This window comes from Helianthus annuus, chromosome 17, assembly GCF_002127325.2.
Source record: "Helianthus annuus cultivar XRQ/B chromosome 17, HanXRQr2.0-SUNRISE, whole genome shotgun sequence".
In the NCBI taxonomy this organism is placed as follows: Eukaryota; Viridiplantae; Streptophyta; class Magnoliopsida; order Asterales; family Asteraceae; genus Helianthus; species Helianthus annuus.
The window spans coordinates 60859546-60931634 of NC_035449.2; the positions used below are offsets into that span (position 1 = coordinate 60859546).

Below are 72089 nucleotides of genomic sequence, written 5' to 3' on the forward strand. Positions count from 1 at the left end.
AGATGTGATCTTGGGTATATGCCTTATGCTAGTTAGATTTGACTAATGAAAGTCAATGTTAGTAATAGTTGGTAAATGTGTGTCAAATTGAATGGGCATGAATATTAACATTATTATGGCATGACGACATGAAAGAATAGGAACCAAACTAGCATGGACCAAGCATGGAAGGCAAACGGATCAAGATGAGGCAAGGAAGCGGTTACGAACACGGATGCACAAGGTAAGTGATTTCCGAATCACTTCTTAGTTTGTTAAGTAAGGTTATGTTCTAGTTAATTAAGCATAATGGTTGAGACAAATAATGGATGGGTTGTATGAAACCAACGATTTCGCTAAGTAGATGTAATGGGTCAAAAATGAGGTCTTGATGTTATAATGAAATGAAGAATAAGAAATGTCTACGGAATGGTAACCGGGTAACGGGTAGGATTAGGCATAAGCACGTTAATGGGTGAGTGGAAGTACGGATAATGTAAAGGTTTTATAGCTATAACGTTCTTGTAAGTTTTGGGCTAAATCGAATGTGTTGTTTGATGAAAATATGAACGGGTCAAACAAGTCATAAATGAATAATAAGTCGATAGTTCATAAGTTAAGAATTTCCTTAATTCGGATATGGGATTTCAAGTCCATATGATAGAATGTGAATTTACAAGCATGTAGGAAGAAACGGGAGGTTAAACGGGTAAACGGTTCAAAAGTTATGCGCGTTTTAGTGCGTACGGACGACGAAACGAAGCTGCAGAAAAATGCATTTTCTAGAGGGCGTCGCCGACGGGCATGGGGGCGTCGCCGACGGGCCCTGGAAAGTCAGTTTTTGGCTGACGGGCTATTTGACTGTCTACGGGAGTTTCGGGCTACGGGTATTTGCAAGGGTCGTCGCCGACGGCCTCCCCATGTTCAAAAACCTGAAAAATGTTATCTAAGTTGATTTGGGTATAGTAGGCTTCGGTTTATCATTCGTGGACCACGACGGGCCTCCCAAACATGATTTTGATCGTTCCTTAGACGTCTAGGGGCTATAAATCTAAGTCTAGGTACCATGTAATTAATGTATGGATATATAGGAGGTATGTAGGATCTTGAACGAGTACATAAGGGTATAAGTACATATGTATGACGTAGTAATGTATGTAAGTATGTTGACGTGTATTTATGTATATGTGAATATACGTATGTGTGTATATACGTATGTAGAGGCGTAGTGATGTGTGTGCGTATGTAGATATGTATATGGTATGTATGAATGTATACATGTACGTAGGGATGTAGGAGGGTATGTACGTATGTAGATGTGTATGTATGCATGTAAGAAAGTATGTATGCATGATTTATATACGTCGAGTATTACATTATTAATAGTGTGCTTTGAGGATGAAAAGTAATGCAGGTACGTTATTGAAGCCTCACCAGGATATGGATACACAGATAAAATGCTTAAAGTTGGGAAAGATAACGAAATGGGAAGTGTACGAGATTGAACCTTGTTTATGTTTTGGTGTACTAATGTTATGAATGTATGTGGTGAATGCAGGTTGTACGAATCCCGGGCGGTTATCACAAAGAATAGAGATCGAAGACCGAGTCACAAGATAGATTGTACGGGAAACATAGAGTATGTTCTTTAGCAAATAGGACTTATACCTTATTTTGTAAAAGATACATATTAAAACAAACTTTCAAGTAGGTAAAGATGTTTGAAATGAAAGAAATTTTATGGTACGAATTTCCGCTGCGTCTTTTCGGTTAAAACGTGTTAGGGCGTTACATTTTTAAGTCTCTAATTAAGTGACTAATTAAGTGGATAATTAAGTGAATCCTTTCACTAGTCTTGTTCAAATAGTAGGCTATGTGTTTTTTTTTTTTTTGGTAACAACAAGAATAAGGTATTGCTTGATACATGAAGAATACTAGAAGTAGTATGAACACTTGAACACCAACTAGAGAGATGAGTACTCTCTACTTGTTTCCACCACATTAGTTCAAACACTACAATTACCAGATGTTACTTTGGGCCGGTGAGCCATCTCCGGCAGTACAGACTGCTTTGGCTGTTGTACCCTGGGAGACAGACGTGTCATCTTTAGTAGAGGCGCGAAATCTGTTTTAAGGGAAGCGTGTTGAACACGTGCCTCAACCAAAATCGTCAACGTTTTAGTGTGCTCTTTGTTGCAGTCAAGGAGTATTTTTCAAGACTCAAGATGATGAATACTCGAGTCTAGGATGCTATCAAGTGCGCGTGAAGGACCCACCAGAGATGCGGCTTGAATCAAGATTGGTATATATAATTATATTTATATTCTTTTATTTAGTTATTGCAACCGGTATTGTACAATGATATTTCCTACGAATAACGAGAGTCTCGTTATGATATATTTTGTAATTATATTATACAAAAGGTAACCTATTTCCTACAAACTTAAAACAGATTTCGTGAGATTGTTGGTACAATCTTAAAAACCTTATTTATAAGGATTTTGGGTTTACGAAAGGATTTATAATAGAATAAAAAATATTTTTAGAGGTTATGATCTTATAAATATTTTTTTTTTGGGAAATATGTATGTAGTACAACTTGTTGTGTTTGGATTTTTTGAGATTGAGATAAAATCTTAAATCCTATACCGTGGTACAAAACGAATTGTTTTGGTTCCAACGTTTGGTTTTTGAAACGATTTTGGGAATCGTTAATTTTTCTAACTTTTGTGTTAGATCGGGTTTATTAGTGTAAACCATACGTTTTTTTTTTTTTTTTTTTTTTGTAAACGTTAAATTCTCTAACATGTGTGTTAGACCAGAATTATTGGTGTAAACCATACGTTTTTTGTAAACGTTAAATTCTCTTCAGTAGAGTTTTTTTTTTTTTTTTTTTTTTTTTTTTTGTCTTTAAATAAGAGTTTCATGTTACTTGATTAGAGTTTTATGTCTCTAATTAAGTCTCTATTTAAAGTAGACTTTTCATCCACCAATGGATTGATATGAACAAATAAGTCTTATAATGATTTTTGTAATCATTTGTCTTCTAACATGTGTGTTAGAAACGTTCATGAAACGCGTTAGTTTGGAAGCAATTTTTAATTGTTTAGTTTCTAACGTGGGTATTAGAAATGACTTATTTATTTGAACCATATATGTGCTTTTAGCAAGTCGAATTAACATTTTGTGAAAATGTTAATATTTCTAACGTGCGCGTTAGAATTTCTTAAATTTTAACATGATTGTTAAAAATGGTTAAAATACAAATGCTTTGAAATGTTTTATGTAGACATTTTATATAAGCAATCTGTTGTAGCATTGTTTTAATGCTTTGTATGATTTAGAAATAAAATGTCATACATTGAAGTTGATGTTTGATTGGCTTCAAGGAATTAAATCACCAAAAAGTGATGGTGTGGTGTTTATATGAATTTAATGAAATTAAAATCATTTAGTAGACTCTTCATATGGAAGATAAACTCTTAAGGAGAGTTTCAAGTCAATTTATTAGTTTTTATTAGAGTTCTTTTTTTTCTCTAGTAAAATCTCTAATAAAGTGAGACTTTTAGTAGAGTATTTATGTCAATTTATTAGTTTTTGTTTATGTCTCTAATAAAATCTCTAATATGGTGAAACTCTTGAGTAGATTTTTAATGATGACATTTGATGAGTTTTATTAGAGTTTAAATTTATAATTATTGAGACTCTTAACTCTTCATATGGTGAAACTCTTGAGTAGAGTTTTAATGATGACATTTGATGAGTTTTATTACAGTTTAAATCTATAATTATTGAGATTCTTAACTCTTTATATGGTGAAACTCTTTAGTAGAGTTTTAATGATGACATTTGATGAGTTTTATTAGAGTTTAAGTATATAATTATTGAGACTCTTAACTCTTCATTTGGTGAAACTCTTGAATAGAGTTTTAATGATGACATTTGATGAGTTTTAATGATGACATTTAATGCTCTAATTTGGTCATGTTTGGTACATATAAAATGACTTAAATTTTCTAACACGTGTGTTAGAAAATGTGTATCAATAATACGAGGTTAGAGATTGTTCATAATGAACAGAAGTGTTTTATGTAAACATTTAATTGCCTATGTGAGCATTAAAGATGATGAGAAATGGTTTATTTTATAAACTATATTTTTGGAAAACGTTTTATGTAAACGTCCGATTCTATAATGTGCTTGTTATAACGTTTTTTTTAACATGCGTGTTAGAAAATGTTATTTGGTGAAAAACAACTTGGTGTTGTTGTGAACAAATTTAATTGTTCAAGTTTACTACGTAAATGTAGTATTTGTAACAACTTGGTGTTGTTTTGAGCTTAATTGTCCAAGTTTAAAGTTTAAACATGAAATAGAAAACTTGTACTTACAAGTGCATGGAGTCTTATTGAGGGAGTACCTCAAGACATGCCATGAGACAATATTGTTGAGAAGATTTCGGTCAGATTTTAAAGTGTTGAAAATAAAAGCACTTTACTATTTGATGTCTATAAATTGTCTATGTTCCGTTTAAATTTCAAAAGTGATTGGCACTTATGATTTAGTTTCCAATGTATTTTATTGTTTTGTGTTCAATATCTTCGAATAACACATGCAATTTTTTACAAAGAAATAAATCACTAATGGTTGTGACGTATAAATTATTTTTGTGGAAAATAATTATAACGTCGGTTATACATTGTTTAAAAGAATATGGTTTTAAACGGATAGTTCATGAAAATACTTGGACATAAATAACTTGAGAGTTGTTACATTGACTAAAAGTCCAAAACAAAACATCAAATGTATAACCACATCATGAGTGAGTAATGAAAGAACGTAGTGAGTGTATTGAGATGAAATACACTAATGACATTCATGTCGACATACTTCATTAGAAGTCGTTGGAAAATTCACAAGTGTGAATTCTAACATATGAAAGTAAAAGTACTATATGTTATTGTATACCTTTAATAAATCTTGCGAGATTTTTAAGTAAATGCGTCTACCACTTGATTATTGTTAGATCCATATGGAGTTTTTACCTTCATTTAGGAGAGCATCCTAAATATATATATATATATATATATATATATATATATATATATATATATATATATATATCTCCTAATGAATAACAATAGATGTGTGCAAATCACTTATGGCAAATTATGAATGCCATGTTGTTGAGTGTCGATCTAGTTGACTCTATCTCATACATAATAGTGATTGTAGACGAGTGTAGGATCGTTTGACGACCTGACGAGTCGATCAGAAGAGCGCTTAGACAGAATCAGAGGCGGAATTCATTGATTCGGTCTTCGTAAAGCTTGATTTCACTATTTAACTTCTTGTTTATTAATAATCTGACAGTTTACACGTTCCGGAAACAATTTGGCAGGGCTTCGCCGTTACACGCACATGACACGCACTAATCAGGTTCGCTCCTATGACCTATATATAGACTATCTGGTTCGCTTTTATGTCATGACATAAAAGCGGACCTAACAACTTGACATAAAAGCGGACCTAAACCTTGACACATGAGCGGACCTATTCAAGTGACACATAAGCGGACCTCACCTTTGACATAAAAGCAAACCTAACTAAACTTATGTGTTTCTTGATTTCCGATCACTCTACAATCAGCCCTAGCCTAAGACTCGAACTAAGATGTAGTCGACAGACAACTGCACCAACAGACTCCCCCTTGAATGTTGACGGAATCTTCAGTGAGAGTCTTCAACATGACATTATCGATTTCAATCAGTCTTCTTCAGGAACTCTGCCTGGGATCATATGCCTGGATCCTTCTCTGGCTATAACTTTCATCAGACTCCCCTATCATCATGTTAGGATCGCCGTCTGGGATTTGTTACCACCATTGAAATCATCTCCTGGCTTTATCTCTTCAAACTTCTTATCAGGTTCTGATGTCTCTCCTGGCTTTCCGTAGCAACAGGAACAGAAACCTGCACAACTCAAACAATCTATCACAAACAAAACACAATTGTGATTCAACTTAATGAATCAACTAATCATTTAAGGATATTCAAGAATTTTTCACATTTAACAATTTATTAAACTTTCCAAAATCTGATTAACCATTTCAAATCACTTTAACCAAACCAACTATTCGTCTTGTTTAGCCTTTGAGATTTTAAATTTCAGCTCTCCAACATCAGTTATCAAAAATCTTTTTGGATTTTTCAAATATGAAACACAAATGCAATAACATCAATTAAAATGCAAAAATGAACTATATACAAACATATTTTTGTGAGTTCGTGCAAGAAGATCATATCAGCTGCTGACTAGACACTAGCACCGTTAAGCTGTTATTTCATTTTAAGCTTTTAAACAGTTCGCGTTGATTGTCGATATATTGATCCACTTAAATTCTCACAAAATGTTCAACCTGTTCGGGATACAGATTTAGTGTTTTAGAACTTAAACATCTACATGTGTCCCACCTCAGTATATACTCCCGTATCCAGACCCCAGTATTCAGTCTTACAGGTGAGTATACCACAGCTGATATCTGTTAAGGGGTTATGTGCGAGGGCCGTGAGAGCTCAGGTCGATACTTCCGTATACGCAGAGAGATGACGGCTTCGACTTTTGGTGTGTCCCCTTTAGAGGATCTTTTGTTACAACAGCAAAGATTATCAATTTTATTTATTAATCAGATTGCTGAGGGCGAGCTTATGTTTCAAAGCTTTTTGCAGAAAGTACTATCCGGGGACTAGGTCAGTACTTCCATACAGCAGAAGTCCCGGGATAATACCCCAGATATCACTGAGCATAAAGACCTAGTATCTCAGAATACGGGACCCTTCAAACAGGATTTCAGGGGTTACCTATATATCCTGGAGATGTTCCCCACGTAGACGCAAGTGAAATTTATGTTTATATCCCAAACTGATCTACTAATTCTGTGAAAACCTATCGACACATCTTTAGCGAGACTGCTTAATTGCATTTATACATTACAAATCTTTAGCGTACTGTGCCAGTCTAGCTGATGTACTATCATTTCCCCTATTTGCACCAAAAACTCATTTTTAATTTTTCAATGTTTTTGACATTTTCAAATTTTCTAATTTTTTTTTAAAAAATTTTCTCCCCCTAAAATCAAAATATGTTTCAATTTTGATTTTCTGGGAAAATTTGAAACAAACTGTACAAATTTGACAACTTGATGAGAATCGCATCAATTCTCCATCCACATGGCGTAAACAATCAGAACTCCCCCTCTCAACAAACTATTTTCCCATTATGATCTCAAAACACTTAAGTTTATTTTAATCAAAATGGTTTTTCTGGAAAAATTAGTTTGTTTACCAATCATTTGTAGGTACTGGGGATCAAAACATGTAGTTAACTCAAGTTCAATTTAATGACCTTGATTAACCACTTGTATGATTGATCTGATTCAAAATCTGAACCACTTGAATCAATCACAAACAAATCTTTTATCTTTTGAATGAATGACGTTACCAAATAAAATTTTAAGAAAGATGCCGATTCATGCTCCACGCTTACCAACCTGGGAGCTCCGGCAAGTCAGGTTTTTCATTTAAACAGATTCACCCAAGCCTGGCGATCCTTGGGTGATTTCGAATTCTTTTTCAACAATGGTGGAAAATTTGCTTCATCCATTGTTAAATCTGAATTCTCCTTTTTTACCTCAACCAATGGCTCCTCTGGTTTTAACGAACCAGAATCATTGCCCGCAGGTGGCTTGTCTGACTTTGACCTGTCAGATTCATCGCCGACCATTTTCTTCTTCCTCTTTTCCTCTTTTGTCCTCAGATTTGTATCTGATGAATTCATCTTGCTTGACTTTGCAGCCGAGGAAGTTGATTCATCAGAATTCTTATTCTTTCCAACGGATGAACCCGAGGACAATATCTTCTCGAGATACTCTCGAGCTTTCTTCCTCTTCTTCCTCAGTCTGTCTTTCTGCCCCTGTGAAAGTTTAACTTTCTTTTCTTGAATTGTCTGATCTTGAACTTTAGGTTTTAGAACCTTCTGTTCATGGGGCTTGACTTTAACTCGAATCTTTGCCAATTTCTGAGACTTAGCCCTCAATCTTTCATTCGATCTCCTTGGGCAATCTCTGGCAATATGACCTTTGATATTACAGTTAAAGCATCTTCTGGTCTCATAATATCGACTCTGGCAGTTAACAGCAATGTGTCCTTGATAACCGCATCTATAACACATTCTGTTATCGTACCAGTTATCACCTTCGTACCAAACATTCAAGTCATAACACTGTTTGGCCTTGTGATAGTCGTTTCTCCTCTTCTTAGCTGTATTTGACGCTTGAGCACTGTGATCCAACCTGCACCACTTATTAACAACAGTTTTTGAGTTTTCATTTTTCATTTTTTGTAATTTTTTATTGCGATTGGATGATCGATCTGATGAACTTTTATTATCTTTTTGTTTCTGTTCCACTTTCTTCTTCAAAGGTCTTTGTTTAGAACATTCACCTTCTTCAGTCGATTGTAGAACAGTTTTCTGAAATTTTTCTTTCAATTTTAAAAACAATTTTTGTTTTTCTAATTTTTCATTTACATTATCAGATTTTTCATCGCAATCTTCAACTTTGACATTGTCAAAGTTTGTGACATCGTCACTTATTGGAACAGAATTGATCGGTTTTGGACAAGGAAATTTCAAACCGTCAGATGAAGTCACAAAACCTTTCAATTTCTTCTCGAGCTCATCAATTTTCTTTCTAGAATTCTCAGCTTCATTTTCAAACTGAGATATTTTACTGAGCTGAGAAGCAATTGTATTCTCATTTTCAATTTTCATGTTTTCAAGAACAGACTTTTCATTTTCCAAAATTTTTATCTGTTCTTGGAATTTTGATTCATTTGCTTTCAAATTCTTGTTTTCAAGTTTTATCCAGAAATCTTCATTTCCGAAGATTTCTGTTTGCTTTCAAACTCCTTTTCTTTTTCTTTCAAAGCTTTGTTTTCTAATGTCAAACTGTTCAAATTATCCAACAGTTTGTCATTTTCAGCTTTCAGTTTCTCACAATTGCCCTGCAACACCAGAATCTGTTTTCATCAGTTTGCTTCTCAACTTCCAACTCCTTGACTTTTGATGACAAACTTTCCGCATTCTTCAACAGTTTGTCATAGTTAGTCTTGAAGCTGTCACACTTAGAGCACGCTGATTCACAATTTGACAATTCAAACTTTGCAGATTCCTCAGCACTTGAAGCTTCCTTTTCATTTGCCCTGACTGTACCTGCACAAAATATTTTAACGAAATCAAGAGGATTTTCATTTACATCTATATAACAACCTCTCTTAAAATCGCATTTCATCATATATTTTGCTCTAACACATTCAACTATCCTTTTGATCATCTCCTCAATCACATCTAAACCCAAACCCAACACATGATTTTCCAACACTTTAATCATATCTTTTCTTTTCTTTCTACTTTCAACTTCATGAGTTTTAAGTTTGCTGATGAATTTGTTTAGATGTAATTTTGAAAAATTGGAATCCTTCCTTAAATTTTCCAAACATTCACTCCATTCAACAGGTAATGCATCTGCAAACTTTTCTATCTTTTCACCATCTGATAGAAATATCTCATGTTTTTTCAAGTATTCAAGTAAGACTCCATATCGGTTTTCTAACTCTTCCAAAGTTTCATCTTTCAAACATACAAAATATTTAAACCTTTTTGCCCATCCATCCTTGCTCACTGTTCTATAACTCTCATCTATAAATCCTCGATTCCAATCATTAAATCTCTCAAAATTATAATTTTCTTATTCATCAAATACCATCGTCATTTTTCAAAATAATCCCGACAGATCTTTGTTGTTCACAAAAGCGAAACAAATAAAGATCACAAAAGCAAACCGCCTGAAACGTTCACAAAAGCGAACTGGATTGTTCACTCAAGCGGACCTGGTTTGTTCACAAAAGCGAATTGGATTGTTCACTCGAGCGAACCTTATGAGCGAACCACAATCAACCCTAAAAGCGGACCAGATGAGCACTTAAAAGCGGACCAAAAAATAACTTGGAGCGGACCAGGTGAAATTTTGGAGCGGACCTGGTTTAAAATGTATCTAAAAGCGGATCTGTTTGAGCGAACCTATGACGATGCCGTAAAAGCGGACCTTATTCGGAACACATTTTTACCCATTTTTAGTCCATATTTCAGTCCAAAAATTTCAAGGATTTGTCTATGTCCAGTAACACACAACCTGTGAACTTTTGGTCCAATTTTAACCGGTAAAACTCCCTGAACTAATGAAAGAAGGTGTAGAAATCAGAATTTTGAGCGAAAATCAAGCTAAACGGTAAGAACTCTTCCTCCTAAGCTCTGATACCACTTGTAGGATCGTTTGACGACCTGACGAGTCGATCAGAAGAGCGCTTAGACAGAATCAGAGGCGGAATTCATTGATTCGGTCTTCGTAAAGCTTGATTTCACTAGTTAACTTCTTGTTTATTAATAATCTGACAGTTTACACGTTCCGGAAACAAATTGGCAGGGCTTCGCCGTTACACGCACATGACACGCACTAATCAGGTTCGCTCCTATGACCTATATATAGACTATCTGGTTCGCTTTTATGTCATGACATAAAAGCGGACCTAACAACTTGACATAAAAGCGGACCTAAACCTTGACACATGAGCGGACCTATTCAAGTGACACATAAGCGGACCTCACCTTTGACATAAAAGCGAACCTAACTAAACTTATGTGTTTCTTGATTTCCGATCACTCTACAATCAGCCCTAGCCTAAGACTCGAACTAAGATGTAGTCGACAGACAACTGCACCAACAGCGAGAAACATTCATCTTGTTGGTGATGAATGTGTTTACCAAGTGACTTGGATTAAGACTTATGTTTAAGTACTTATGAGTCAATGGTAGAATGTTGGAGATCAAAGGTAAACAAGTTATGTTCCTTAAATGAATGATGAAATTTAGCTATGTGCTATATACAATAATTTGTGAGACTTTCCTAAATATTGATGTTTTAGGATTATGAATAAGTCTCATTATTTTGTCTTAACAAGGGATGAATGTTACAAAGTGATATTATGATATCCTTAGGGCTGTGAAGAATCAGAATGATGCATCTTCTGTTCACATGCTAAAGTATTATAGTCTAAAGCATGCTAGACTAGTACTTGGTTAATTATGGGTCTTGACGGAGACTAATTAACTCTAAACATTCAAATGTGTATGAACACAAAAAGAATTTGTATATAGACAAAGTTGAGAGAGAATTTTCATTCATTATAAGGAAAAGACATGTAACTTTTAAGAGTTTGTTCAAAAAGCTAATGAGGAGAACTCATTGTCTAAGCTTATTCTAGATGTTAAATTAGAATTATTCTAAGTTGGTGACAAACTTATGACAATGGCAAGTGTTTCTTTGGTTAGCTCAGAAGCTTATGTAAGCTAATGCAGTATGAGTTGAATTCACTGATACAATGAGGTTGATCTTGTTCAATCATATGTGTATAAATGTCTTCATAAGTGAAGTTACGGAAATGTTGATCAAATGGCAAGAAATGTGGGGGATGATCCATTTAGAAACAACCCTATAAGGGTATGTAGAAATGGTTTTCTTTACCACATCTGGATGATATCCTATAACACTTAAATGTGTGGGTGTCTTGCATTTGTATCATAAAAGTTTGGCAATAAGGATTTTGTAATCCAATCTAACATTGCAAACAGACGACTATGTGGAGGACACAAAGGTCGCAGTGCATAATGGAGATGTGTTTGCCTTAAATGATAAGCGTATCTTACAAAGACATATATTATAACCAGATTCAGATGGCCACTGAGGTTATAGTCTTAGAAGTTGACAATAGGTAAAATTAACTTATGAGTTAATAACACATCATGACAACTGATCTCAAATACGCAAAGGTATTTGCTAATGTTATGGATCCACCAACCTGAGGGTTTATTAGAGATCAAGTTGTGGAATGGGACTGAAGCCCTTGAAAATGAAGTTCATATGATGGAAACCTAACTCAGTAGACTGGAGATCCCAAGAATTGAGTTCAATAGGAAAACCTAATTGTATGAATAAGCGAGGTCACTGTGGGGGAATAACCCTACGCATTTAATAAGGTAGTTTATTATAAAGATTAATAAACTTCCTAGTCCATTCCTGAAAGTGACAAGTGTGAGGCTAAGCATAATATGTGGTAAATGATTTGGATAGATCATGATAACCACAATGCTTTTAATGATCTAAGGAGAATCACCTATGTTAGAGAGAAGTGGGGTCGCTTCGAATGTAATTGAGGGCACAATTCCTAGAGCTCTCGCAGAACCAGGAAAGTGTTCCACGACCATTATTGGACACGACTATGAGGAGATGACCCGGCTAGGGAGAGTCTTGTGTGAAGTGTATTGTCGTCTACACAAACGGCAGACGAGTTCAAAGACATCGAGATCTACTCAGAGCTAGTGGGCTAAGTGCATTTCATGAGCGAAGGTTCAAAGGGTAACACCTACCTATCGTATGCAAAACTCAACTGTCGAGGTTACATTGGAAATTTTAAGTGTTTTGAATGATCTCCATTCATGTGGGGGATTGTTGGAAATTTGGTGAATGGATATTAAATATATTTATAATTTAATGAAATTATAAATATTAATTAGAATATTCATGTGGTAAATAAAAGAGTAACTCTTGAGTATTTAATTAGTTTTATTAGAGTTTTTAAGTCTCTAATTAAGTGACTAATTAAGTGGGTAATTAAGTGAATCCTTTCACTAGTCTTGTTCAAATAGTAGGCTATGTGTTTTTTGTTTTGGTAACAACAAGAATAAGGTATTGCTTGATACATGAAGAATACTAGAAGTAGTATGAACACCTGAACACCAACTAGAGAGATGAGTACTCTCTACTTGTTTCCACCACATGAGTTCAAACACTACAATTACCAGATGTAACCTTGGGCCGGTGAGCCATCTCCGGCAGTACAGACTGCTTTGGCTGTTGTACCCTGGGAGACAGAGGTGTCATCTTTAGTAGAGGCGCGAAATCTGTTTTAAGGGAAGCGTGTTGAACACGTGCCTCAACCAAAATCGTCAACGTTTTAGTGTGCTCTTTGTTGCAGTCAAGGAGTATTTTTCAAGACTCAAGATGATGAATACTCGAGTCTAGGATGCTATCAAGTGCGCGTGAAGGACCCACCAGAGATGCGGCTTGAATCAAGATTGGTATATATAATTATATTTATATTCTTTTATTTAGTTATTGCAACCGGTATTGTACAATGATATTTCCTACGAATAACGAGAGTCTCGTTATGATATATTTTGTAATTATATTTTACAAAAGGTGAACCTATTTCCTACACCCGGTGCACGAGATTCTCACGTATCCTGTGCCAAGGGATGTCAAGCCAACTCGGTCCTAATGTACACCTCTTTACCCTACATTTCTGCAAGCGACTGTTTCCACAAATTGAATCGTGACCTCTATGTTACGTAACAACAACCTTACCGTTAGTCGCAAGGTTTGCCTCAATAATATAACATATACAAGATTTACTATTATAAAAATGAGAATTTCAAAATGAGTTGAGTATTACATATAACATTTTTGTAAGGGACTGTTTGTTTACCTCTTAATGAGTCTCTTAATGGTTCAGACCTCTTACCGGTTCAGCACTTAATAGTTCAAACTGTTTGTTTCACGAGCAGACGTCTGAATGGTTCAGAAATTTGCCTCTGAATGGTTAAGATTTATACAGAGTCTGAATGGTTAAGACCTCTAATCTGAATTGATCAGACATTTGCCTCTGAACAGTTACGCATTATAGAGGCTCTTAATGGTTCAGACATCTTACTGGTTCAGCACTTAATGGTTTAGACCTCTTACTGGTTCAGTACTTAACCATTCAGATGTTGCCAAACAGCCTCTAACTCTTATTCTATATAAGAAAAAAATGACTCATCTAAAAAGGAAAAAAAGAGCAAAATTTGATACTGTGTGTAGATTTTAAACAATTTGATAGTGTGTATTTATTGACAATAGTAAGGTTGCTACACGTTTACTTTTTAATGGCTAAACTTGCATGCCATGGGGATTGAACCCATGACCTCCACCTACTCTACATCTTATCTAACTCACCAACACCATTTGGCTATTCCCAATGGATTGCTACACGTTTACTTAACTTGCTAACTGACTTTTAATATAATAGTTGCCGAAAGTTGTAACTTGTAAGCTAAAGCTTAAACTTAGAGTAAATTACAAGTTTTGTCCTTTATGTTTGTACCAGAGTGCAGGCGGTCCATTGCCTTTAAATTTGACAGGTTTTGTACTTTATGTTACAAAATCTTGCACGTTTCGTTCTTTTGCCCTAACCTAGTTAAATTTTTCTGTTAAATCAGATCATGTGCAAGGCACATGAGGGTATAATTGTCTTTTCCCTATTATTTAAAAAAATAAAAAAATTATATATATTAATTATTTATTAACTAAATATATTTCTCTCTCTAAACCCCCCCCCCATCTCTCTCCTCCAACTCTCTCTGTACGTACGACTGACAACACCACCAAATCCGGCCAAGAAAAAAACCATTACTGCCTACCATCCAACAACCAAATCCACCACCACCTTCATCTGGTTAAATCCACCAACAGACAGATCCAACAACCTGCAGTTATCTCTATCTCCATCACAAATGTTTATGGTGAAAAAATAAATCCAAATCCACGACCCCTGTTTCTCTCTCTACTCCAAATCCACCACTCCAGTTTCTCTATCTGCTCTCTCACACATAATTGTGTGCGTGACGAAAAATAGGATGTGAAGATAATGAACGAAGACCGAACCCGAATTTCAAAATCAAAGGATGATAATATTTTTGATTTCTTTGCTTCAAAATCTGAAATTGAATTCGGAACATCTGATTTTGAGCATTATCGATTTCCTCATCACCTTCCATCTCCATCCGATTGAAGTTACAACACCCTAATTGACCGAAAATTGGGGCTTTTGCGTTTATTGAATCGAAATCTAATCAATAATCGAAGATCAATATATCTCCAATGAAGAAAACCTAATATTTGATGTGTGATTGAAGTTGCGAGAGAGTTATATGTTGGTTTGTGACGAGCTCCTGTTGTTCATCGTGAAAAAGAAAGGCAACGATTTGTTATTGTTCATTGTGAAAGAGAAAGGCAACTCTCTGCTTTTGTTGTTCTTCATTGTGTGTGAGAGAGAGAGAGAGACGATTATACAGGGAGAATGAAGATAGGTGTTATTGGATGCTGATACACATCATTAGGGTTTTTGTGTATAGGCTATTTAAAAGTTAGAAAAGACTGATTTGCCCTCACGTGCAACTCATATAATCAGATTTAATAGAAAAAAATAACTGGGTTAGGGCTAAAGGACGTAACGTACAAGATTTTGTAACATAAAGTACAAAACCCGTCAAATTTAAAGGCAAAGGACACCGCCTGCAATTTGGTACAGACATAAAGGACAAAACTTGTAATTTACCCTTAAACTTATAAAAGTCTTTATAAAAAATAACCAGATATAGGATTATTCACCAATGAAGCTGAAACAGGTCTTGCATGAGTGTATTCACCGGTGAAACACCACCCATTTAGCCAATCATTAAATATCTCTTATTTATAATGATATATATCATGAAAAAAACAGTTTTATCTATTTTTTCTCAAGATCTAGATGCTTAATTTTTAATACTTTTTTCTTTCTTTCTTTCTAATAAAAGGTGAACTCATACGGCTAAACAAAGTTTAACTTAACTCTAGAGTTAATTTTAAATCATTAGAAATTGAAACTCTCAAAATTTATATTTATATAATATCAATTTGCAACATTTTGTTGCATTAGTGTTTGTACATCAAGTTTTATGGGTGTATTGTATATCTCATAGTTGTACCCATAGCTTAATTAATAGTAAATTGCGACAATCGTCCCTGAGGTTTATGTTTGTTTGCCAGTTTCGTCCAAAATGACTTTTTTTAACCAAATAGCCCTTCACCTTTGCATTTTTTGCCATTTTCATCCAAACCACTAACTTAGTTTACTTTTTCTGTTAAGTTGAAGGATATTTTGATGAAACTGACAAATATAAAACCTCAGGGACGATTTTGGCAACTTACTTAAATTCTTTTTAATTTCTTTTATTAAATTAATTAATTTTGTCACTTATATATAAAACAGAATATACATGCGGTTCTTATAAAAAAATTAATAGTTTTCTCATGTAGTTTTTTATAAATATTCATCCAACCACTAACTCAGTTATTTTTTTCTATTAAGGTGAAGGATCTTTTAAATTTTATAAAGTAAGACAAAAATTAATTTCCAATTTTTTATATACATCAGTTCTATAAAACTAAAATCTACTTCAACCTCTAAATTTTATAAAACTAAAATGGTAGTTACATTTAAAAACCAAACACCACCTTAGTTAAATGTCTTAATATCATATTTAACATGGTTCTTTTCATTTAAAAAGCAAGGAAGTGTAGTTATGAGATTATGAACAATGAACAACACGTCCACCAAACGGGTATTAAACTAGTTATATTAGACCTGAATAAATGATACAATGCAAAATGAAAAATAGGTATCTAATTAATTTTTTTAATTGGATTTTTTAAATGAATTTTTCTTAAGTTATTCATATCTTATATAATCTAAACATATTATTAAATTTAATAGGAAATATAGTTATTAAACGACGATTAGACCATGTGTAGTGGAAGACACAAATAATGCCCCCACTTTTGAGCACTTTGGGCCATGTGACAGTCCAGTCAGCAGTGGGGCATTATGGTTGTTTTTCTAAAATGGGTGTAGTGGGGATGTAAGCGTTGTAGAGCATTATGTTAAAAGGGTGTAATATAATTAAATAACAAAAACCATCAAAAAAAGGCATTGGCCAAACAAAAAAAAAAAAAAAAGAAAACTTGTGATTGGCCAAAGATCTTGAACACAGGCGTGGAAAAAAGGACGTCATTTGCATTTTTTTTGAAAAAAAAAAACGCCCCGAGGCGCGATTGATGGGCGTTGTGGGGAGTTTATAGGGGGAAAAACGCCCAAAAACCCTCCACTACAGGTATTCATTATTATAAATAAAAAAATTATTTCTGCAATTATAATATGTGATATCAATGTATTAATTACCAAAAAAAACTGAAATAAAATATAAATAAATTTATGAGCTTGAAGTAGAGAGTGTCACATGTCACCAATTTCAATAGCGCATCATAGTAGGTGTGGGAGGGGGCGGCCGACCTCCTGAACTTTTCGCTCAGTAAAAGTATGTAGTTTTTGTATAAAATTTTTGGGTATATATGTTTTCGACCCTCCGTTTTATAGAATTTTTGGGTATATACGTTTTCAACCCCAATCAGAAATTTCAAGGTTCATCACTGACTAGTTTGAATCATTTATTATAACTTAGATTTATTATAGAGTAAATTATTTTTTAGTCCCGTTTTGGTGGTTTTAAAATTTAAATAGTTCAGTCCAAAATCAAATTTTAAATTATATGAGAACATGGTTTTTCAATCTGTAACTATTTAAAATAGAACAAATAAAAATATGATTACTAGTTTCATATGAACAACCAACAACATGCAAAAGTCTTCGTTTACTCACCACTAAGGCCATGCGTAGTCATAACGCCCCTTTATGGGCGTTATGCGACACGTGGCGTGCCACGTGTGCGGGTGGACGTTATGCATTTTAAGCCCGTAGTCATAAAGCCCCCGTCTAATCATTACTCAATTATTAATTTCTAATTTTATATAATTATTTTCTAAATTTATAAAATTAAAATTCATTTCATTAAATAAAAAAACATTACAGTAAAAAAAACATTACACTTAAAAAAAATTACAGTAACATAAAAAAAAAACAGTTCCACTAAAAAAATAAAACCAGCCCATAAAACCAAAACACAAAACTAGCCCAAACCTATAAATTAAAAACCCTAAAATTCTTCTTCTTCCTTATCTTTATTCTTCTTCTTCTTCTTCGATATATACCTGCTTCTTCCTTGTCTTTATTCTTCTTCTTCGATATATACCTGCAACACAAGGAAGAAACAGAGCATTAAATAACCAGAAAAAAAAAAATTCAAACATCAATCCATCACGCCGCTATGGAGGTCGCGCCCCTCTCTTCTTTCTCCTTCATGGCGCCCCTCGTTTTGATGTGCCCGGCGCCATGCCGGCGCCATGACCGGGCATACCGCCCCACTACGCAAGACCTAAAGAATTGTTGAATACTACAACATTATTAGAAGGGGATTATTACATTTTTTTTTAACTTTATTCTTTTACATTTTCACCAATGTTTTCACTCTTTGTAGCATTAAAAAACTGTGATATTTTTAGTTTGCATTCGCAAACTTCAATATGAATTCATTTATTTACATTGGTCACATCGATTTCAATGAGTATTTAAGGTATTTAAAATTGAGAGATACCTAACACAAAAATTAGGTGCATCAAAGACATAAATAACTTACATTTCTAACACTAACGTTGGTATATAAACATCAATCACCCCTCGTGACATTTCAATTACATCTAGCTAGCTACATATAACTTTACGTGCAACTAACAACACTTATAATTTACTCATTAGTTAGTATTCGAGGAAGTCCCAACTTAAATTATATTCTTTAAGTAAAAGAAACAATGTATATATTTCTTGAAAAAATAGTCACTTTTAACAAGCAATGTGATTTAACGTAGGTGGCGTTTGGTTGGAACATGTAAATGTAATCAAAATAAGTATGGGTTTTCTAATTGAGTGACATCTATAGAAACTTGGGTATCACCTAAACTTTCAATACTAGTTTTTGGTTTTGATAAATCAGGGGCATCACCTAAACTTTCAATACTATTTTTTTGGTTTTTGATAAATTAAGTTTAAGTTTAAATAGCAATAAAATATAAATTTAATGATTTCTTGTTAATTATCTTCTTCAATATTATCAACTAGAAATATTTTATAGATTGATGTATTAATCCTTTTAGTTATAACTTCAAAGTTAAGTTTATGTTAAATTAGCTTTAACGTACATAATATAAGAATTGAATGAATTTTACATTTTATGGGGTGGACAATATCTAATCTAACTTATAATAAAAGACTTTAAATAATGTCAGATGACATTCTCTTCTTCAACCTCATAAATTTTATTTATATTTGTTTAATAAATTTCTTTTAATATTAATATTAATTAATAACCAATATATAGATATCACTTATTTTTATCTTTATCTTTATCTAAAATTAATAAATAACTTCAATTTTGCAATTTAGAACCTTTGGTTTTTTACTTTTAACCCAAAGTTTTTCATCTTTTGCAATTTAATCCCAACTCTTTTTTATGAGTCCTTTGGTGTCCCCCCCAGTCAAGAATTGGGGCATCGCAATCACTATTTTATCTCATGCCTTTCTTCGTTCATGGTTCGATATTCTGGTGTCCTAGACGTAGAGGAACCACACCAATCCATCCCGAACTTGGTGGTTAAACTCTACTGCGGTGACGATACTGTAGGGGAGGTCCTGCGGAAAAATAGCTCGACGCCAGGATGATAAAAAACTTCACACCTCCCGTTCTTCATACTTTTTCAATATGAAAAAAAAAAATCTAACTTATAATAAAAGACTTTAAATAATGTCAGATGACATTCTCTTCTTCAACCTCATAAATTTTATTTATATTTGTTTAATAAATTTCTTTTAATATTAATATTAATTAATAACCAATATATAGATATCACTTATTTTTATCTTTATCTTTATCTAAAATTAATAAATAACTTCAATTTTGCAATTTAGAACCTTTGGTTTTTTACTTTTAACCCAAAGTTTTTCATCTTTTGCAATTTAATCCCAACTCTTTTTTATAATGTAAATATTGGATTTTTAAGAGTTTGATCCCTACTAATTTGGATTATGAGAGTTCGGCCCTCACGGATTTTCCGTTCAAGCTCCGCCACTCTCAACCTGACGTCATAGTACCACATAACGCTCTGCAATTCTGTACTTCCATATTTAGAAAGTTGTATTCGCATTTCTATTTTTAGAAACTTGTAATCGTGCGTATTCGTGGTTCATTTCCAATTTTGAAATCTGAGGCTTTGATCATAATGGAAATTCATTTGATATATATACGTGTTACCTTTCATATTTTTTTATATACGCAATCAATCTTTAAATACGTGTCTATACGCAAAAGCGACACTTAAATACAATTTGGATACCTAAAAGAAAGTTAAAATACAAGAAAACGACATAAAATAACCTAGTTACAAAGTGTAGGGACTAAACGTGAGCAAAACCAAAAGCTTTTCCACCTCCTTCCTCCTCCCTCCTCCAGTCACCTTCCACCCTTCTTTAGCCAATTATATTTCACTCGTTTCCACCTCCTTTCTCCTCCAATCACCTTCCACCTTTCTTTAGCCAATCATATTTCACCCTTTTCCACCTCCTTTCTCCTCCAATCACCTTCCACCTTTATTAACTCCCAAACACTAATCACTTAGAAATATAAGCCTCTACCACATTCTAAACACTTTCAACACACCTAATCTTCTCTCAAGTTCTCTAATCTTCTCAAATATCTCAAAGCAAGGAAAAAACATTTAAGTGTTCTAAGTGAGTTTTCACTCACTTTTCTTCACATTTCTTCTTCTTTCAAACTACTTGGATAACCTCTAGTAATGTTTTCACAAGTTTTCCATGGCAAACTAAGGTGGAACCTCACCATATTTGAGGTCCAAAGTAGTGTTTAAATTCTGCTTTGATACATGTTCCTATTTCTTGTATATTTTATGAAAACTTGGTGAAATCTTGTACCTACCATGCTCCCAACTAAGCTTATAGTTGTGGGTTTGTGTGTGGTTGATTTTCACCAAGAAATAAGGCTCAAAACCTCTTTAAAATTCTGCCCAAAATGTTCTAAGTGTTGAAACCATCCAAGCTTCCAACCTTCAATGTTGGAAGACTTGTGTATGAGTAATGTGTGAACTATGGAAGCTTTGGCTCTCCAAACTTGTTCCAGTACCTCACTTGTATGTTTTGGTACAAAACAACTTCCACAAAGTGACAAGGCTACATCACATACTCGAACACTTTCCATGCTCGAGATGTACACATCTACTTTACTCACTTGGTTGTTTTAGTTAGTTAGTTTAATTTAATCTTATATTCATGACCAACTGAACTAATCAACTAAGTTGATTAGTTTGTGCTTTGGTGAATCATACAAAGAGGTTTAATGGATGGAAATCATCCTACCTCTATGCTTGACTTACATGATAATACTTGATGGGTGAAATTATAACTTATACTATATTATATATAATATATACCTAATAACCGAATTCTTGATACTAACCGGATTATGGTTAGATGTCAAGGACTTAGGTTAGATTATCTTCGTTTCCAGACTCCTCGTTTGTGATTCTAATGGGCAAGTTAGGACCCATGAAAACACATGAAAACTTAGTGTCTAAACGAGTATCTAGACAAGATATACTTTCATGCACATATACTTTTCATATTAATTCCGAATCCAAACTCTCTACGAACTCCATATACTCACACACCTTCGTTTCCCCAATGTAGGATAACTTTGGTGCTACACCTTCAACGACTCGTCAACTCATGTTTACTTTGGAAAGCTTTGCAAACCGTGAGTGTACATGACCCCCTTTCTATTTTTCGACACTTTTGGGTGCAATACTTATGATTTGTTAAACTCACACAATCACATATAAACATGTTCGATACAAACAAACAATCCATTATACATGCTTAATACGTGTTGCTTAGAAATTCATACATGCTAGAATTTTTACTTGCTCGATACTTTGTCATTAACTTTGTACACGCCTCCCTTAACATGTATAGCGCTATAGGAGTAACACAACGCCCGTATTCTTGACGTCATGTTAAGTCATACAAAAACAGTCTTGTCGTTGCGATGACAAGATTACACTAGTGGGAAACTTTGGGTTGACAAATTTGAGATGCATACTAGTAATGTAATGATATGTCTTAGTTTATGATTATGCCATGTGGATTCGTTTAAACCATTTTTTATACTTATGATAGTAATTCAAACTTGTATGCTCGCCAATACTTTATTTGTTGACATGTACTTTAATATGTATTGCAGGAACTAGATGATGATACGTTGAAAGAAATATAGTAGGACGACTACAAACGCACTTTAGATTTTATTTATGTATTGTTCTTTGTTTTTTGTTACATGATGTTGTACTTTGCTTCCAAACTTTGCATTTCTGATTTATAAATGAAATGAAATTTTGATTATTAAATACTTGTCACAAATAGTCTTTATAAAGTCTTTTGCAATCTCGTTTTCGTCTCACTTCAATGTTTTCACCATTGGTTGAGGTATGACACCATAAACCAGTTTTCCCTAAACCAATTAGAACCTAACCTAACCCAACCCATCAGTTCAGTTACCAGTTCATAGTCTCGTTCCCTAACCAAACCGGTTCCTTTTATAAAAAAAAAGTTCCGATAGCTAGCATGTATCGCCAAAGTGTACAATCTTCAGGCCTGCTTATGAAGTTATGATTAAGTTTTGAGAAATTGGAACTTGGGCTAATGAAGGCCCAACAATGAGATCCATACGCCAAACTGTCATCATTCAAACATGACAACGAAGAATATTCCGTTGGTCCAAACAGTTTAATCCTTGCACAACATTTATCCCCAAATTTCACAGCCATATATATCTATCTATCCATCTGTATCTATCTCTCTGCAACACCTCATCAAACCCTAACACCTCAACAGCCATGACAGACCACCGTGTAAGCAAGCGATTCCGATCCTCCACCTCCAAAACCGAACTCACCGGCAAAAACCTCCGCAAAATCCGCGTCTTCTGCTCCGATCCCGAAGCCACCGACTCATCCTCCGACGAATCCGATCACCGATCCTCCACTCGCCGTATCGTTTGCGAGATTCTCATCGACCAGAATCAGAATGAGAATTCGAATTCCAATTCACCGAAGGATTCGTTAGGGCAAACGGAGAGGAAGAAATTGGCGGGAGTTAGGTTAAGAAAATGGGGGAAATGGGCGTCGGAGATCCGTGACCCGTTTAGCAGAAAACGGATATGGTTAGGAACGTTTAATACCGCGGAGGAAGCTTCTAAAGCGTATATGGATAAGAAGCAGGAGTTTTTAGCGAGAAAATCCGACCCGAACCGACCCGGAGTTGATGGTTCAGCGCCTGTGCATTGGAAGAAATCGAAACTGAAGTCGGAATCGTGGTGTAAATCGGTATACGCTACGGTAACGAAACCAAAAACTGAGGTTAATTGTGATGATTGTGATAGTGATCCGGAAGAAGAGGCTTTGAAGGCTCTTGAGTCGATGAAGCTGGCATTCGGGTCCGGGTATGGGGGTCGGGTTGGGGCGAGTAGTGGTGAAACGGGTAATTCGACAGAGGATTCGAAAGAAGAGGAAAAGAAGCCACCTTGGATGGGTTTGGGGATTGATATGCTTGTGATAGATAACCATGGGAAACTGTTTGGCCAGTTTAGTAGGCTGGATGATGACCTTAAGATTTGTTGATGAAGTGACATTGATGAACGATGACTCGAATAATCAGATGACCGTTTGCTGGCTGAGCATTTGTACATGATTTAATTCTGCCACAGTGGATGGTATCTGAACTGTTTGTGGGTCTGTGTTCCGTTCTTTCGCAATGACTTTGTTTCGGTTTTTTCGTTTCCTTTGAATTTGATGTTTCGTGTAGTCGTCGAGTTCTGGATGACTGTTCATTACTTGGGTCTACATTGCTTCTAGTGTTTCCAATTTGGGCTCTTTTAAATTTGCAAATTGGAAATTTGTATTTGACTTGTATTTCTTTTGTTTTTCACATTGGTCTTAATAAATGATTCAATTTTTAGTTGACCATTGATCTTAGATACTTGTTAACTGTTTGTTACAACACAAGTGATACGTAATTTTCTAACAATGTCGTTGACTGCTGAATATGGAGCTTGATTTGGATTATACACCAGAGCTCTACTTTGTAGATCCAACACCATGGTACGTTGTATGATCCCGTAGGAAGTTATTAAATGAGAAAAGATTCAGTGACTACATATACCAAAGTACAGTATGATCTCGTAGGAAGTTGTTATTCTAAATTAATTTATGATAAACTTCACAGAAATCCCTTCTCTTGGAAACTTTTGATGCAGTCATCAAACATTTTCTCGAGTGTTTTCAGTGGAGGCAATCCCAGTTGTAATATCTTACTGCTATCCATGTTATGCGTGTTGTTATCTCCGATTCGGCTGCTACACCTAATGGTATTCACATATATACAGTAAGTAACATGCAACATCTTACATTTGATCTCATGAACAATTGTGATATGCCGTATATCTATGCTTACTTGTCTACAATAGGATAAGATGGGTATTTCGATTTGAGCATTTGAATGACGTCAGACCAGTGAGCCACTGTGCTTGAACAAATGAGTCTGCCCGCAGCCTCTTTTTTCTCCATTGCTAAAATATGAGCCGCCACCACATCTTCTATGTGCACAAATCCTACTGCCATGTTTGGGTATTCTTCTACTGACCCGTTAACATATTCAAGTATCTTTTGAATTGTACTCGTTGGTTGTGGTGCAAGCAATGGGCCCACCACGTACGACGGGTTTACGACAACAAGATTAATCCCACTCTCGTTTGCTACGCTCCATGCCTCTTTCTCTGCTACTGTCTTTGCATATGCGTACCAAAGCTGGACGTAATCGACAACTTAAAATAGTTCAAATGATGATCATCAAGACTTGTTAACTTTACACTAACTTCTAAGTTCTAATATAGTAAGTGTTTCCTTACATTGTACTGTTTGCAGTATTCGGTATCGCTCCAGTGTGATTCGTTAAGAGGATCAATTTGCTGGACGTCGTAACGGTATCTAATCGAAGAGCAGGATGAGGTCAGCACTACCCTTTTTACACTCTTAGCTTTCTTGCATGATTTCAGCACATTCATGGTTCCCTTTATGCATGGATTAATTAGTGTTTCCTGTAAATGATAGTATTTTTATTTATTTAACAAATGCGTTTTTGATATTGATGCAATTTTAAAGGTGGAATTGCCTGGAGATTCTTGTCGTATGGAACGATCACAGGAGAAGCAGTATGGAAAACCCCGTCAACGCCGTCTACGGCCTGGTCAAAACTTCCGTCAACCATGAGATCAGCCTTCATAAGCTTTAGTCTTTCGTGAGCGCCTTTCATCTCCAGCAGGTACCCTACTTTTTTGACATTTTCTGGCAAAATATGAGAAGAAATTGTTGCATAACCATCATCAAAATTGTCGAAATATTTGTACTCATGCATAAATAAATTGTGCGCCGTGAACCAAAATAGATAAAGATATAGCTCTACTTTGAGATTGTTTTCACTTAATAATATTTTGTTCCTTATGGTGTACCTGGATCCCTGACGGTGGTTCGAACAGTATGACCTTGTTCGAGCAATGATTTGATGATGTAAGCTGCTATGAAGCCGGTACCACCCGTCACACAATACTCTGGCATTTTTCCTAGTTTGTGTTTGCTGGTACACGCAGCCTGCACTTATATATCATGTGATTGAAAGTATGTTGAAAGAGTTGCACGTCATGCATTTGTGGCTGTACTATGGAATGCATTGTCATGTGCTAAGGACTTGTATCACGTGTAGTAGCGTTTGCAGTTTGGTGGTGGGCAGGTGAGTATTTGGTTGTTAGCATGTAAAAGATTTTACTTTACACGTTTGGTGGTTGGTAGGTGACTATTTGGTGATGAGGTGCATCTTTGGGTGATCTTTTGAATGATACTTAACTACTTAACATAATGATAAGAAATTGAAACGGTTTTGTTAACTTAAAGCCAATGTGCCTTGCAAAGTTGAATGGGAATCAACCCCTTCTTTGATTTACATACACACATACCAAAACACTCGCTTAAACTAATGTTTAAATATCACGTGTATTAAATTATAATCGCTATACGGTCACATGAATAAGACCAGCGCAAATGAAGAAAAATAGAACACCGCTTAACAGCCAACATTGTCTAAAGAGGAGTTTATGTATCACTCCCGAAGATACAAGAATCATCACTCTGGTTATGAATTTGAATATAAGAACACCACCCAACGTGCCACAGTTGAACTAGCAGCCTAGCATAGACACAATCAATTTAACTATAATTCCGTCGAGATAAACCAACCAAAGAGAATTTTTTTATACACAACACGCTGTGCCTTCTCTTCATTCAATCTACCAGGAAACTTAAAAGGAAGTAAAATTCCTTCCTTAAAATCCCCATTTCTTTCCTATCTGATTCTTTCAAACAAAACTATATTAGACCATAGGTAATGGTTAATGCTCACTAAGGGCCATTTTTCACCACATCATCATCATAATGCCCTTTTAAAAAAGGTGTAATGGTTAATGCCCATTTCATTTATTACTTTCCATTATTTTTCTTCTCTTTGGGCATTATTATAGAAATGCCCTGTTGAAAATTAAATTAATCAACAATAAATTAATATTACTTTATTAATTACCGAGTTATCAGCCAACCAGTTTGTTCCAACTTGAGCAAACTGATTAAAGAAAGGTAGAAGGAGACTGTCCCGTTGTCGGACGAATTTAAAGAACACGAAAATCAAAACCAACCTGGCGAAGATCGTTGAACGAAAGCCTTGAACTGCACGGATGATTCCTGTCCTTAAAGGATTTTACGCGCTCGTATTGCTGTGAGCTGCAGCGTAAACTCCCAGGATTTAATGCAGAACTGATCTGGTATTCCAACAGCAATGGAAACCAGAAAACGCAGAAGCTGGAACGAAAACAGAATCACACAATAGAGAGAGAGATAGCTGCGAATTTTGGTGTAAATAAATGAGTAGCAGGAAGCCTTTATTTATAGGTGTGGGTTATACCTGAGAATGAGAAAAATAGGGAGTGATATATCAATCCTATACGAATTCGAAATACTGTATACATATCCTATACGAATTCGAAAACTGGATAATTATCATTATACGAATTCGATTTTCTATAGGATAACCCCCACTGTTTTCGAATCCATCTCTATCTCCTTCTTATCTCATCTCATTCGGTTTACAGATCTGACCCACCTGAAACCGAACCTTAGCTAAAAATAAAAGTTCCTCAGCTCCTAGCGACGATGCGTACGTGCAAAGTGCAAAGTGCAAAGTGCGCCTCAAACGCGACCATTCGCGAGCTCGCGGCTCGGCGCGCGTGTGGGCTTTACCCACTTCTCAACCCATTTATCACTATGGAGGCCCATAAGGGGTAATCCCTTATAAACCACTCAAACTTCACTCACTCCACCAATGTGGGATGGAGGAAACATACCAACTTGTATGTTCCTCTTTAATATTATCTTTAATATTTCCAACATGCCCCTCACTTTTCATGCCCTATAATGCCCATGAGTAATGATGTAAGGGCATTATCAAAATCTTTCATGCCCTTATAAAGCCCCATTACATATGGTCTTAAAGTTTTTTTTTTTTTTTTTTTAACGATCACATTTTAACAATGAATAAATAAAATAGGCATGTATAATGTAGATGATTTCGAATTAAAGGTTTTTAATTATAGCTTTAGTAAATATTGGAACGTATAATCCAGTACTAGAATAGAAACAAACAATTATGATCATATAAGGAAAACACAAAATCCCATATTCACTTCCAAATATAATGTTTTATGATCATATCGTCTATTCATAGTTTAGTACTAAGACAACCTTTTTATGATCATATCGTCTATTAATAGTTTAGTACTAAAACACCCTCTTGGCATAAACCAGTTATGAAGGCATTCAAGAGATCCAAGTCCAAAAAGATTGAATAGCCTGCATTCACGGTTATAAAATAAGCTACCTATTTGTGTAAACATATGTTGTAATATCTTTTGTTTTTATTTCAGAACTTCACCATCAAGGTGAATGTTAAAAAGTAATGGCAAGATACAGTGAAAAGTGTTCAAGTTATGTTTTTATATAATTTTAAAGTTGTAAATAATATTATTTTCCCAAGATTTTATAAGTTTGTTGGTTGTTAGGAGTAACTACCTTCAGAATGGGGGATGACGGGTCGGTTAATATTTCGGGTTACATTGATCCAGCCCAACTGTTGAAATGTCTGAAGGAAGCTGGAAAAAATGCAGAGATGGTGCATTGGCAATATGGAGAATGTTCAAACAACTTGTTTGAAAACATTGAACCACCTGCGAATGACAATGGGAACGGTCCGAACAGAGCGAGGGACTATTACTTACATCCTGGTTATGATGGGTATGGAAACAGTTATGGGTACGGGAACACATATTGGTATGACTATGGTCGTACGAGGTTTGCAAGGAACTATGGCTACAAGCATCTAGAATGTTCGGGGAATGCCGAAGATTGTAATGGACATCACGCAAAACAACCAAAGAATTCAGAGGAATCGTCTACGGAACAACCAAAGAATTCGGATAAATCCTCTTTCAGTATTCCGAAAAGGATTAGTAGTTGTGGGGAAGACCTAATGCTAGGTGAAAATGCTCCAAAATGTTGCAGGATAATGTGATTATATTTGTAGGACATAATGTCTTCAGTCTAAGGTATTGTAGCATGGTCTGGTGTTTCCTGTATTTTTACTTTTAAATAAAATAAACATATGAAATAAAAACAATTATCTTTGAAGTCTAATTTTGTGACCCATTCGTGTAGTAAGGTTTGCTGTTTGTTTTGTGACTTATCATACTTAACAATTTTTATATTTTAACCACCAACCATCTTAACAAACATCAGCTACAATAATCATACCCAAATTACATACTTAACAACCACATCCATCACATCCAATGTAGCTTTGACTTTAACTTGACTAGTTTTTCAACTGGAAAGAGATGAAATCTCTCCGACCACCAACCACCAGAACATGTTGACAACATCAAGGATGTGGTGGTCCTCGTTGGTCATAAGATCCCCAACCGCCACCATACACATCACCGTATCCGCCACCTGGATACCTCATATCAGGGCTTCCACTCAACATTCCATATCCTCCACCACCTGCATTCATATAAAGTCACATTTTCACGTTACGTATGAATGAACAAATAAAGAACGAATGAGACGGCCTACCTAGTCCACGTGCTCTCATCTGCTCCCCTCGAAGCTTTTCAATTTCACGCGCCATTGAGATGAGATTTTTCTCCATTGCTTCCTTTTGAATCAAATGCTCCTCGTTCGTTTTCTTCAACATTTCATAATCACTCCTACACGCGTATGCAGTATATCATAACATCTCAAACTAAAACAAAACTAATCAAATCAAATCAATATAATACCTCATTTCCACAACATCTTTACGCATCCCATCAATATCGGTCTTAATAGCCGCCACCTGTTCATTCTCCGCTCTCAATCTGCTAAAATCGTTAGTAAGAGTCTGAACCTGATTCGACAACTCTTGCCTTAACGAATTCAACTTCTGCGCCTCATTTCTCAAATGACTAACATCCGCCCTCAAAGGCTCGGTATCACGAAGCTCCGCCTCGAGCTTCCTTCCTCTATCAATCAAATCACGCGCGCGTGCATCTCTTTCAGCGTGCAGTTTCGGAATGATCTGACCTAACCTATGAATTTCGTCTTTGACCGCAGTCAACTCCCTCTGAAGAACCACATTTTCTTCAACCACATGTCCATTTTCCGCCCTGATCCGTTGTATATCATGATGCTGGAGCTCAAGTTCCTCTTCAAGAACCGCAGGGTGAGGTGGGCCCCGGAGCACCACCACAGGCGGTGGCGCGTCACGGACCCCTCGTGGCATACGATTCCTTCCCGACATAATGATTCAAGATACCTGAACACCAATTTACTCAGTAATCAGTATGCAACTTTTTACCATGTTTTATTGATACAAAGCATATGTGAATCACGGCAATCAAAAAGGGGCATTTTTTAAGTTATAAACAAAAGCTAAATAAATAAATAAATAAAACCCTAATTGTTGCTGGGATCAGTATGAAAAGCAATAGAATAATAATGATTACTGAATATATACATAAATTAAGATCCGATGTTAAGGGATTGAAGGTTGACGATTACGAGCAACAGCAACAATTTGATCAAGAGTCAAGACAAAGTTCAAATGAGAAAGATAATTGGGGACTGAAATTAATCTACTTTTTGATTGATTTGGGTGTTTATAAGTTATTATGTTGCAGATATACGTATAAGAGTAAGGTAGGTAAGACAAGAATTTACCTTGAAAAAGCTACGATGATTTGAAGGAAATCGGTGAAAGAAACCCTGCGTAAGAGAAGCTGGGGTGTTTTTTCTTTTATTTTTTTTTATTAGATGAGCAGCGATTCAATTTTTTTTTTGGATTAATGGGCTTAAGAACCTGGGCTAAGCCCATTTTTTCATGGATTAAATAAACAAAAAGCCAGTTTTTGTGTTGTGGTTTATAAAAGTTATGGGTTGGGTTGTGGGCCCAGGTGCTCAACCTAATATAGACAATTCGCCAATATTTTTGCAATAGAACATCATCAAACGGCTCCTCACATCGAACTAGATAAAGATAAACAAGGTGTATATTTTTTACCCTGGTATATGCTTATAGTTTTATTTGTTTTGTTTAACCGTGTTGATTGTTTTATTTGTGTATGTTAATTTAAATTTGTTTTTCATCTAGGAACTGTTGGCTATTTCTTTAAGAAAAGTTTTATCTTCAAGTGAAAATCCATCTAGTAGTAGTTGACCTATCTCAACTCCTATGCCTAAATTATTGTGACCCCGCTGCAAAAAAAAAAAGAGAAAGAACCCATGGCATTATAGCCTAGTGGTATCTTGGTAGTGGGATAAGGCTTATGACTATTAGGTCATGGGTTCAATTCTCACAAAGGGAGTTTTTCCCATATTTATTGGGTTTCCTCCTGAATTGGTGTATAGGCATTATTGCCTAGTGGAGATGGATATGATCGGGTGGTTCTGCTGGTGGCATGATGATACTCCAGTGGTCCGTCAGTGATCCAAATTTGCCGTTCAAAAAAAAAAAAAAGAGAAAGAAAAAAAAAAAAAGAAAACAGTTCCTTTCTTTGCGGCTACTAGTTATGATTATTCGATACACCAGAATATTTTAATTTGAAAGTGATCTTTACATTACTTGGAAAAGAGAGATAGCCAGACTCTTTACAAATTACAAAACCAACATATTCTACCCTTTATAAAAAATTAACTTTATTAGGGAGGTAGAAGTAGAAATGTAACGCCTGAAATTTTAAAGCATATATTAGTACTAATAAACAACAGCACCACTTTAATCAAGTTTTTTAATTCTTTTTATATAAACTGACTGTTTTAAATAAATTATATGAAAGTGTTATATATAATTTTTCAATTCTAATACGTTGCTTTAGTTAATAGCTTTTGTTTTTAAACTTTATAAACGACCACATGTTATTTAAAGAACAAGTAAACTTCCTAGAAATGTAAAATGTAAATGATTTTGTATTAAAGGTTTTTAATTATAACTTTAGTAAAATATGGAAGGTATTATCTAGTACTAGAATAGACACAAAACAATTATGATCATTACAATGATACACACAAAACCCCATATTTACTTCCAAGTATAATAGTCAGTTCTGATCAAAACATATTACCAGGAAACTAACACATCCTCTTGGCAAAAATCAGTTATGAAGACATTCATGGGATCTAGATCCAAGTCCAAAAAGATTGAATATCCTGCATTCACGGTTGTACAATAAGCTTAACATAAACAACCTATTTATGAAATCATATGTTGTTCTAATATGTTTTGCTCTTGTTGTTTCAGAACTTTACCATCAAGGTGAATGTTAAAAAGTCATGGCAAGATACAGTTAAAAGTGTGTTGAAAAGTGTTCAAGGTATGTTTCTTATAAACTTTTAAAGTTGTTAATAATCATTGTGTTTACCCAAGATTTTATAAGTTTATTGGTTGTTAGGAGTAACTACCTTCAGAATGGGGGATGACGGGTCGGTTAATATTTCGGGTTACATTGATCCAGTCCAACTTTTGAAATGTCTGAAGGAAGCTGGAAAAAATGTTGAGATGGTGCATTGGCAATATGGAGAATGTTCAAACAATTTGTTTGAAAACACTGAACCACCTGCGAATGACAATGGAAATGGTCCAAACGGAGCGGGGGACTATTACTTACATCCTGGTTATGATGGGTATGGAAACGGTTATGGGTATGGATATGGGAATGCGTATGGGTATGACTATGGTTATCCGAGGTTTGCAAGTAACTATGGCTACAAGCATCTAGAATGTTCGGGGAATGCCGAAGATTGTAATGGACATCACGCAAAACAACCAAAGAATTCAGAGGAATCGTCTGCGGAACAACCAAAGAGTTCTGATAAAACTTCTTTTAGTATTCCAAAAAGGATTCGTGCTTCTGGGGAAGACCTAATATTAAGTGAAAATGCTCCAAAATGCTGCAAGATAATGTGATTAAAATTGTAAGACATAATGTCTTCAATATAAAGTTTTGTAGCATCTACAACTAATGGATAGGCGTTTCCTGTATTTTCACTTTTAAATAAATTCTAAGGAAATAGACTGGTGTTTCCGGTATTTTCACTTTTAAATAAATATTCCTATGATTGAGTTTAAGAATTGATATGATCACTTCTAAAATAAAAGCATTAAGCTTTGAAGTCTAATTTTGTGAACCATGTGTATCTTCTGTTATTACATGAATCTCTATGACTATAACTTGAAATGTTGAAAGTGGGCTTCATTCTCTAGGTAGTGTCCATTGTCCAAGTGATTCTGATACATAAAATGCTATACGAGTATAGGGTTACTTGTTTCCTCTAAAAAAAGGTAATTTGTTAGCCCAACAACCCTATGGGCCTTAGGCTTGGATAGTTTACATGAGATAAAAGTTTAAGAGAGTTCTATGTTAAGTATTAGGCTCTAAGGCTACTCGGTATGGGGGTCGTCCCCACACCGTCCTGCATTGGCGCTGAAGGGAACACCGTGCCGCCCCTCCACGTCCCGTCCTCAACGGCAATATACCGACGTTCTCGACGCGCAGAAAAGACAAAAAATGTGGGGACCATTCTGCAATTGACCGTTTGAAAAAAAAAATTAATTTCAGAATTTATATTAATTAAAAAACGGTCATAATTTAAAAAACACCCCAATTCACTTCCATTTTTATAAATACTCACCTCTTTAACCATTTTTTTCATAACTTTTCACCCTCTACCAACCCATTCTCTCTCACATTTTATTACCACTCTTCCCTTTTTATAAAAACTCATCATATTTTGTACCATTTTTTACCCGCTACCACCTCATCTCTCCATAAAAAATTATCATGGCTTCACCCATTTCTTCCATTTCTTCAATTTCTTCTATGTCTTCATCGTTTTCGTCTGCGTGGTATTCATCATCTTCGGAAGAGGATGGTATTATGCACAACATGATTATGAACGCGGCTCAGGTGTTCATGGCGGCTGATGAAGGGTCGTCCCAACGGCTAACTAGACGAGCAAAATATAACCGAGACCAAGAAGGTATTTTACTTTTTTTTTCCTTATGTTTTATATAGATTTGAAAATGTATTTTATAATTAATTTCATTTATGTTTCGTTTTAAATTTATAGCCGGCCACGATAAACTAGTAGTCGATTATTTTGCCGACGAACCCGTGTACCCAGCCGAGATTTTTCGACGTCGGTTCCGCATGAGTCGTCCACTGCTTTTACGTATTGCAGGCGACAAGGCCCAGTCTGATCCGTTTTTTACATTGCGAAACGACGCTAGGGGGCAAAGGGGTTTCAGTAATTTACAAAAATGTACGTCGGCCATTCGCCAACTTGCGTACGGTTACGCACCCGATGCATTAGACGAGTATATTAGGATGTCTGAAAGAACCGCACGTCGATGTTTGCACAAGTTTTGCGAATGGGTTGTCAAATTGTATAGCAAGCGATACCTGCGGAAACCGAACGCAAACGACGTTCAAAAATTATATCAAGCACACGAACAGAGACATGGTTTCCCAGGAATGCTCGGGAGCATTGATCGCATGCACTGGCCGTGGCAGAACTGCCCAGTTGCCTGGCAAGGTCAGTATACTAGGGGAGATCATGGACATCCGACTATTATTCTAGAGGCTGTTGCGTCACAAGATCTCTGGATATGGCATGCTTTTTTGGTCTACCTGGTTCGCTCAATGACCTTAACATCATATACCAGTCACAGATATTTGAGGATGTAGTGGCGGGTACAGGTCCAGACACAAGCTCTACGGTTTCAGGGGTGGAATACAGGCGAGGTTACTACCTAGCCGATGGGATATACCCAACGTACTCGACAATCATTAAAACTATTCCGCACCCGACAGACGACAAAAGAAAAAAGTTTGCGAAGTTTCAAGAGGGTGCGAGAAAAGATATTGAACGGGCTTTTGGTGTTCTACAAAAAAATGGCACATCATTGAACATCCAGCACGTTCGCAAACACCAAAGAGGTTACGACACATTATGTACGCTTGTATCATCCTTCATAACATGATCATTGAAGACGAAGGGAGAGCGATATGCGAGTACGACGAAAACGCGTCTACTGGAAATTCTGTTCCAGTTAGTGGGGAACAACAAGATTTGAACATGTTCGCTCTACGTAATGAGTACACACATCATAACCTACAAGCGGACTTGGTGGAGTACATTTGGAACAACGCTCAAAACGAACCCGGCCACGACATGGAAGACGAAGACTAGTAGCTTATTTTAATATATTAGGATATTTTTAAGTTTATTTTTTTTAAGTTTATTTTTTTTAAGTTTTTGTTTTTTTTAAATTTATTTCTTTAAGTTTAATTTTTTTTTAAGTTTATGTAATGTTTTTTAATATTAATGAAAATATTTTGTTACTTTATTTGGTAAATATTAAAATAAAGTTGAAGATTAAAAAAAATAAAAAAACATAAAAGTGGTGGAGGACTATGACTAGGACCATCCTCCCATGCCCTATAGTTTTGGAGGATGATCCATCCTTGGGAGGACTATGACGTGTCGTCTACGTGGCGGATCATCCTCCAAGGATGGACCATCACCATACCCACTAGCCTAAGGGTGGAGGGTATAGTCAAACACCTTAGGGTGTTTGAGTGAAATCCTACCCAATAATATTATGTCATGTCAACTCCCCATTTCACTCCCCATTTTGCACTCAATCAGGGGGTATAGTCAATCACCCTAGGATGTTTGAGTAGGTTAAAAAATAAAAAAATTATGATTGGTTAAATGGGGTTGGGACCCACCATTTTGCTCAATCACACTCTCTCCCCTTTTCGGTAAACACTCACCGAATTCCCCACCCTCTCTCCTCCTCACCGAACACTCTCCTTCACCCAGTATAGTCACCGATCGGGGACCTTGAAGTCCCCGCTAAAGTCACCAATCCTATACCCTGTACCCTAAGCTTTGGTGATTGCCTTTTTAAGCTTTGGACATAGAAGATTGCCGTCTTTCATGGAGTCACGGGGTCGTCCTTAGAGGTCCTGTGCGATGCCTTTGGCTGTTTGAGTTAGCCATTCCGTCAATTGAATATGAGTTAAACTCGAATTTGTAGCAAATGTTTTGGCTGTGATATTTTCATAATCAATCGGTTTTAGTTATAAAAGCTTTGGGTAATTTGGTTATAAATAAAAATTGTCCGGTCCAGTATACTTTCGACTTCGGATTAAATAAAAAGTTAGACATTTAATTAATTTAGAGAAAATACCAGAAAACACACTATACTTTCTGTTTTTTTCCTACAAAAGTCTCCCAACAAATTCTACACAAAAAAATCCCTCCATGTCAATTTTGAACGAAGTTTTTAAAAGTTTAAATAACCTGGAAAATAATTGCTTACATATTCTCTTATTTTCATTCTTGTCCTATATATTTTTTATACTTAAAAAATTTAGGTGTACATAAACAAATATCCCTAGCACATGATTGCAACACCTAAGGGTGTAAGGGGCACTTCCCTAAGAGGGGAATCCCCTCTTTTACGCATAACCAATCATCGTGTGCCACGTCAACTCCCCTCTTAAACTCTCCTAACACCCTAAATTGATGGCGGCACTCCCCTCTTAGGTGACTTGGTTTTTATTAAAAAAAAAAGAAAGAAATTTTTCATTGGTCCACTCCTCCCTCTCTCTTCGGTGACTTCCCACCGATTTCCTCCCTCTCTCCTACCTCACCGCCTTGATGGCAGCACCCCCCCCCTAATCGACAACATGCTTCCCGCAAGGGGTCACCGCAGGTGCCCGATCCCCCTAAGAAACTTAAGAAAAAAGGCAGGCCTAGAACAAGGAAGGCAATTGACGATATCACCGAAATAGGTTGAAGAGGTTGAAAAGGTAGGCGAGATGGAAGAGGAGAGAGGGAACATCGTATTGAACGAGAAAGCCAAATAATCTATGAAGACGCCGAGTTTGATCAAGATTGAAAGTTGGTGCAAGAATTCCAAATGATGAAGTTGTTAAACAAGAAAGTCAAGTAGTTCAATTGCCTTACATCGATTAGAAAGCAACTACTTTCTTGGTTAAGAAGTGTATGACTATTTAAATTAGCGCAACTATTTTTATTTTGATTGCAACAAGGTTTTTTAGCATATAGTTTGTTACAAAAATATACATATAATTTCAAAGCACCAAAAAAATAATAAAAAAAAACACATCACAAAAGAATAAAAAACAAAATGTCCACATATTTGCTTATGTGTCTATTTTTGCCACAACTTTTGTGATACAACATTTTTATTTAGAAGAAATATAAAAAAAGATTAGTTTTGATGTTTGTGTAGTTAACTAGTAGTTGCTTCGCCCACGTAGCAGGTGATGACTGAATAATTCTCAATCAATTAAAAAAAAAAACGCTACTATAATTTAGCTAGGAAAAAAACTAAAACGATGATAAGACCGTAAATTTCGGCTCAGGGCAAAACTGTAATTTTTTAGGACTAATGAGCGAGTGTTAGGCAGCTCCTTGAGACGGGAAAAAATTAAATGGAGTTAACCAATTAAAACAATAAACTTTTATAGTTTTGCTAAAAAAAAAACTAAAACAAAGGGAAAACCGTAATTTTTAACTGGGGACGAAATCATAATTTAGTTCAGGGATAAAATCGTAAATTAAATGGACCAATGGGGGAGTGCTAGGCAGCTGCCGACATGACTGTAATTTTACATTGGGGGCAAAATTGTAATTTAACCAGGAAAACAAACAAAAACGATGGTGAAAATGTAAATTTAAGTTGAGGCCAAAATCATAATGTAGCTATGAGAAAAAAACCGTATGGCAAATCTGTAAATTTAAACGCGGCAAAATAATAATTTTGATCCGAGGGTAAAATTGAAATTTTTATCTGGGAGCAAAAGCGTTAATTTATATTTAAGTGGGCGTAAAAACATAATTTTTGAACTGATGGCAAAATCGTATTTTAAGGGAAAAAAACTAATTGCAAAAGTGTAAATTTAAACGGGGCAAAATCGTAATTTTGAACCGAGGAAAAAATTACAAAATTTACCTGGGAGCAAGAGCGTAATTTATTTTTATGTTGGGGTAAAAACATAATTTTAAACTAATGACAAAATCGTAATTTTAAAGCGGAATAAAAGCGTGAATTTGTTGAGCCAATAGGGGAGTGGCACTATTACCTTAGCCGTCCATTTCAGCCAATAATTGGCCAGCACTATTACCACATCTTGAGAATGTAGATATTGAAAATGAAAATGAAAATGAAAATTCTGTTATTTAGGGTGAGAGGGCCACTCCTCTCTTAGGGGAGTCCCCTCTCTTACACACACCCAATCATGTTATGCCACGTCAACTCCCCTCTTAAACTCCCCTTACACCCTCAATTTGATGGCGGCACTCCTCTTTTAGGGGACTTGCTTTTTTCTTTTTTGTTTTTTTATTTGTTGTAATTATGCATGTTTATAAATTAAGAAAATATTAATAAAAATTCTATAAAATTTAATAAAAGACATTTCAAACTAGAAAATAAAAATAAAAATTACATTCAAACTAGAAAATAAAAATTACATTCAAACTAGAAAATAAAAATTACATTCAAACTAGAAAATAAAAATTTTAGAAATTGCACGGCCACCCGTACTTGTTAGCGATGTCGCGCTTTCGGGCGAGGATGAACGGAAACATTTCCTGCGGAGCATCGTCGTGCGGCTTGAGGAATGTTTTCATATCTCGATCATACGCGTAGTTTCTCATCGTCTCGCGTTGTTCCGTTATGAGCTCGCGAGCCTCCGACTTTCTTTTCTTCCTCAATTCAATCGCCTCCAATTCCATCGCGTGCTTCGCTTCTTTCATGGCGGTGTACTCTTTGAATTGTGCCGCCAACTCGGCCGAGCCCTCGGACGATGTCGCTTGACGCTTGTCTCGCCGTTGTGTTCTTTGTGGCGAGGGGTCTTTGTTCATATCGGGTATGGAAGGGTCCACGTCAACGGGCTTTCTTTTTTTGTGCCGAACCTTCCCCTTCCTCACCCAACAATGGGACTTGGGCCCATTTGTCGTGTTTTCGAACGACCTCCCATGCCTCAACATGTTGAAAACCGTTCGGATATCTATCTTTAAATTCCTTTAAAGCGACTTTCATCACGTTGAGATCGCTACACCCGCTTCCTCGTGTGCGATCCTACATATTATAAAATAATAAGTGTTAAAAAAATATGAACTTAGTAAACAAAATTAAAAAATATACAACGTTAAAAAATATAATTTTTACCGCTTGTTGGTATAGGCCGTTGAAAAAGTTTATTTTGTTCATCATCCATTGATAACAAATTTTGAAAATAGCCGAAAGTGGGTTGAAGGTTGGGTGGTTGGGTGTTGTAAAAGGAGGGGTGTGAAGGTTGTTGGAAAAAAAAAAACGGAGGTTGTGAAGTATATCTGAAGGGGGTTGTGGTTGTGCACTTGCACCGCTCGAACCACCACGAGACGGTTGCGAGCCGCGTCCCTTAGATTTTTTCTTGGCTTCGCGGGGTTGGTTCTCCATTGATCGGTTTGGCTTTGTGTTGTATTTGATAGATTTTTAGAGTGAGTTTGAGAATGGGTGTGGTAAAAAATTAGATTAAGTTAGTTATATATATTGGTTAAAATTGAATTTTTTTTTAAATTCGACCGTTGCCCAACGTCTCAATCTCGATCCTCGCAATTCTTCCGCGGTGAACCCTCCCCGATCCCCCTCCCCGATCACCCTCCCCACGGTGATGGCGGCGGTGTTCCCGCTCGGGGACTTGGGTCACCGCCCCACTCCCCGCATGGTGCCCCGTATACCCTTATACACATATACCAGTAACTCATTATTCGCCACGTAGAAACATGAATGGAATGTTACACGATCCCCTGCCTGATCCACCATGGTTCGCATGGATTAAACCATGACAATCATGGTTCTATTTTCAATTTTCCAAAATTACCTTTCCCTTTTCTTTAGACAAAAATAAATTAAAATAAATAAGGGGATAGTGGTTTGGGTCATGACCAAACCCTTAAGGTAGTAGTTTTTGATGGTAGATTAAAAGTGTGTGACATGACGCTAACGTGGAGGGTCATAGTGGTCATAACCACACCCTACAGCCTTGGGGTTGCTGTCCCACCTCTATGAGTAGGTCGAGCACGTCTATCAAGTGATCAAACTCTCTTTTGTATAACTTGTCTATTAATACAAAACATTTAGTTTTTTGTTAAGTGATTATATTATGTAAGGAACTAGGTTAAAACCCCGTGTATTACACGAGTTGCATAAATATAATTTTATATAATAAATAATAAAAGATATACTTTTAAATAAACTCGCATATTACACGTGTTGAATAAAATATAATGTTATATGTTAATACAAACAATAATCAAGATTTATCTTTTAAAAATGAATATTGATGTACTATTTACTTATTATAGATTTATCCTTTAAAAATAAACTTTAATGTACTATTTATTTATTATAACATTTTATTTTGATTGGTTCCCAATGGGAAGGATGTGCCGTATCTAAGGCTAGAAGGTATGGTTTGGCTCATCCCCACGGGGATGAGCCTCCACGTAAGCGCCACGTAGGCGGCTAGCATGGGATGAGCCAAAATGAAGATGGAGGGGGATGGAGGATGGGGCCCCACCACATATTTTTTATTGTTTAATTTAATAACCAAGTTAATAAACTTTATAAAATTTAAAAAACACAACATAAAACAACATAAATAATTTCATTTCATAACATAAAAAAAAATTACATTCCCTAAAAAAAAGAAACCGAAAATAAAAAAACAAAAACAATTACATTTCCTAAAAAAAAAAAAGAAACCGAATATAAAAAATAAAAAAATTACGTTTCCTAAAACCTACGACGTCCATTTTTTTTTCACCTCTTCTTTCATCCTCCGATAAACCTCGCGTTCATCCTCCGGAACCGAGTCGAGATCCAATCGCATAATCCTAAAATCTTCCGCTCGAGCATAGTCGGACGACACGTTTTTCTTGTGAGAATACTTTTCGGCCGCGAACTGTTTGAACGAACGGAATTCGTTTATCAAGTCGTCCATTTTTGACGATGCCTTTTCGCCCCTACCTCCACTCGAGCCGCCACCTCCACTCGAGCCGGCCACTTTTCGCTTTCCGGCCGCTTCTTTTTTTGCTTTGTCCCTCCCGGGGGGACGTTCCGACTCGTGAACGGGCAAGACATCCTCGTCATCTTCCGGGTCGTCGTTTATGTCGATTTGACATCGAGCGGTGGAGCCTCCCGCACTATAACTTCCGGACTCGGAAGTTTTAGTGCGTTTGGCCGTTGCGACCTCATTTGGAATCGGCTTCCATTTTTGTTCTTTACTTACAACTTTCCATGCTCGGAAGTGCGGGAAAGGCGTTGAATTTTCAGAGTCCCACTTGGCGATAGCAAGGTTAAGAATGTCCGCCTCGTTACTCCCGCTTGGAGGATTAAGGTAAATTTGGTTATAAATTTGATTAAAGGCGTTGACGACCTTGATCATTTTTCGCCACTTGGCCGAGACGGATTCGATATCACGAGCCGGACCATGCTCCATAATCGCGTTAAATCTCTCCGTTGTCTTCCTCCAAAAACTAGTACCCGATTGGTTGTTTCCTAAATTTTAAAAAAATAGTGCATTAGTAAAAAAAATAGAAACCGAAAATAAAAATAAAAAAATAGAAACCGAAAATAAAAATAAAAAAAATTATACCGACTATCGGGCAAGTAGAAGCCTTAACATACGCCATAGCTAGCGCCTCCTCTTCTACTTTCGTCCAAGGTCTCCCACTTCGTTTCGGTTTTTCCGCGGTTTCGGGTTCAACAACCTTCTTTCCCTTCCCCTTGTTTTTTTTTCGCGTGAGCTCTTGCGGTGGTGATTCGGGGACGACTTCTTCATCATCATCTTCAAGTTGAACCGGGGGTTGCGATTGCGATTGGAGTTGTTCAAACGTGTTGCGTTGCATGAATTGTTGGAGCGCTTGATATTGTTGAACTTGTTGAAGTTGAGACATTTGTGAGAAGGCGTTGGGTGTTTGTTGAACTTGTTGGAAACCCGAAAACGGAAATTGCGAAGTCCCCCACGAAGGATCCATAGTCGGAGTGTAAGCGGGACTCGAAAAAAAATTAGGTTGGTTCGGATTGGGATTATTCGGGTTGGGGTTGTTTGGGTTGGGGTTGTTTGGGTTGAATGGATTCATGTTTGGTAGAGAATGGTATAAAAAATATAGAGTATTTTTTATAAAAAAGGATGAGAAATGGAGAAGAATGGGAGTAGAATGAGAGAAAATGGTATAAAATGGATTGGGATTATGGTATTTATTTAAAAGGAAATTGATTTTTTTTTTTAATAATGTAGCCGTTACTCAACGGTTGGATTTTGAAATTTGGGGCGGCACACCCGTCTTGTGCTTGCCGGTTGTGATGATTGCCGGGCCAGGGGGCGGTGTGGGGGTCCGGCGCCGGGCCAAGCCGGGCCAAGCCGGCCCCCATACCTTCTAGTCTAATATATTTCTTATCCATATCCATTTATGTGTATATTTGACTATCCACAGTCTAATCGAAAATATGCATTGATAAGTCAAAAAGGCTATCATTCAATTGCATTGTCATGCTACATCTTTCTCGATCATATCTTTTATTTAGTCTTCAAAACAATATTAGATTGAATACTTTGAAAAAAGTTTAAATACACGTAGATTTGTCTCACTTTTTTTTTCACGGCATTGGTGATGATGATATTTAGAAAAACACATTCTAATAGTTATTTATCTTTTTGTGAAGTATAAAGATTGTTAAATGTGATCATTTCGAATATGAAGAAAAAAACTGATTTGATATACATACAAACTAACATACTTTTAAATACTATATAATTGTGCCACGTGATCGTCTCTTTTAGTGATGACAATCATGTTTGACTAGAGCATTACCATATAATAGCGGGTTTGGGTTTACGGGTTAAAGTTTATGAATATGAATATGAAAACACTTAAAATCATGTAAACTTATTTGTTACTTTATCTATCGTTATATTTAAGTGTGAAAGTTTATTGAAAATCAATTAGCTTTTTATTATGTAAAGTTATACCTTAAACTATGTAGCTTTTTGTTATCTAAAGTTATCCCTTAAACCAAGTATATAGTTCATTTTACATAAAACTAAATACAAAAGGAATGCCAAAGTAAATACAAAAGGAATGCAAACGTGGGGTAATTGGATAAAGATATCTATACTATATAATAAAAGAAACCAATAAAGGGACACATGTCATTCATTAAAGCCATCAATTAACAGATAATTATAAAATTAAATTTAGTATAAATTTAAACAATTCGTATAGGAGATAATCTAATATTTTAAAATATTTATCAGATTTAATATTAATAATAATAATAATAATAATAATAATAATAATAATAATAATAATAATAATAATAATAATAATTCATTGAAGCCATCAATTAAAAGATAATTATAAAATTAAATTTAATATAAATTTAAACAATTCGTATAGGAGATAATCTAATATTTTAAAATATTTATCAGATTTAATAATAATAATAATAATAATAATAATAATAATAATAATATCTCTAAACGAGTGGGTAATATTATAAAATAATTTAGCAAAATTAAAGTTGTTATTTTGGAGATTAAAACGGAGCTATAGACAGAAAAAAAAATGGGTAAGTTGTTAGGGAAATATCATTAAGAATATAGAGATTAGAAATAAGTTAAGTAAAATTAATTAATGTTAACGAGTTAAAAAATCCTAGGAGGCAAATCATGTGAAAAATTATTACGTACACCAAGAAAAGTAGTCACCAGATATATTTTTTTATTAAATTCATTTAACCTGTGTAATAAACGTGGTTTTTTTAAAGATCTAACATATTTATTTTTTTACCATACAAATTACATATATGCAACTCGTGTAATACACGGGATTTTTAAAAATATAACTTTGTTTATTATGTAGTATATATAAAATTAGATTTATTCAATCCATATAATACATAGAGTTTATAAAGATATAACTTTTTATTGTTCGATATATAAAATTACATGTGCTCAACCCGTATAACATATGAGATTCTTAAAAATGTAATTTTTTTCATTATTTAATATATAAAATTAAATTTACTCAACCCGTAAAATACACGGGGTTTCTAAAAATACAACATTTTTTTATTATTTAATATATAAGATTACATTTATTCAACCCATATAATAAACGAGATGTTTAATTATATATTGTTTTATTATTTGATAAATAAAATTATATTTATTCAACCCGTATATTAAACAAGATTTTTAAAGATATATATATATATATTATTTGTTATATAAAAATACATTTATTCAACCCGTATAATACACGGGGTTCTAATCTAGTATGTCTTTTAAAAGAAAAATCTCATGTTCAAACATGGGCAAAGAAAAATAATTAAAAGAGTAACATTTGCATTAAAAAAACATTTGCCCTTAAAAAACATACAAAAGGAAATACTATAAAAACATTTACATAAAACTAAATACAAAAGGAATGCCATATTTGGTCAAACTTTAATTGGTCACGATCTTCAGCAAAGATTTTGTTCGCTGCAATTTTCAAACAATAAGGATAAACATCAACTCGACATATTTATCCTCAAAATTTGATATTTCTTTTGTCATTTCATACGTTTAAAACAATTATTATATATCATAATAGGTAATCTACCCGTATGATACACGGGTTAAACAATTTAAGTTTTATTATTAATTAAATAAAACCCCATAATTCCAAAGTTTATGCAAAAGATAGCATTAAAGAAAGATATATATAATAAATGTTATAGACACGTGTTTTACACGGGGCTGAATAACGAAGGTGGCAGCGGTGACACAACAATAATAGCATTAATAATAATAATAGTAAAAAGAGTACATCATACTATCTCACTCCAACTGATAAATGAGTCTCAAAATAAAATAACAAAAACGCCCGCGCGTTAACGAGATAAAATTTGATTGACTATTAACTTAACTTTGTTGTCCAGCATGACATCATAGAATTACAGATTTCGTTACATGGAAGTAGGCCGATGCAAAATGAAAGTTCCAGTATAAGTGAAACATGCAATTAACTCACATCGACTTCAGAAAATTAAAGTCATCCTCATCAACTAAATAACCTTATCCGTAATCATTTACGTTATGTACCCATGTAATAAACAATTTAAGTTATATAAATCATTAATTTAAGAATAGAAGAAAGGTAATGAAATATGAAGTTGCCAGTAACAAATATTTAACATATTATGTTTTATTATTGTTATTTTAAACAACAACAGTAAATTAAGAAAACAATGAGCGAAATAATATAAATGGAAAAAAAGCATATTCGTCATACAATTGTGACACATGGAATGCCAATACTTAAGAATGTGTCACGTGTCCCTCATATGGTTTCTTTTATTATATATTTTAATTATTAAGAAAAATATAAAGAGTGAAATAATATAAAGGGAAAAAAGCAAATTCGTCACACAATTGTGACACGTGGAATGTCAATACTTCGTATATTCTAATTCTATATAAAAAAAGTTTGCATTCAAAGTACATAGTAAAAAATCGAGCGGCTACTCTAATAAAAAACGCAAAGCGAAATGAAAGTTTATTTGCAGAACTAAATGAGATTGTGCGTTACTCCTTGAAAGAAAAACGATAATCAAAATCTAAACGCAACTATAGAACAATAAAAACACCTTAAACAATACAAATTATGAACCACCAAAAGCCTTTCAACGAAGTGTAATCGGCCCAAAATGGCATTGTTCACATTCTCACTTTTCAATGAAAGTTCCAACTTGTGTGATTCAGCCAAACTCAAATCATCTTCCTCTTGATGAGCATTTTCTCCTTCATCTTTTGATAGCTTGTTTAAAAGGATATGTATTGTTTTCTAGAAAAAAAGTTTGTTTCCTGCATCATTTTTATGTATACAAAGTAGAAATTAGGTCCACCCAAGAATTGCGAAACCTACAACCCCAATGAATTTAGTAGTAGAATTTACTCCATGATGGCCAAGTAAATATTAGTTTAAATAGTATAATCTTAAAGAAGCAAATAAATGAATGAGATATCCTGATCGCACATCATGAACTCAAAATATGCGATAAAAGTAAAATTAAGCTCAATTAGACCAATTGAATGACGAATACCTACTGGTTTCGTCAGTGAGAGGTGGTGGTTGAGAAGTAGAATCAACGTTAGTGTAAGAACCTCCTCATTCATGCGTTGGTGGAAGAACCTCTTCGGTAAATCTAGACAGTTAACACATAGCGTCTTGATTCGTTTTCTTGTCATTCTATTTATGGGTTTCACAAATTAATGTATGCTACAAGCATATGGTTTTAACCAAAGAAGTTAGCAAAAAAATCACGAAAAATAACACAATCATTATTAGAAAAGAATATAGTTAATTCATCAACAATTATACAAACATATAGGGATGGCAAAAAAGCCCAAGCCTGACGGGTATACCCGAAACCCGAAACATACGGGCCGGGTATACCTGAAGCCCAATGGGTATGGGCCGGGTACGGGCTTAAAAATTGAAAAAAATCGGGTATGGGTACGGGTTTGGGATTTAGTGATACCCGCCCGATACCCGGCCCATTTACCCGAATAATACCCGAATTATAGATTTCCATATATATAAACTTAGTAAATGTACTTATTACCTTCTTTATAGTCATATGTGGCTATTTATTTGGCAAGTGTTTAGTTAACATATAACTTATTTTTAAGCATGTATATTGGATATGGAAGCTATCATCCTTTATTATGTGGATGTTTTATGCAAATAGGTGGTCCTGATATAATTATTTAATTAAGTAATCGTTTTAATTTAGTTTAGTATATGTGGTCTGATTATGATATGTAAGTTATTAGTCATATTTTCATTTATTATAGTCATTAAAATAGTAAATTATATAAACATCAAAGTAAAAATTGCATATTTGTCCTAACATGTATTTTTAAGAAATTTACGGGTATACCCGATACCCGCGGGTATGCCCGATACCCGATGGATAATAACCCGAAAAATACCCGACGGGTAACGGGCCGGGTATGGGCCAAAGAATTACAACCGGGTACGGGCCTGGGATTACCAATACCCGGCCCAAGCCCGGCCCATTGCCATTCCTACAAACATAAGATGACCATTTACAAATATGTACAACTTATAGCTCACATATCATCCTACATGTTTTATCCTATTTGATCATTATTTTTCTTGTTAGATTGACAAAACCCTCACCCCATAGAAGTCCAACACTACTTTTTGCAGCATACAAACTATATGAATATTGTAAACTTCTTAACTAAGTCATCAAATTGGTCTTACTTTTTGCAGCAAAGCCTGTGCCCTGCTTAAAGTCATCTTCATCTTCATCACTACCATCCTACAAGTCAAAAGATTCAACTTCAGGTTCAGTTAACCCCGTGGCAACATCCTAATTATTGACATTACTTCTGATGGTTTTAACTCAATTTCAAGTTTAATTCTCTTACACATGTTGCAGAAATCTTTGAATCATGTATACGCAACACAGACGTGAGGACAAAACTATTGAGGGAGCCCTGCTCTCTACAAAGCTGCTCATAAGTGGCCACTCAGTGAATACCATGTGGAATAGAACTGTTGATAGGATCACGAACAAAAAAATAAATAAATATATTATTAAGAAGTATGAGTAATGCATAGAAGGCCTAGAATAATGTTCCATTACATAAAAAGACTATCTCATTTGAGAATAAATAGGACAACAACCAATTGATCCGATGCATCTTAAGCATGCGAATAATATAACTAAAAAAATTGGAAAATTGAAAAAAGAAACAACAGTATTGCAGAGATATTAAAACGTAATTACCTTTCATATTGACTTAAATCAAATAAAAACAATAACTGTAAATACACATCCTACAACACTTTACTTGTCTTGCAAACAAGTTAAGGCAAATTTGTTAATTTAAAACTATTAGGTGGAACGATAATCCACGTGTCTTGAAGAAGACGAACCCCTGCTGAACAGTAAGATCAAAATCAGATTAAGTTAAGAACCGAGTGTAAACTTGTAAAGCAAAAGTGTATACAAAATTAAACATTTAGTTATTTAGATCAGAAACGAAGTGCGAACCTAAAAGTTATCAAATTCGAACAAAACTAAAACCCTAATTTTGTGACAGATTTAGGAGAAATCCAACAAAATCTTATCAAGAGCCTTTATGGATTCTAAATTTAGGCTCATTTTTTTTTAATTTTTGTTTAGGATTCTAATTCATGAAAATGATTACACATAATTTTATACAATTTCTAAAGGGGGCTAGTATATACCCCATTTTCATTTTTACTAAACGTACCTCTTCTCTTTAGTTTTATATCAATACAATTCAAATCTTTTGTTTTGTTTTGTTTTGTTTTGTTTCTTTTTATTTTTGTATTTTTATTATCTGATTTTTTTTTTCAGAAACGTTTTTTTTTTCTATTTTTGTTTTTTAAATTACGTTCTTAAGCTTTCTTAAAAGTTTCAGTTTATTTCTTTTTTAAATAATGTTTTTTTTAATATCAAGAATATGAAAAATGTATGAATGAAAGTGTGAACAATTGAATTTGATTTCTGAACATTTTAATTCGAAAAATAACAAACTAATATCAAGAATATTAGGACATTTGATCAGAAAGAATTATATAAATGACTATAAAAGAAATAGATAAACGAATGCATCAGAAAGATATATGTGAAGGAAAAAGTATTCACAGAAACAGAAACATGTCATATCTAAATTTACCTAATTATGTTTTTTTTAACAAAATACACCTAATTATGTATATAAACATGTGTCATCTACCCAGAAAGAAATATTTGAATGAATTGAAGAAGAAAATTACGATAAAGATTATTGTTGTATGGTTTGATGTTTTCGGTTATGGGTACAACCGTACAAGCTAAACCGAAGTTTTTGGTTGTGGTTGGTTATTACGGTTTGGTTATGTCATTAGGTCGATTAATTTTGTTAGGTTTAGTCATTACAATTTAGTTATGTTGGTTTTTTTTAATTGTAATTTGTAGATTGGTTAAAAATGACAAGTTTTAAATTGATTTTTGTAGAAAGGTGTATGAAAAGTAAGGGAAGGGGGTAAGTTTAGCATACCACTCTCTAAAAGGCAAATATTTACACATATGATGAGTTTTAATGAAAAGAAAAATATTTACTATTGTTAACTCAACTTGGAGTTAATTACATATTTAGTCCTTATGGTTTGCACAAAATAACATACTTAGATACTAATAGTTTAAAATCACCTTCTAGGGTATTAAATTTTCACTTTGTAACGTTCCGAGGTATTAACTTCTAGGGTATTAACATAGTTAATTCTTGTGGTTTGTACAAAATAACATATTTAGGTACTAATAGAATGTGATTTTAAACCTACAAATAACATTAATACCTCCAAACGTTACAAAATGAAAAGTTAATACCCTAGAATGTGATTTTAAACTATTAGTACCTAAGTATGTTATTTTGTGCAAACCATAAGGACTAACTATGTAATTAACTCCTCAACTTGTCAAAAGATTTGAAAATTAAATAAAGTTAAACTTTAACGTACCTATTCATATTTAATTTGTGAATAAGCAAGAAAAATTATAAAGATGAATGGTAGAAAGTCTTTACATACCCAACACTTCCTATGTTGACAAATCCGAGAAGAATGCAATACCATATACAAATAATGGTAGAAAGTCTTTGTTGGAAATTTTGTATAAGAAAATGATTTTTTCCTATTTTGGACTAGAAATAAATATAATAAAATGAGCGTGTTTTATATATTTATTTGTGGGTTTGTGTTCTATGTCGGAAGAGCTTCGCAACGAACAAAACCACGTCCAAAACGGAGCTAAGATGAATGAGATATCGATGCTCAAAGTTTGGTGTTTGAAACATGAATGCTGAAAATGTGGGAAAGTGGCACCTTGTCCCACATCGGATGAGAGATGGAACTTAAAGGGGTATTTAAGTAGGATCTCTTCATCCTTATTGTTTCATGGAAGCACTCACTAGTGTACACGCGAAGGGTGCGGAGCACCCTAACTCGCACTCGCACTCGCACACGCGCGCGCGCGCGTGGCGTGGGGGATGAGGCGCAATGTGGCGCTTTGATGGCGCACTTTGCACTTCGCATCGCCGCGAGCCACTTGAGAGACGCCTTTGTATTTTTGACCGCGCGCGCGTGGTGAAGCACAAGGGTTGCAAGGACCAAGTGGTCGGTGATGTGGGATGCATGCGCATGACCCTGGTGGGTCCGCGCGCACGCGAGCGAGTACACATGAGCGCGCGGTTGCGCGCACAGTGCATGGGCCTGAGGTGACGTGTGCGACGCACCATAGTGAGCCAAAACGGCGCGACTGTGTGGCGTTCTCGTAGAGACTCACAGGTGACGTGGCACACACGTGCATGGACCTGAATGAGTATGGCGCACGCGCGCATGGCAGTGAGCCAAGTGGACGCACCGCGCATGAGGGTGCAAACCTGCGCGCACCGGTGTGTCTTGTGCGCGCTCGCGTAAGTTTCCTGCTGCAGTTAATGCTAGTGCAGTTACATTCAGCATTTGAAACTGACGAAGTTAATGCGTTTGACTGAGAATTAAGTGACGAATTAAAGTGCATTAAAGACGTCTAATGCAGTTTAATTCTCCATTTAATTCGTTTTTCAGTTTCGCCTACACCTGCAACTATAAATAGGGTGCTACCCTATTGCAGAAAGACACCGAAAACACACAAAGCTATCTTCTTCCTCTCTCACAGAAATCTTCATCTTCTTCAAGAGTTCAAGGTACACCTTCGGGTTGGAGACAAGACCGGCAGTGCAACTGCTTGCGGCTGTTGTATCCTGGAAACAAACGTGTTCTCCTGGGAGACACGAAATTTGTTTTAAGGGACCCGTGTCTAACACGATCCTCAGCTAAAGAACAGTGTTTCTGTTCGAGTCTTTCTGTTCTTGTTTTTTTCTTTTTCAGTTGTAAATTGTACTGTAATTTTATTTCATTCTGATTTGTTTATGTAATTCAAGTTAATAAAAGAATTTTATTTATTTTGCACGAATGGATTCCTACAATATTAAAACAAATTTTTAAAACACCGTTCGTGTATAATCACAACTTCTCTGCTGTGAATTCAATTTTTTTTTTCTCTCAAAGCAGGTTGTGTTTTAAAAAGATTTTTCTCTGTTTTGATTCAAAGGAGCGACTTTGTCAAAACAGAACTCTGCTTCTACTCCATTCTTTATTGAGTTCTAAAAACCTACTGTTGTAGTCTCTAAAGTTGGACTTAGAACCTGCTCAGTGGTTTCAAAACTCTTGCTTCTGTTTAATTTGGGACAATAATAAATTAGCACATTTATTATTTCTAAATAGAATTTTTAACTTGTTTTCTTGAAACTTTTTCAGAATGTCGACTGAAAATGTGAACACAAGCAACACTAATGTTGTCGTTGCAACCCCTGCCAACACTGTGGGAGCGTCCACAGTGGCGAATCATGCTGAACGACCCAATAAGTTCTCGGGTCTCCACTTCAAAAGGTGGCAACAGAAGATGTTCTTCTACTTGACCACCATGAACCTTGCGAGGTTCTTGACGGAGACCGTTCCCCAACCTGCGGAAGGGGAGACCGATGCTCAGGCTCTGAGCGCGGTAGAGGCGTGGAAGCACTCGGACTTTATATGTCGAGGCTATGTTCTCAATGGTCTCTCGGATGCATTGTATAATGTGTACTATAATATCAAGACTTCCAAAGAATTATGGGAGTCCTTGGATAAAAAGTACAAAACGGAGGATGCGGGAACAAAGAAATTTGTTGTCACCCGTTTCTTGGACTTCAAGATGGTTGATAACAAGACTGTTATGAACCAAGTCCAAGAGTTACAGATTATACTTCATGACATCCACACTGAGTGTATGATACTCAGCGAGACGTTTCAAGTGGCAGCCATGATTGAGAAATTACCTCCTGCTTGGTTGGATTTTAAGAATTATCTTAAACACAAGCGGAAGGAAATGACGATTGAGGAACTTGTCGTCCGTCTTCGTATAGAAGAGGACAACAGGGTGGCCCAAAAAGGCACCATTTTGCAAGATGCGGCTAAAGCGAACATGGTGGAAGTTGGGGAGTCCTCAAAGGGCAAGAAGGGCAAGGGTAAGAAGGACAACAAAGGGAAAGCAAAGGTTAACAACCTTGGACCGAAAAAGGGGGCTGTGAAAAAGAATCCTGTGCCTTTCCAAGGTACTTGTTACAATTGTAACGAGACGGGGCACCGTGCTAACCAATGCAAGAAACCTAAGCGTGAGCGTGCGCATATGGTTGATGAGGATGGTATTCCTCTGATTGCAATGATAACCGAGGAAGCGGCTATGATTGAAGAAGTCAACGCAATGGGTGAAAACCCAAAAGGATGGTTAGTTGACACGGGTGCAACCCGCCATGTTTGTGGAGACAAGGCTCTTTTCTCTACATTCAAGGAAGCGTCGGGTGAAGAAAAGCTTTATATGGGAAATAAAGCTACCGCTAGCATCAAAGGGGAAGGCACAGTCATCCTGAAGATGACTTCTGGCAAGGAGTTGACCTTGACCAAAGTGCTTTATGTTCCAGAGATACGAAAGAATCTCGTATCAGGATGGATGCTCAACAAGTTTGGATTTCGTCTAGTGTTTGAATCGGACAATTTTGTCTTGTCTAGACGTGGAACTTTTATTGGAAAGGGCTATGCCCTTAATGGAATGTTTAAAATGAATGTTTCTGTTGTAAACGAAAACAAGGAAATGAATGAAAACTCTATTTCTACTTACATGGTTGAGTTTTCTTATGTTCGGCATGGTAGACTAGGACATGTAAATTTTAATTCATTACGACGTTTAATTAAATTAAACTTAATACCAACATTCCATATCGAGTCCAATCACAAATGCGAGACATGTGTTGAATCCAAACTTACGAGATCATCGTTTAAATCGGTTGAACGAATAACCGAACCCCTTGATTTAATTCATACCGATGTGTGAGATTTAAAAGCGGTTCCCACGCGTGGAGGAAATAAGTACTTCATCACGTTTATTGATGATTGTACTAAATATTGCTATGTGTACTTACTTAAGAGTAAAGACGAAGCAATAGAGAAGTTTATCTTGTACAAAAATGAAGTTGAGAATCAACTTAAAAAGAAGATAAAAGCTTTGAGAAGCGATCGAGGAGGTGAATATGTTGCACCTTTTGCGGATTTATGCGCAAAAAGTGGCATTGTACATGAGTGTACACCTCCTTATTCTCCACAATCAAATGGCGTTGCGGAACGAAAAAACCGCACATTGAAAGAAATGATGAACGCCATGTTGATAAGCTCGGGAGTGAACCGAGAAATGTGGGGGACGCCATTCTCTCAGCAAACTATCTTTTGAACAAGATACCTTTGAAAAATAGGGACGAAACTCCATATGAGTTATGGAGAAAAAGGAAGCCATCGTACAAATACTTGAAAGTGTGGGGTTGCCTAGCTAAGGTGATTGTACCACCTCCTAAGGCTCTTAGGATAGGACCCAAAACTGTTGATTGCATTTTCATTGGATATGCACATCAAAGTAGTGCGCATCGTTTTCTTGTACACGAGTCCAAGAATCCTAATGTACGCAAACACACTATCATAGAGGCAAATCCAAATGTCATCTCATATTTTGAGAATGTGTTTCCTATGTTAGGACAAACACATGCGACTTCATCAAGAGCGGTTGATGAAGCAGGTCCAAGTTCGTCTACATGGTTAGATGAAGCAGGACCAAGTTCATCTACGAGGATAGATGAAAGACATGAACGATCCGAGGTCGAGGAGGGTGAGCTTAGACGAAGTAAACGACAAAGGGTTGAAAAATCCTTTGGTCCAGACTTCATGAGCTATATGGTTGAGGGTGAGCCCAATACCTATCGCGAAGCAGTTACCTCCGCGGAAGGACCTCAATGGCAAGAAGCAATTAAGAATGAAATTGATTATATATTGCAAAATCATACTTGGGAGTTAGTAGATCTTCCACCTGGTTGTAAACCACTTGGATATCGTTGGATATTCAAAAGGAAGATGAAAGCTGATGGAAGTATTGATAAATACAAGGCAAGGTTAGTGATCAAAGGATTTAGACAAAAGGAGGGTCTAGACTACTTTGATACTTACTCGCCTGTAACGCAAATAACCTCTATACGACTGGTTCTTGGAATTGCGGCTCTAAGAAATTTGGAAGTTCACCAAATGGATGTAAAGACCGCATTTCTAAATGGCGATTTAGAAGAAGAAATTTACATGGAACAACCTGAGGGTTTTTCCGCCCCTGGAAACAAGGGTAAAGTATGTAAGTTGGTCAAGTCTTTGTATGGCTTGAAGCAAGCTCCAAAACAATGGCACCAAAAGTTTGATCATGTCATGATTGACAATGGTTTCAAAATAAATGAGTGCGACAAGTGTGTTTATTTTAAAGACACACCAAGAGGTTATGTGATTTTATGTCTTTATGTAGATGATATGCTTATCATTGGGAGTAATGATAACATGGTCAACTCAACGAAAGACATGTTGAAAGCGAGGTTTGACATGAAAGACATGGGTCTCGCGGATGTGATTCTTGGAGTTAAAATCACTAGAACCCAAAATGGTCTTGGGTTGAGTCAATCTCACTACGTGGACAAGTTCCTTGGGAAATTCAATTCGGACGATACGAGTATAGCTCGAAGTCCAATTGATAATACCCAACGCCTAAGGAAGAATAGAGGCGAGAGTGTTTCTCAGTTAGAGTACTCAAGGATCATTGGCAGTCTAATGTATCTAATGACATGTACTAGACCCGACTTAGCGTATGCTGTGAGCAGACTAAGTAGATACACCAGTAATCCGAGCGAGGATCATTGGAAAGCTATCACGAGGGTGCTCAGATACATAAGATACATGGGAGACTATGGATTGCATTATACCCGTGATCCAGCAGTGATCGAAGGATACACTGACGCGAACTGGATATCGGATATAAAGGATCACAGATCCACAAGTGGTTACGTGTTTACACTTGCGGGCGCGGCTATAGCTTGGAAGTCTTCCAAGCAAACGGTTATAGCAAGATCCACGATGGAAGCCGAATCCGTTGCTTTAGATAAAAGCGGGGAAGAGGTGGAGTGGCTACGTCAATTTGTGGAAGATATTTCAAGATGGCCCAAGCCGTTGACGGCAATCTACATACATTGTGACAATCAGTCTGCTCTTGCTAGAGCACAAAGCATGATATACAATGGCAGATCAAGGCACATTCGACGTAGACACAACACGGTACGACAACTTATCTCAACGGGTGTTATCTCAGTTGACTATGTGAGGTCAAATGAGAACATTGCGGACCCGTGTTGTGTCTACGTCGAATGTGCCTTGATCTGCCATTGTATATCATGCCTTGATGCGTGTTAGTGTATATATGTTTTTAGATATATATTTAAGCCCTTTTTACACTTTTAGCCAAGTTTTAAATTTATAAAACACGATATTTACTAACACTAAACACACATATGGGCAAGTGCACCCATCGTGGACGTAGTATAGTGTTGGTAAGATACCGAGGTCGTCCAAGGACACAAGAGCTTTTAATACCGGTTTATCCTCAACGTCTAATCAAATCAAAAAGGTTAGAAAAATGTTTTAAACTAATAAAAACTAACTAAATGCTGAAAATAAAAATAAAATAAAAACAGATAGACAAGATGAATCACTTGGATCCGACACGTGTATTAGTATAACCTTTGATTATTTTCGCACTTTTGCACTTGTTTAAGAGATTATCTTAGTTATTGTAGTAGGCCCCTCTTTTGAAGGCGACGTTACCCTCAACCCAGTAGTTTGAGTAAGCAAGGATACAATCCTAAAGGGTCGGATTATTGGAAGATAATGAATTAAGTTATTAATGCAAATTGTGGTAGGCCCCGCTTCTGGCGGTGACGTTACCCTCGGCTAAGTAGTCTGAGTCAGCAGGGATACAGTCCTAAATAGCCGGGTTATAGTATTAATAGTAGTTAACTTATGAGGGGGTCAAAGAGTTTGGATCCCCGCCATCCAATACCTATGGGCATTGAAGGAGATCCTACTAAATTTGACCCAGGTCCCAAGCAGGACCTCTAAACGCTGAACAAGGGCAAGACCCTTACCAAACCGTTCCCTTAACCCCCGACCAGGTAGCCAACATACCTCCATATAGACCGTGGAGATATGAATGGTGAAAATCTTTTATTTTATATAGACAGTAAAATAACGCCAAGACACCACGGACAAACGATAAGGAAAGATCACCTTCAACATAAGTAACTAGTTATTAAAGTCATTAATACAAAACCAAATAAAAAGTGCAAAAGATTAAAAATAAAAAGTATTATACTAAACACTTGTCTTCACCAAGTGATGTAAGAGACTTAGGCAAACATGGCCTTGATTGTCAAGAACTCTTACGATCAATCTTGGATCCCGAGACGACTCACACACTCTACGATGGACAATGGATGATGGTGGTGGATGATGGTGTTATGGTGGTGGTGGGTGGTGGATGAAGTGTGAGAGAGGTGGTGTGCCAAGGGATGAGTTGAAATGAAGCCAAGCACTCCTATTTATAGGCTGAACAGAAGCCTGGGCACGGCCCCGTGTCCGCTGGACACGGCCCCGTGCCCGTCTGACACTCTCTCTCTTCATTAATTGTAATTCGCAATTCCAATAAATGCACCTGCAGCACTCTGACCACGCCCCCGTGTCCGCTGGGCACGGCCCCGTGGTGGGCAATAGAAGCTTCTATCACTTTGTCTTTTCTGCCAGGGCTGACCATCCTGGACACTGCCCCGTGTTCGCTGAGCACGGCCCCGTGTTGAGCTGGACACGCCCCGTGTCCGCTGGACACAGCCCCGTGTTCAGCTGGGCACAACCCAATGCTCAGCTGGACACAGCCCCATGCTCAGCTTTCTTCTTGTTTTTTGCTTTGGGAGATGCTGTCGAGGAGTCGGGCATGCCACGTTTCTTCCTTTTCTTTGTATTTATGTTGTATTTAGCTGCATTTTTGCTTCTTTTGTTCATTTAAGCTCTTTTAACCCTGAAAATACAAAAGGAAGACAAAAGCACACTTTTTCCAACATTAGTACTTAAAAAGGGTTAGTTTTATGCCTCATTTGATGTAATTTATATGTTGCATTTTACTCACATCAAATACCCCCACACTTGAATCTTTGCTTGTCCTCAAGCAAAACTCTTTAATATGTGGCTTACACTCCCAAATGGAATGGGTAGAAGAGAAAGTTTTGGGCTTGTCTTGAGTGTCGGGAATCCAAGATCTTTATTGGGTTTTATTTTTATACTATTTACAATCCTATTCGTTATGATTTATTTAGAACGTTTCATAAGAGAAATTACTTATTTGGGCATAACATGCCTTTTTTAAAATTTCATTTATATACAAGTTCACATATCTCACGGGGGATCACTCAACACTCGGCCGAAGGTGTATTTTTAGTGAATCACTCGAGAGCGGCATGGAACTTATTCCTACCATAAGCTTGCCAAGCAATCAATCCTCCTCCTTTTTAACTTTATACCTTTGTAAATATCAAGAGGACTTTTTGGGTGAAGGGTTAGGCTTGGGCTAAAGGTGGGTGGTTGGGTTAGTGGTTAGTAAAAGGGCGAAAAGCGTAAAAAGCGTCGGTTTTCGTAAAACACTTTGTTTTTTTTTTCTTCTTTTTTTTTTATTCTAATGAAGCATTTTTCAAACAAGGTTTCTTTTGATGAGCTTGTTTGTTTATTGCTAACTTCATCTCTTTTTTTTTCTTTTTTTTTTTTTTTTTTTGTGTCACAAGAAAACCGAGCTTTGTTACTAAAATAAAGGGTTCAAAATGAAAAAGGTTTTGGTGGGTAAAGGGTGTTTGTTTTGGGGAAAGAAACGAAAAGGTTTAGGCTCAAAGGGGTTAACTAGGGGGATTTTTGGGTAGGTGGTAAAAAAAAAAGGAAAATTAATGGTGTAGAAATAAAAAGGGGTTAGTCCTAATGCCTCCATCATTTACTTACTCGGGTTTAAGTTGGTAAGGACCGGGAATGTATCGTCATGGCAAGTTCTAGAGTCGTAAGAAACCAAGCGGCTATTCACACAAGAAACGAAAAATGAGCATTTAGTTTAAAGATATGTATTTGTATGCTCAATAAAGGCTCAAAACTCACTTTTTGTGGGAATGGGTTTTTAATGTGATCAAGTATATATAATCGAATTTTTAACTAGATTTGTCATGCCTTTTCATAATTTTCTTATGTTGGTTCTTTTTATCATGACGCTATCGGTTGTAAATTTGTAAAAATATACCCTTTTTAGAACTTGTTATTCCCAAATTAAGCCAAGACAAGTAAAAAAAACGAAAAGTTTTTGAAAAAAAATTTGGGGTGATTAGCGGTTCCAATAGAGTTTTGTGTAAGGCTTGTTATTAGGACTTGCAAAATTCAAGGTTTTAGCATCCCCCCACACTTAAATTACACATTGTCCTCAATGTGTCCCAAAAATAAGTTTTCGGTTGATTAAAATGTGTAAAAGTGGGTTAAAAACAAGATTTTATGGTACTGGGTAGCTGAACACGGGGTGGTGTTGGCTGAACACGGCCCCATGTCCAGACTGCCAGTACCAAAAGTAAACAGAAGGCTGGGCACGGGGGCGTGTTCAGTGAGTACGGCCCCGTGTCCAGGTACCTGAACTGGGCATTTCTGCAGATTTTTGGGCACGGGGGCGTGTTGGGTGAGCACGGCCCCGTGCTGAACTTGCAGTAATGAAGAAAAATTGTCGAGAGGCTCTGTTTTTGCGCATGGGGTGTTGGTTCAAGCTTCCCTTAGTATCCTTCACCATCCCGAGTGTGTTTTATTCCTGCAAATTAAAACTAAACTAGAAAGCATAAAAGTTAAACTAATCTAAAACTAAGGATAGTTCCGCGGAATGCCTCCGTGGTGCGCCACGTTTATAAGGGTCCTTGGCTAGACCCTCCTTATCGGGTGGTTCAGGCTCATCTTCAATTAGGGGGTCATTATTGCCAAAAGGATATTTCATTGAGCGCTCAAGATCTATGCTCCTTTTGAATGCCCCTAATTGAAGAGGTAGATTATTAAACTTCCGGTTTTTCAAAGCGTCATGAGTTTTTACAAAAGGTTTTCCCAAGACTAGAGGAGCGTCATCGAGGATGACAAAGTCGGTTGGAATAACCATTTGATTTGTTTGAACCAAGAAATCCTCAACTACACCGATTGATTTTATTACTTTCCGATCGGATAGAAAAATGGGTATTTGAAGTGGAGTAAAATCACTAACACTTAATTTTTCAAAAATGTAGTTAGGCATTATGTTAACACAAAGATCCTTATCGATGGTGATATTGCTAATAAATGAATTTTGAAAGAAACATGGAACCGGTGTAATGTTAATTTCAAAAGGGTCTTCTTTTAGTAGCGAGGTTTGATCATTAGTTAACTTAACACTTACTAAGTCTTTGATTTTAGCACTAGTGTTTAACTCTTTTAAAAACTTGGCATGAGGGGTTATTAAACAATGATTTTCGAAAGTAGGTGACAAGAGGTTAATTTCTTCAAAATTAGACTCTTCTTGAATTTTAACATTACCGGACTCACCATTTTCGTTGTTTAACTCATGTGTCGGTTTTTCACTTTCTTGTTCTTCCATTTTTACACTTTCAACTATCTCTACGTTATTATCATTTTTTAGCTCTTCTCTTGCGCGAGATTCCTCTTCCCTTGCGCGAGATTCTTTTATGCAACGTTCGATAGTTTTAATGTGTTCCAATATCCTATTAGTTACTTCGGTGAGATTGAAAGAATTTGGATCCTCAAAGCTTGAATCCGGTTGTTCGATCCTTGGTTCCTCATAGTACTCATATGAAGTAGATGGTTCACACCATTGTTCTTCATTGTAAGTATATGATGGATAAGGGTCGAAACTTTGTTCTTCATAGTACTCATATGAGGTGGGTTGTTCACGCCATGGTTCCTCATAGTAAGTGTATCAAGGTGGTGGCTCATATGTTGAATCTTCAAAGTATGAGTATGAAGGCTCACACCTTGGTTCCTCAAAATATGAGTATGAGGGAGGAGGTTCATACCTTTGGTCTTCATAGGATGTGTATGAAGTTGATGGCTCGTACCTGGGCTCCTCATAATGGTTGTATGAATTGGATGGTTGATAAGAAGTATTATATTGAACCGAGCGTGCGTTACGACAATTAGTGCAATAATTACCCCTATAATCATCCTCATCATAGGTGTAGTTGTAACCTCTTGAGTATTGATCCATAAGAATCACTCAACAGATCACAACTGAGTCTCGGGACCAGAAAACAAAAATAAGACGGAAACAGAGGCTGGACGCGGCCCCGTGTTGGGTGAACACGGCCCCGTGTTCAGGGTCTGTATCTGGGCGTTTTAATTAAAGTTACTGGTCACGTTGAGCACGGGGGCGTGTTCAGTGAGCACGGCCCCATGTTCAGACTCTGTATCTGGGTATCTACTCTAAAAATATGCAGCACGGGGGCGTGTTCAGTGAGCACGGCCCCGTGTTCAGGCTACTGTAAATGCAAAACTAAACTAAAATGCAGAAAAATGCGCGTGTTTTAAAAAGGTTTTGAAAAACTGATTAGGCCGTTGATTTTAAGCTTTCTTAAAATCCTTGTGTCCCCGGCAGCGGCGCCAAAAACTTGATGCGTGTTAGTGTATATATGTTTTTAGATATATATTTAAGCCCTTTTTACACTTTTAGCCAAGTTTTAAATTTATAAAACACGATATTTACTAACACTAAACACACATATGGGCAAGTGCACCCATCGTGGACGTAGTATAGTGTTGGTAAGATACCGAGGTCGTCCAAGGACACAAGAGCTTTTAATACCGGTTTATCCTCAACGTCTAATCAAATCAAAAAGGTTAGAAAAATGTTTTAAACTAATAAAAACTAACTAAATGCTGAAAATAAAAATAAAATAAAAACAGATAGACAAGATGAATCACTTGGATCCGACACGTGTATTAGTATAACCTTTGATTATTTTCGCACTTTTGCACTTGTTTAAGAGATTATCTTAGTTATTGTAGTAGGCCCCTCTTTTGAAGGCGACGTTACCCTCAACCCAGTAGTTTGAGTCAGCAAGGATACAATCCTAAAGGGTCGGATTATTGGAAGATAATGAATTAAGTTATTAATGCAAATTGTGGTAGGCCCCGCTTCTGGCGGTGACGTTACCCTCGGCTAAGTAGTCTGAGTCAGCAGGGATACAGTCCTAAATAGCCGGGTTATAGTATTAATAGTAGTTAACTTATGAGGGGGTCAAAGAGTTTGGATCCCCGCCATCCAATACCTATGGGCATTGAAGGAGATCCTACTAAATTTGACCCAGGTCCCAAGCAGGACCTCTAAACGCTGAACAAGGGCAAGACCCTTACCAAACCGTTCCCTTAACCCCCGACCAGGTAGCCAACATACCTCCATATAGACCGTGGAGATATGAATGGTGAAAATCTTTTATTTTATATAGACAGTAAAATAACGCCAAGACACCACGGACAAACGATAAGGAAAGATCACCTTCAACATAAGTAACTAGTTATTAAAGTCATTAATACAAAACCAAATAAAAAGTGCAAAAGATTAAAAATAAAAAGTATTATACTAAACACTTGTCTTCACCAAGTGATGTAAGAGACTTAGGCAAACATGGCCTTGATTGTCAAGAACTCTTACGATCAATCTTGGATCCCGAGACGACTCACACACTCTACGATGGACAATGGATGATGGTGGTGGATGATGGTGTTATGGTGGTGGTGGGTGGTGGATGAAGTGTGAGAGAGGTGGTGTGCCAAGGGATGAGTTGAAATGAAGCCAAGCACTCCTATTTATAGGCTGAACAGAAGCCTGGGCACGGCCCCGTGTCCGCTGGACACGGCCCCGTGCCCGTCTGACACTCTCTCTCTTCATTAATTGTAATTCGCAATTCCAATAAATGCACCTGCAGCACTCTGACCACGCCCCCGTGTCCGCTGGGCACGGCCCCGTGGTGGGCAATAGAAGCTTCTATCACTTTGTCTTTTCTGCCAGGGCTGACCATCCTGGACACTGCCCCGTGTTCGCTGAGCACGGCCCCGTGTTGAGCTGGACACGCCCCGTGTCCGCTGGACACAGCCCCGTGTTCAGCTGGGCACAACCCCATGCTCAGCTGGACACAGCCCCATGCTCAGCTTTCTTCTTGTTTTTTGCTTTGGGAGATGCTGTCGAGGAGTCGGGCATGCCACGTTTCTTCCTTTTCTTTGTATTTATGTTGTATTTAGCTGCATTTTTGCTTCTTTTGTTCATTTAAGCTCTTTTAACCCTGAAAATACAAAAGGAAGACAAAAGCACACTTTTTCCAACATTAGTACTTAAAAAGGGTTAGTTTTATGCCTCATTTGATGTAATTTATATGTTGCATTTTACTCACATCAACAAAGCATGATATACAATGGCAGATCAAGGCACATTCGACGTAGACACAACACAGTACGACAACTTATCTCAACGGGTGTTATCTCAGTTGACTATGTGAGGTCAAATGAGAACATTGCGGACCCGTTAACAAAAGGCTTAAGCACAGATAAGGTGTATAGGTTGTCAAGAGGAACGGGACTAAGGCCCATAGATGAAGGGAATATGAGGGAAACCTAACCTAGTTGACTGGAGATCCCAAGATCTAGGTTCAATAGGCAAACTTAATCATAAACCCAAAGGGAGTCACTGTGGGGGGTGCCCCAAAAATCAATAAAGGGAGTTGTATACTTCCTAGTCCATTCCAATCAGTGACATGAAGGAAAGGTTAAGCATGTTGAGGTTAAGGATTTTGAGGAAATCCAAATTAACCATGATGCTTTTAATGATTCAGAGGAATCACCTATGTTAGAGAGAAGTGGGGTCGCTTCGAATGGATTTGTGGGGAGGCACAAATCCTAGAGCTCTCGTAGAACCAGGAACGTATTCCATGACCATGAACGGACACAACCATGAGGTCTTGACTCGGCTAGGGAGAGTATTGTGTGAATGTATATTGTCGCCTACATAAATGGGGGATTGTTCAACGACATCGCGTCTACAAGACCCTAGGAGGCTAAGTATGCTTCACAAAAGTAGGTTCAAAGATTACACCTACCTATCTTGCAATGCTCAACTGTTGAATGTGTATCGTTGAAACTTGATAGATCGATTTCTATTCATGTGGGGGATTGTTGGAAATTTTGTATAGGAAAATGATTTTTTCCTATTTTGGACTAGAAATAAATATAATAAAATGAGCGGGTTTTATATATTTATTTGTGGGTTTGTGTTCTGTGTCAGAAGAGCTTCGCAACGTACAAAACCACGTCCAAAACGGAGCTAAGATGAATGAGATATCGATGCTTAAAGTTTGGTGTTTGAAACTTGAACGCTGAAAATGTGGGAAAGTGGCACCTTGTCCCACATCGGATGAGAGATGGAACTTAAAGGGGTATTTAAGTAGGATCTCTTCATCCTTATTGTTTCATGGAAGCACTCACTAGTGTACTAGCGAAGGGTGCGGAGCACCCTAACTCGCACGCACGCGTGGCGTGGGCGACGAGGCGCAATATGGCGCTTTGATGGTGCACTTTGCACTTCGCACGCTCGCATCACTGCGAGCCGCTTGAGACCCGTCTTTGTATTTTTGACAGCGCGCGCGTGGTGAAGCACAAGGGTTGCAAGGACCAAATGGTTGGTGATGTGGGATGCATGCGCATGACCCTGGTGGGTCCGCGTGCAGTGGCGCATGACGTGGCAGTCATGCGCGCACGCGAGCGAGTACACATGAGCGCGCGGTTGCGCGCACAGTGCATGGGCCTGAGGTGACGTGCGCGACGCACCATACTGAGCCAAAACGGCGCGACTGTGTGGCGTGCTCGTAGAGACTCACAGGTGACGTGGCACACGCGCGCAGGCGCGCATGGACCTGAGTGAGTATGGCGCACGCGCGCATGGCAGTGAGCCAAGTGGACGCACCGCGCATGAGGGTGCAAACCTGCGCGCACCGGTGTGTCTTGCGCGCGCGCGCGGAAGCTTCCTGCTGCAGTTAATGCTAGTGCAGTTACATTCAGCATTTGAAACTGACGAAGTTAATGCGTTTGACTGAGAATTAAGTGACGAACTAAAGTGCATTAAAGACGTCTAATGCAGTTTAATTCTCCATTTAATTCGTTTTTCAGTTTCGCCTACACCTGCAACTATAAATAGGGTGTTACCCTGTTGCAGAAAGACACCGAAAACACACAAAGCTATCTTCTTCCTCCCTCACAGAAATCTTCATCTTCTTCAAGAGTTCAAGGTACACCTTCGGGTTGGAGACAAGACCGGCAGTGCAACTGCTTGCGGCTGTTGTATCCTGGAAACAAACGTGTTCTCCTGGGAGACACGAAATTTGTTTTAAGGGACCCGTGTCTAACACGATCCTCAGCCAAAGAACAGTGTTTCTGTTCGAGTCTTTTTGTTCTTGTTTTTTTTTCTTTTTCAGTTGTAAATTGTACTGTAATTTTATTTCATTCTGATTTGTTTATTTAATTCAAGTTAATAAAATAATTTTATTTATTTTGCACGAACGGATTCCTATAGTCTTTACATACCCAACACTTCCTATGTTGACAAATCCGAGAAGAATGCAATACCATATACAAATAATCGAAAAACAATGTACATATTAAGGAAAATGACTAACTCGAGATGATCAAAGAGAAAATCAAGTCCATCACATTAATCAGTCAAAACCGTTTGAGTGATTGTCTCCCACATTATAGCCTTGCATATATTTGTAATTAAATGTATTCTTTAGAATTAGTTTTCTCTTCTTGTATTTATATATCTTATTGTAATAGACAAAGCATGGTTGATCAATTTCTTATATGGTATCGGAGCACTTATCTCCACCGAGAAGCTCTTGATCCTACAACCATCATTTCTTTAGCCAACACTCCTAAACAAGTCTACCATTAGCAATGACTTCTCCTCCATTCCCACTTCAACATCCCGACCCTTCTCTTCTTCCGTAGATTTCAAAATCTCCTTTCTTCTTTCTATATTCAAGTAATATCTCTTACAATCACAATATTACTCCTCTCAACGACACACGACCATAACCATCAGAATAGAATACCTAACGCTACCTTCACTCTCGTTGTCGCCATAACTGTCTGTTCTCCTCAAACTCCACCACCCTCTGTCACCTACAATCCAATTTCCATCTATATGTTTCTCCAAAATAAAAAAAAAGAGGTTAAAAAAAACCATCGACCTACATCACCATTACACATGGTTACATCTTCAAACACAACTTCTCCGTCAATATCAGTTATGTTTTGCAAAACCTATAATCCTATCACTGCCACAACCATCATTCTATCTTCTATCTTTTATTGCATTCACCCTATAAAAAAAAACCACAAAATATATCTTCTTTTGCTTCATCTACTTCATCTTCGTTTACATCTTCAACTTCATCAACTTCTTCTCTTTCTTAAATACCAAAGTGATCCACTGTTAACCAAGATTGGACTTATCATACGATCGTCCATCTTGTGGGAGCATATTAAGGAAAATGACTAACTCAAGATGATCAAAGAGAAAATCAATTCCATCACATTAATCAGTCAAAACCGTTTGAGTGATTGTCTCCCACATTATAGCCTTGCATATATTTGTAATTAAATGTATTCCTTAGAATTAGCTTTCTCTTCTTGTATTTATATGTCTTATTGTAATAGACAAAGCATAATTGATCAATTTTTTATATAGTACATATGACATATCTAGTAAATAATCACGAAATATAGACCCCAAGCTGCAACTTATCTTTTACGGTCAAGCCACTCCTCATGATATCTTAATACATTTTAATATTTGTATAAATAATCAAACAATCACAAAGATAATATGCCCCATATGAAATTCTCATTTTTATGAAAAAGATGAAAGATGAAATTGTCATTTTTATGAAATTTCGCAAATGAAAAAAAAATCTTCTCGTCCTACATGATTAAAATGATCAAGATAAAACAGTTATATATATATATATATATATATATATATATATATATATATATATATATATATAGGTAGAGGATCCTGTAAAAAGTGCTCAAAGTGCTCAAAGTGTGAGAAGTGTATTATTACACTATATATACTACTATATAACACCATATAAACATCGTATAACAATATGTAACACCATATAATACCATATAACACTATGTAACACTATATATCATTATATAACAAATATAACACTATAGGTTGTCTGATAGCATGTCTATGATAGATGTATAGTGTTATATTTGTTATATAATGTTATATAGTGTTACATAGTGTTATATGGTATTATATGGTGTTACATATTGTTATACGGTGTTTATATGGTGTTATATAATATTATATATAGTGTTATAATACACTTCTCACACTTTAGGCCCTTTTTACAGTATCCTTACCCTATATATATATATATATATATATATATATATATATATATATATATATATATATATAGGGGAAGGTTCAAATGAAAACCACTAGTTATTGTGAAAACTCGAAAACTAATTAAAAAAAGCCAAAAAAACATACAAAAATTTTTTTTTTAATTTTTTTTTTGCAATCAAAATTTCGCAGGTTTTTTAATATAAAAAAAAATTTTCAAAAAAAAAAAAAAAAAAAAAATTTTGTGTAGTGCACATGTGTAATACTGCACATATGTATGTGTACTACACATGTGTATTATTACACATGTGCACTACACAAAAAATATATATTTTTTTTTTGAAAAAAAGTTTTTTTTTATATATAAAAACTAGCGATTTTTATAAAAAAAATTGAAAAAAAAAAAAAAAATTTTGTGTATTTTTTAGGCTTTTTTTAGTTAGTTTTCGAGTTTTCACAATAAAAGTGGTTTTCATTTGAACCATCCCCATATATATATATATATATATATATATATATATATATATATATATATATATATATATATATATATATATATATATATATATAGGGTAAGGTTCATGCGAGAACCACCTTATTACGAGAACCGCGAGAACCAATGTGAACACAACCTAAAATAGCTAAAAAACCTAAAAAAACCCTAAAAAAACCTAACCCCCACCCCCACCCCCCAAAAACCTAAACCCCCCAACCCCCCCCCCCCCCCCAAAAAAAAAAAAAAAAAAACCTAACCCCCCAAGCTAAATGCTAAAAACTAAAACCCTCAAAACACCTAAAAAAAACCTAACCCCCCCACCCCCCCCCCCCCCCCAAAAAAAAAAACCTAAACCCCCCTCCCCCACACCCAAAAACCTAACCCCCCCCCCCCTCAAGCTAAAATGCTAAAAACTAAACCCCCAAAAAACCTAAAAAATAAAAAAAAATCAAAAAAAATCTAATTTTTTTTTTATTTTTTTACTATTTTTTATGTTCAAATCGCTACTTTTAGTAGCAAAAAAAAATTTTTTTTTTTAAAATTTTTTTTTTTAAAAAAGGTTTTTTTTTTTTTTTTTTTTTATACTAAAAGTAGCGATTTTTTATATAAAAAATAGTAAAAAAATAAAAAAAAATCAAAAAAAAATCTAATTTTTTTTTTATTTTTTTACTATTTTTTATGTTCAAATCGCTACTTTTAGTAGCAAAAAAAAAAAAATTTAAAAAAAAAAAAATTAAAAAAAAAAATTTTTTTTTTGGATACTAAAAGTAGCGATTTTTATATAAAAAATAGTAAAAAAATAAAAAAATTTTTTTTTGGGTGTTTTTTAGATTTTTTTAGGTATTACTGTTTGTGTTCACACTGGTTCTCGCGATTCTCGCAATAAAGGGTGGTTCCTAACGGATCTTTGTCCTATATATATATATATATATATATATATATATATTTATTTATTTATCAATATCCTAATCTATTTTGACTAAGACTTCTGTGGATGAGGTTCTAACAAACCATGAGTTTAATAGAGATTCTTATTAAACTTTTAAAAATTGAAAATATTATCTTATCCGTATCGTTTTAGATCTTTCAGATAGAAAGATCATAAGTGTATCATATGCTCTGGTAGATACTTATGTCCATACTCAAAAATTATTAAAAAAGAAATAATACATGATAAAACACAATAAAAATCGTAAAATAACTTTTGTTCTAGTTAGGTCACTTTCATACTTCCATCGGGTATTATTATATTTGTAACAATAATAAAGGTAGACGTGGCCTCTTAAAAACCATGTTCAAGAGGAATGGTTAAGAAAAAGTCGTTATAGGAAAAAGACATTGTACCATTGCTTTCATGACTTGGCAAAACCTTAGTGGACCAGGATGATACCAAATAAGCCGTTTTCTTTGCCCCACTACACGGAAAAAGACTCTTAAGTTGGAAGGGTCATTCTTTACATTTTCACATCTATAACACTACTTAATTACTATTTCATACCTCATTCCATCATATTTTATCATATTTTTCAGTACTATATTTGTAACACCCATTACGACCACCACAATCTCGTTAACCCATACCCAATCATAACCCTTGAATCAAGTTCCATAATCGTTCCCGACTATGATGCGTATAATGGCCAAACCCACCACTACCGTGAAACACCCACTTGCGGTGGTGTTTCATGGATAGCACTATCGTGATAAGGTGTTTCACGGGGGCGCCCCGATAACCCTAAGCTACGCATTTTATTCTTAGTTTTTGTTATATTTATTTTTCTCTAAGGGCAAAGTTACATAATCCTAAGAACATGTGCGTGTATATATATGTGTGTGTTTCGTAAGATTTGCGCCCTCTATTTTTAGATAGAGAGAAGACATATTATCATTTTTTACCTCATTCTTTCCATCTCAGTAGTTTGAACTAGAAGATCCATTTATCAGGTTCGACTCACTTTCAGCAAACTAAGTTACATATAAATTAATAATATGGTTAGATCAAGGTTTTTGGAATAGATTTATGGTCGATTTGTGAACTCTTCATTCTTGTTTTCTTGATTGTTCTCTCGTCACACACAAGAACATCAAATGCATATTCTAGTTTTTTGTTTTGAACGAAAATGTAGCTCTCTCATATGAATTCCAAGTTTTATCGAGTGTATAGTTTGTCCAATTTAGGCCCTTCAAGTTTATTGGAAAGATTTCGACCATCAATCAAAACTTGCTATATACATCCTGGCCTTAAAATTAAACATTTTTAACAATTTGGTTCAGTTTAAGAAATAATATATGAATGAATGCTTATATGTCAAAACTGAATATTATTTATCAATGTAACTAACTAAATTCTGTATATAGAATATCAAAAATTGGGATCTTGGATAACATATCAATGAATTGTTTTAAGTTACAAACATATTTTTTGTATTACAATCATGGTTGCAAAAATCGCGACTAGCCGGCGATTAATCGCCGACTAGTCGCTAGTCGCCCAGTTACTGAGTAATTTTTCTTAAATCGTTCTATTACCCGACTAGGTCCGACTAGGCACGACTAGGTCCGACTAGGCAAGCCAAAAGTCGACGATTCCAGCAAAAAACCTGTATATTCCGCCCAAAACCTCTAAATTCCGGTCAGTTTCCAACCAAATCATTTGAATTCCAACAATTAATCATATATACTTAAATAAATGAGTTGAGTAAGATTTAAAACCTAGCTACTTGAAACATTTACCTATAAAAATGTATATATTTATACATAAAACTGAAAATTACATATAAAAAACCCGATCCGATTAATCCTGATTAATCCCGAGTAATCCCGAGTAGTCGCTAGTCCCCACTTCACCGGCCGACTAGCGACTAGCGAGTTCTCCAACCTTGATTACAATACACATTACATTTCTAGGTCTTATAAGTAAATACAAATAATTTTTGCACTGCATTACATTACACCGAAACTTACGCCATGCGCACTAATGGTTTTCATTAGGGGTGCAAATGAGCCGAGCCAAGCACGAGCCTTACCTTAATCGAGCTGGGCTCGTTACAACTTCATGAAGCTCGAGCTCGAGCTCGAGCTCGGCTCAATTCGAGCCTTGGATTTTGGGCGCGAGCTCGGCTCGAAAGCTCGATCTAAGTATCTATGGCGCGAGTTAAAACAAGCTAAATCTCGACTCGAGAGCTTGTTTTTGGTTGTTATTAAGCCAAGGCTCGACTCGAGCTTGGCTCGACAGTTTGAGAACTCAATTAAAAAAAAACATCTAAATCATTCAAAAAGTAATACATAGTTTAAACCCTAAAGTATACTAAACTCGATAAGGCTCGGCTAGCTTAAACAAGCTACACTTACAAGGCTCGAGCTCGATAAGGCCCGGCTCGTTAATTCAAGCTTTTTATCGAGCTGATCTCGAGTAGCTCGTGAGCTACTCGTCTCGTTTGCACCCCTAGTTTTCATATCCTCGTATTGTGAGAACACATGTACCACTAGTTTCTATACCCATCATAGTGTAATCGTGTGACATATATGAATGAATGCTTATGTATTATTACTCAAAACATAGTTCCCTTTAGATTATACTGATGTATCAATTTTCTTAGATTTTATTTAGACAATTCTTTATGGCTTTTTTTGGTAATTCATTAGATTTTACTTATAAACAATTATTTTATTTAAATCTTCCTAAATGAACAATAAATAAATAAATAAACTATTAAGAACAACTCAGTCGACAGATTGTTAGCAGTATACAATATCATACATGAAACTCCCTGGAAATCAACTCTCCGTTTATTCTCCATATTTGCACTTTTGTTGATATTTTCATCTCTAAAAAAATAAAAAAAGGTGATATATTATATTGTACAAAAATAGAAAGATATGGGCGTCAGAGGAATTTATTGAGCAATCCAATTAGAAGTTGCCAAGTGGTCCTGAAAAGGGCAATTTTGCGATTAAATAATTTGTGGGGAACCATTATGGAAATTGTCGCGCTAGAAACAAGAAAACAAAAGTTTACACAGCTAGTACAGTATGGGAAAAGCCATCCAACAAAACTGTCATCTTCAACATTGAGTGAGATTTACCTACAGACAAAGTGTCAATAGATATTAACGACCGGCCAACATCCATTTTATATGTATATCTATATCTATGTATTCCTCAAGTATATGTTTGGATAATGTTCTCCAATATACACCGGATGTTTTAAATTACTAAAAGATCTAAACCGGTGGTTCGTAATGATGAATTCACTATTAAAATGTTTAGAGTTCAAATCTTTCAGCATTTATGTTGTGGTATATTTATCATGGAAAATGTAGCCATTTAACTAAAACCAAAATGTATATTTATCATGTAATCGTCTATGTTTTAAAAGATCTAATATGATTCAATTCAACTAAAAAAAATTATAGGTTTTTTAAACGACAAATAGAGCAACTAGTGGGCTTTTGCAATGAAAGAGAAATAGTAATAATTAACACATCTACCATTTAATAAACTAATTTAATACTTACTATTTTATTAAAAGGATACCAGATATGGACAGCATACCAATGAGGTGGTGGTCCATTGTTAAAGGCAAAATCTTTAAACACCTACGTGAGGGAGGGGGAGGTCTTAGGTTCAAGTTCCACAAATGACATGAAATTAAAGAAATTTGCCGTTCAAAAAAAAAATATAATATTAGCATTATAAGTCGGATCGAGCAACAAGGCGCTCCATAACAAAGTATGAACCGGTTCTTTGTTTCATGTTGACCAACGAATTATTAGTGTTAATTTAATGCATTTGATGCTAACCTATAAACAGTGGCGGAGCTTGACCAAAAGTTATGGGGAGCGGAAAGTCATGAGACCCAACTTATATATTGTATATATGTTTAGGAAAATAATTTTGGGGGGGGGGGATCCTTTATAATTTTAAAATTTTTGGACGAAAAATTGGAAATTTTACACTTCTAACCGAAATATTCAGGGGCGGGTGCACCCCGGTTTCCACTAAACTCCTCCCCTGACTATAAAAGCTGTGATGACATAGTTAAGTTCATACATACCTTTTTATCAAGTTATTAAGTCCAAAATTGTAATTTATACTTACACGCTTAAACATGAAGAACAAGTACACACCATTACATCTCAATATTATTTGATCAACATAACATGTATTGCAAGTGTTACGATACAAGAAAACAAACGTTACATGCATGATTGGATTATGGTAGAAGCAAAATTAAACTGCTGACTAGGTAATGGTCACATTTTCAAGT

The 72089-nt window shown here is 35.9% G+C and overlaps 5 protein-coding genes across 6 annotated transcripts; 2 read left to right on the forward strand and 3 right to left on the reverse strand.

Moving 5' to 3' along the window:
• The first annotated feature begins 22862 nt into the window (after nucleotides 1-22862).
• Nucleotides 22863-23645, forward strand: LOC110924314 (ethylene-responsive transcription factor ERF117). Its single transcript, XM_022168337.1, has one exon. The coding sequence runs from the start codon at nucleotides 22863-22865 to the stop codon at nucleotides 23643-23645; it is 783 nt and encodes a 260-aa protein (XP_022024029.1).
• A 400-nt stretch (nucleotides 23646-24045) lies between these two features.
• Nucleotides 24046-26346, reverse strand: LOC110920834 (tetraketide alpha-pyrone reductase 2). The gene is made up of 5 exons (XM_022165034.2): nucleotides 25532-26346; nucleotides 25195-25367; nucleotides 24932-25120; nucleotides 24478-24830; nucleotides 24046-24385 (listed from the first exon to the last, which is right to left on the reverse strand). The coding sequence occupies exons 1-5, from the start codon at nucleotides 25635-25637 to the stop codon at nucleotides 24244-24246; spliced, it is 963 nt and encodes a 320-aa protein (XP_022020726.1). The 5' UTR covers nucleotides 25638-26346; the 3' UTR covers nucleotides 24046-24243.
• A 2456-nt stretch (nucleotides 26347-28802) lies between these two features.
• LOC110921505 (protein FLX-like 3) lies at nucleotides 28803-30492 on the reverse strand. Of its 2 annotated transcripts, none has more exons than XM_022165843.2 (4): nucleotides 30378-30492; nucleotides 29459-29973; nucleotides 29253-29386; nucleotides 28803-29180 (listed from the first exon to the last, which is right to left on the reverse strand). In XM_022165843.2, the coding sequence occupies exons 2-4, from the start codon at nucleotides 29956-29958 to the stop codon at nucleotides 29059-29061; spliced, it is 756 nt and encodes a 251-aa protein (XP_022021535.1). In that variant the 5' UTR covers nucleotides 29959-29973; nucleotides 30378-30492; the 3' UTR covers nucleotides 28803-29058. The 2 variants fall into 2 exon arrangements, with proteins under 2 accessions (XP_022021535.1, XP_022021534.1); XM_022165842.2 differs by lacking the exon at nucleotides 30378-30492 and adding an exon at nucleotides 30175-30294.
• A 1261-nt stretch (nucleotides 30493-31753) lies between these two features.
• On the forward strand, nucleotides 31754-32722 carry LOC118489302. The gene is made up of 3 exons (XM_035987121.1): nucleotides 31754-31873; nucleotides 31954-32026; nucleotides 32105-32722. The coding sequence occupies exons 1-3, from the start codon at nucleotides 31814-31816 to the stop codon at nucleotides 32617-32619; spliced, it is 648 nt and encodes a 215-aa protein (XP_035843014.1). The 5' UTR covers nucleotides 31754-31813; the 3' UTR covers nucleotides 32620-32722.
• Nucleotides 32723-40537: 7815 nt separating this feature from the next.
• On the reverse strand, nucleotides 40538-42133 carry LOC110921905 (glutathione S-transferase T3-like). The gene is made up of 2 exons (XM_022166233.2): nucleotides 41393-42133; nucleotides 40538-41295 (listed from the first exon to the last, which is right to left on the reverse strand). Exons 1-2 carry the CDS (start codon nucleotides 41877-41879, stop codon nucleotides 40538-40540), a joined length of 1245 nt encoding a protein of 414 aa, XP_022021925.1. The 5' UTR covers nucleotides 41880-42133.
• Between the last annotated feature and the right edge of the window lie 29956 nt (nucleotides 42134-72089).

What these genes read in the sequence shown, in the direction of transcription:
- LOC110924314 (XM_022168337.1), top strand. Translation starts at nt 22,863, where the DNA reads ATGACAGACCACCGTGTAAGCAAGCGATTCCGATCCTCCACCTCCAAA.
- LOC110920834 (XM_022165034.2), bottom strand. Translation starts at nt 25,637, where the DNA reads ATGCCAGAGTATTGTGTGACGGGTGGTACCGGCTTCATAGCAGCTTAC. An exon ending in CATACGACAAGAATCTCCAG is followed by an intron (nt 25,121 to 25,194) that starts GCAATTCCACCT and finishes TATCATTTACAG; the next exon opens with GAAACACTAATTAATCCATG. An exon ending in TCTTATCCTATTGTAGACAA is followed by an intron (nt 24,386 to 24,477) that starts GTAAGCATAGAT and finishes GAATACCATTAG; the next exon opens with GTGTAGCAGCCGAATCGGAG.
- LOC110921505 (XM_022165843.2), bottom strand. Translation starts at nt 29,958, where the DNA reads ATGTCGGGAAGGAATCGTATGCCACGAGGGGTCCGTGACGCGCCACCG. An exon ending in AAAGATGTTGTGGAAATGAG is followed by an intron (nt 29,387 to 29,458) that starts GTATTATATTGA and finishes ATACGCGTGTAG; the next exon opens with GAGTGATTATGAAATGTTGA. An exon ending in GATGAGAGCACGTGGACTAG is followed by an intron (nt 29,181 to 29,252) that starts GTAGGCCGTCTC and finishes ATATGAATGCAG; the next exon opens with GTGGTGGAGGATATGGAATG.
- LOC118489302 (XM_035987121.1), top strand. Translation starts at nt 31,814, where the DNA reads ATGAAGACATTCATGGGATCTAGATCCAAGTCCAAAAAGATTGAATAT. An exon ending in TTGAATATCCTGCATTCACG is followed by an intron (nt 31,874 to 31,953) that starts GTTGTACAATAA and finishes TTGTTGTTTCAG; the next exon opens with AACTTTACCATCAAGGTGAA. An exon ending in TGTGTTGAAAAGTGTTCAAG is followed by an intron (nt 32,027 to 32,104) that starts GTATGTTTCTTA and finishes ATTGGTTGTTAG; the next exon opens with GAGTAACTACCTTCAGAATG.
- LOC110921905 (XM_022166233.2), bottom strand. Translation starts at nt 41,879, where the DNA reads ATGAATCCATTCAACCCAAACAACCCCAACCCAAACAACCCCAACCCG. An exon ending in TTCTACTTGCCCGATAGTCG is followed by an intron (nt 41,296 to 41,392) that starts GTATAATTTTTT and finishes TTTAAAATTTAG; the next exon opens with GAAACAACCAATCGGGTACT.